At 40.6% G+C, this 72,089-nt stretch overlaps 4 pseudogenes; 2 read left to right on the top strand and 2 right to left on the bottom strand.

Annotated features, from left to right (window-relative positions):
* The first annotated feature begins 41,969 nt into the window (after positions 1-41,969).
* On the top strand, positions 41,970-42,497 carry LOC147455855 (uncharacterized; annotated as a pseudogene).
* A 5,214-nt stretch (positions 42,498-47,711) lies between these two features.
* Positions 47,712-50,803, bottom strand: LOC147455854 (uncharacterized; annotated as a pseudogene).
* A 387-nt stretch (positions 50,804-51,190) lies between these two features.
* On the bottom strand, positions 51,191-52,081 carry LOC147455853 (uncharacterized; annotated as a pseudogene).
* Positions 52,082-52,427: 346 nt separating this feature from the next.
* On the top strand, positions 52,428-53,210 carry LOC147455852 (uncharacterized; annotated as a pseudogene).
* The last annotated feature ends 18,879 nt before the right edge of the window (positions 53,211-72,089 follow it).

Genomic DNA, 72,089 nt, shown 5'->3' with positions numbered 1-72,089 from the left:
CACTTTGATTTCATTGAGAAATTTACCATCATGCATTTTTTGAAGCTTGTTGAGATTTGCAAAGGTAAAGGGCAGCATATGGAGATGATACGAAGAGACGGCTCATCCATTGGGCTTATGGTTGCGGAGTTATAGCCTATTGAAGTTTGGATCAATTGCTGAGCAAGGGTATGTGGTACTTTTTTTAAATTTTTGGGCACCTAGTTTGAGGTCATCAGGAAGTTGAAGTGCAATGGGGTTGGTACACATCAAAGAAGATACCGGGTCTACAGGTGGGATTTTGCGGCTTGAGGGCTGGATCACCAGGCACCAAATGGTAGCAGTTTGAAGTGGTGGGAGGAGAAGAATTTTTATGCAATGTAAACTTGGAAAGTTTGTAAAGTTTTGAGGTTCTTGGAGGGGGAACTAGAGTGGTTGAACCACGTGGCCAATTGATTATCCCACATGGGGTATCAAGGACTTGATGCTCACTATATATATATATATATATATATATATATATATATATATATAGGGTGGTGAGTGTGATTCTAAGCAGCGTGGTGGAGAAAGATGGCTCTCTTGAGCTCGTGGATATGGTGGATCTTACGTAGGCACTGCCATAGGTGGCAACAACACGGAACCAGGAATTGCAGATTGTCAAAGGTGGCAATTTTGGGTGGTTGGTGCCGTTCGACGGCACCGTGAGACACTAATGATGTGGGTCCCTGCTAGGGGTTGTTCACACACCCAAAGGAACATATGTTTTTTGATGAGCACAAGCTGAGGAGCACCGACGGCTTCATCGTTGCCCTTAAGAGTTGCTCATATGGGTCTTGAGGAGACATGGCTTCTTATGATTTAAGCCATGGACCACTACAAGGACCTGCCACATTGAAGCCAAAAAAGAAGCCATTGCCTCCTCAAGACCCGTATGAGCAACAAGTCTACATCATGGAGCACTTGGACAATGGTGATCATCAACTACAATATTCCACCATGGGAGACCACCAAGAAGGGCAATATACTTCTTCTTTTTCTTGTGCTAGGGTAGTACAAAGTTGTGAATATTGATGTATACCTCAAGTCCCTCATCAAGAAGTTGTAGGAGTTATGGAATGGAATCCATGTTGTTGATGTTTCACTTCCAAAGGAGAGGAGAGAAGCCATTGTCAACAGGGGTACCCTTCTGTGGACCATGCACGACTATCCTAGCCTTGAAGATATTTTTGGTATGCTATGTTCATTCTTCTCTCTCTTTACCATTTGATGTTTGAAGTGTTTCTCTAACAATATGTATGAATGCAAGGTTGTTTACATTGGGTCACAATGCATGTCCTACATGTGGGCCATCATTGGTGATAGAGCGGCTAGATGCCTTACATAAGGTAATGTGTCCAAACAACCATTTCTTTTGCCTCAAAGTCATAGCAAATACAAAGCTCAAACAAATAGAATGGCACCTCTAAAGCTTACAATGGCAGATTGGGCAACCATTTGGGAAGATCACTACAATAGTGATCCACCTCCATCTACTCCACCAAAAGGTATATCAAGGTACTCCATATTTTTAAGGGTTCCATATTGGAAGGACTTTAAAATACAACACCTCTTTGATCCCATGCACATATTCAAGGATGTTGCTCACACCCTATGGGACCACATTATGGGCAAAAGGAACTATTTGGGGGCTAGGGAGGATTTGAGGTCCTTGAAACGTCTCCCCACCTCTGCCACTCCATGGGCCACCCCCAATGGAAATAGTGTGCTTCCTAAAGCCCCATGGATTCTAACCAAAGATGAGCTAGATCAAGTGAAAGGTTCCATTGCATCCATCTATACACCAATGGGGTACATGAGGTCCCTAAATGGAGCTTTCACAAAGGAAAATAAAGGTGGAAGCATTCAATTGTATGGGCACAACATGCTATATGTAATTATTTCATTCATTTTCTATCCTCTCCCTCGTTTTGTTTAGATATTGAATTTTGTGCGTGATTAAATACATATGGTATTTTAATCTTTTGACATTGTAATTCATTTTGCCAGCGAGTATGTGCATATGCTGGGACAAGAAAGTGAGGAAATATATTTTCAAACTCGGGGTGTTAGTAAGATACTCCATATCTCTACTATATACACTATATCAGCTTGTGTATTATCTTAAAGTAATTTTCTATATACACTATATCTTCTTATGTGTTATCTAAGTGTACTCTTGTGTATTATCTTGTAGATTTGTGAGCTCCAAAGAAATTGAAATAGATGCCATCCTTGCTACTGGATTGCTTGACATGGAAACTGCGTGTGCCATTGAGGATGCATTTCCTCAATCTATTCTTCTTAATCAAGTCCATCTCTTATAGGTGGAGTAGTGCATGCATGATGAATGTTTTTCCAAGGGTGATTTTTAAAGACTCTCAAAGATTTTGTGTGACTACAGGTCCAAGTAGAGGCATGCATGTCTGAAGGGTGGATCATGCACGAGGCATATGTTTACATTTCAGAGTATTTGGCACAAGTTGATCCCTCAATGCCTCTCATGCGATCAGATGAGGAATGTAAGGATGAATTCACACTTGCCAAGTGGAAATGAAAAATTATTTAACATGGATATGAATTTGCACCAAATTGTCTAACAACTTTTTCATCCTCAATGCACTCGGGGGGTTCACTATGTGTAAAACTACCATATCACGTGCGTTCAAGACATGTTTGTAAAACTCCTTATCTGTGAATTTCTTTAGGAATAAGATATACCCTTTTCTTTTAAAATTTGTAAGTTTTTTTTCAAATTTGAAAAAATAATGCCCTTTTGCATATATATTTCTGTAAGTTTCAAGAACTTTAAATACCCTTCTGTTGAACTCACCTAATAGGTTACATTTTTATCAGGTGACCTCCCCGGGTCATTGCAAAGGTTATGACCAATTTGGTGGACTTGTGGACAGTGGCAAAGGAATTTGCAAAAGCATCAAGCATGGAAGCCAGATCATGGAGGCTGGAGGGCACCCTTGGTTCCTGAACACCTTGCATGTTTCCTAGATCTCATTAGTGCCAAGTGGATCCATGAGAGAATGACCAAAGCAAAGGCACACAGAAAAGACATCACCAACAAAGAATGGGTGTATGCAAAAGGTTGTGTGCCAAAGGTATAGTACTATATTGCATAGTTTTCTCTCTATTTTATCTTTGTAATTGATTGTATAATTTTATTTTATTTTTTAGTGCCTTTCCTTTAACTCTACGTGGCCAAAGGATCGACACTTTTGACACCACATTGAGATGAGCATCAAACCACCATGGATTGTGGAATCATGGGCAACTTAGACAAAAATTATGATGAAGCCAGGTACTATGCGACTATTGAAAGGGTACTAAAGGTCCTTTTTAGAACCTTTCATACCTTTATCTTCAAGTGCAAGTGGTCTGTAAATGTGTCTAGATGGCATGAGAATGGGCTCTACATGGTGGACTCTAGTGTGTATCTCACGGGGATGTATGACAACTTAGTTTTGACACGCAATTGTGAGCAAGTGAGTGTAAAAATTCTTTATCCTTATTTTCTTGTAACGTAATACCAATGTCACTCACTTTGAACTTTTCTTTTGTAGGTCATCTATATCCCATCAATACATCAACAAAAACTTTGGTTCGTAGTTTTCGCTTGGGGGGTCGCTATGTATAAATTTTGTATATCATGTGCAGTCAAGGACTATTTATAATATTCCTTATCTGTGAATTTGTTACAAATAAATGACACACTTTTCTTATTCAATCTATTTTTTAAAAAAAATTCCATTTTATGATACCCTTCTATAGGTGAAAATGTAAGAAAAAATAAAGTTTAATAACCCCTTCTTCTACACTCACGTGATAGTCACATGATTTTTAAGTCACGCCCCCCCCCCCCCCCCCCCGCCCCCAAGTTTCTATAACACCTCGATGAAGAACTATTTCTTCCACTAATTAAGTGGAGACCATCTTTGAACCTCTCCCACCTACTACTTTGAGAGAGAGAGAGAGAGAGAGAGAGAGAGAGAGAGAGAGAGAGAGAGAGAGAGAGAGAGAGAGAGATGATTCAAGTCCTAGCACTACCAATATCATCAAGGATGGTTTCCATGATGGTGATGATGAGATGGAAAATGACAAGTTTGAAGATGATGAAGCTAGCAATTCCACAAACAACAATTCAATTTCTCTCTTTATTGATTTAGGAGCCACGGGTTTAGATCTTGATCAATCTACTCGTATATTTTTTTTGAAAAATGATCTATGAACATTTTGTATATTATATTCTATGAAAATTATACTATATTATATTCTATGACAATTTTTGGTCATGTCACCCATTCATTACTCTCTCTCTCTCTCTCTCTCTCTCTCTCTCATTTTGTCAAGCATGATAATTTATGTTAATTAGGTGGGTGTGATTAATTTTATGATAAAATATCTATCAATTTTTGGTACATTTTTCATGAAAAATAACAAATGTATGCTTTGTAGTTTTTTAAGAAAATAGAGCAAAAAAACACTCAAATTTGTATCTTTTGTCTCTAAATCATTGCACGATAATGCTAGAGGCAATAACAACAGTTACAACCTCTCCCCCTTTCTAACAGCCACCTTCACACATTTTCTTATGCTGTTGTTCTGAAGAGTTATGGGTGCAAGTAGTATTTTGTGTTGTGCACAATGTGAGAGTGCTTTCGCTATTGAGAAATGCTTGGAAGAAGTGCTTCTTTATTGTGCTCCTTGATTAACACCTCTACATAGCAAGAGAGCTCATTGCCACCATTATGTAAAGCTTTTCAAGATATGCGACAAAATGCATGGATGTAATTGCGTGGGTCAAATGCATGCGTAGTATTCTGGGGAAGAGTGCAAGCCTCTTCTATTTTGTACACGATGCATGCTTTACTTGTAGCCCAACATATGTGATAGAGAAGCCACATGCCTTTTGCAACCTAATTTATCCAAATAGACATTGTTTCATGTTTTAGTATCATTTCTTGTCCATTTTTTGACATTTAAAATCATGTTTTTGAATTTTCTTTTCATAAGAAAAACAAAAAAAAAAACCCAAATTTGAATGTTCTAGTGCCAAAGGGGGGGGGGGGAGGGTCGGTAATAAGATCAATAATAGGGGTAGGAATAGCCACAATAATAACTATGGTAATCCTTGTTGTAATATCTAAAGAGCAAAACAATGTCCTCTCATCCCTCTCCTTCTTCTTTGGCAGCCCATTTTGGACTCTTTCTCTACAAACCACAGTAAAAGGTTCCAGTAAATGTTTTCAAAATTTCATAGTAAATTTTTAGACTTTTTGAAGGTGCTAGAACATGTAAGAATACCTCTTCTTAAATTTTTGTGAAGGTGACTTGCCAACATGTCTCATCAACATAGTTCTTGTATTTATCTTATCCACAACAACATTAACCATATCCATATGATCATTGACAAAGTCCTTGACTTGCTGACATATCTCATCATTAATCAACCCCACCATAACTGGTGAGAGAGATTGAAAACCATTCATGTAAGCATGAAAGGACTAAACTTAGTTGTAGCATGCTTTGCATCATGATAAGCAAACTCCAAAATAGAGAGGTAATCTTCCCAATTGGATTTCTTCTCACTAAGGTACGCTCTTAGCATATCCTCTAGCACTTGATTAACACTTGTAAGCTTCCCATCCGTCTCTAAATGATTGGAAATATTGATAATGAGTTGTGTTCCCAGTCATTTATAGATAGTCCTCTTAAAATGACTGGTAAACATGGGTTCAACATTACTCATAAAATTGCTAGATAATCTATATAATCGATACAGATTGTTAACAAACAACCAACTTGGCTAAAGAGTGGATTTTATTAGAATAAACTTACACAGTTTAGGAAATCTATACAAGCACCCATACCTAGCCATGACCATGCATGTTGGTCGGTAGACCCATAATATATCCATAAAGACTATGTACCTGTGGTGCTAAAAAGCTTTATAAGCTATCACATTCGTGAAGTTGCATGATAATGAAAATATGCCTTTGCTAAACACGAGGACCCATAGTGTGCATTCATTCAACAAAAACATATCCTAGCCTACAATTCCATGATTAATGATTTTGTAGCTGCCAATGCTCGTGGCGGATTTTATGCTCATAGCATACATGAAAGACGAGGAAATAAGTGTGTAGATAGCTCTTTGGAATGAATAACATACTTCCCCCTGCATTTTTGAGATGGCCCTACTAAAACATTTGAACCATAATAGAATGGAAACATAAATCACATCCAGCCTACAAATAATGAAATAGCCCTACATTTTTGAGATAGCCCTGCTAAAAATTTGCATCATCATAGAATGTAAACGTAAGTCACATATAGCCTACACATAATGAAACATTTCATTAACAAGACATAGGATTGCTATACGCGTAATAGGAATGAAAATTTCCAGCCTAAAGAGCCGAGACAACCATCCATTTTTGTTTCTTGAAAAAATGGTTGAGCAAGGTTTGCAAATCAGGCTCAATTTTGATGGTTTGTATTAGAAGAATACAAGAAGAATGGAGGGCTCATTGCACACAGTAAAATTTTGGGCAAAATTCTCATCCTTGATGTACATGTACCAAAGATGAAAGTTTCCACTTTTTGATACAGGGTTATGATTTATTGTAAATATACACATTTTGCATAAGTGAAATGGACATGCAAGTATGCCAAGGCTAAAAACTATGAAAATCCATGAGCTTATTATAGGTTTTCCCTAAAATGCTAAAATGCTAAAATGCATAAGGTTTGTGAGGCTTATTAGTTTGGAAATAAGGCAAATTCATCATTTTATGTAAGGAAAAATGTGTTGAATATAGTACATTTTGATGTGTGGGATCCTGGAAAGATGGAATATATGGGTGGGTTTAGGTTGTATGTTACATTCAACATGCATCATACAAGGAAGGTACAAGTGTACTAAGTCATGAAATGACCATGTAATAAACCGTCATTTTTGTGTGAGATAGCCATGTTTTATGGTTGTGAAGCTTGGGATTATATTTGAGTAGTTTTCTTAGATTGAGCAAGCTCTTGGCATCTTGGTCACATCACTAGGCCACACATTTTTGTGCACTATCTTGGTTATTGCACCACTACACACAAAGGCATGGATCACCTTAGAGAGGCATTTTGGAGATATTTCCAAGCATTTGTCAAGGTTGCATTAAATATGAGAAAATCCCTATAGAAAATGTTCTCTGATTTTAAAAGTTGTTCCTAGTGCAAACTATCAACAAATTAGATAGTGCCCAAAGAGAGAGATCCCGTGCCTAAAATCAAAGATGTAATTGATAATTCTCTTCACAAACACAAAAAGAAGCTTCCAATTAAAGACACTGGAGCTATCAAGACAAGGGTAGGACTAGGGGCACACAACCCTAGGAAATGCCTATTAATGCAAGATTCAAGGGTTTCCTTAAGGTAGGCTAAGAGCCTATAAGAGGAATATGGCTAGGTGGAGAATGGAATGCATAGTTTCCTAGCCTTACAATGGTATCAGAGTGGTTATTCTCTTACAAAAGAAGAGGAGGTCATGGAGTTTTGGCCTTGCATGGTGCATGGAAGTAAATCTCTCTCTCTCTCTCTCTCTCTCTCTCTCTCTCTCTCTCTCTCTCTCTCTCTCTCTCTCTCACACACACACACACACACACACACACACACAGCTAGGATGGGATTGTGAGCTCCGTGGGATGTGTTGGAAAGGAACCTTGCATGGATGAAAGAGAAGGGGTGTGGCATCACGTCGGAAGAGATACTTACTCACAAGGCATGCTATAAACAGAGAGCATAGCATCCCTACCAAACACATAAACCTGCATACTATAAGCAATAAATCAACAGATTTTTATACCTATCTAACCGCATATACAAAAATCAAGAACAATACATGATTTGAGACTGATAGGGAAGGAAAGAGAGGAGGGTAGAACTTGCAGATGCACTTCCTAGAGTGGAATGCTACACCGGAACGTCAAGAAAGGAAAGATGAGAAGAGAGAAGAAAGACATAGACATTGGGTACAATCCCCCCATGCAAGAGTGAGCATTTTCCTCTTGCACATTTTTATATATAGATTTCTTAAATGCTCAAAATGATTACAAATTCTCCATGTAGACAAAAAAGGAACCGTAGCTTATGAAGAGATTTTAATATTAAAGTATTAATGAACTTGCTATCCTTGTGCAGATCATCAACCAAGCGTGCCTTTTCTCTTGATCACTTATGTTATTTGTGACTTGTGTCAACTGTAAAAAAAAACCTTATTTTACTCTTTCCATTACATACCTCTCTATTAGAAAAGAATTTGTCCTTAGTTGCTAAGTTAAGGATCTACAGATCATACTTGTCAAAAACAATGGTTGAAATTATGTGTTAAAGATAAAAGCTCATAACTTTAAACAAGCAAAATTGCTTATGCTTTTCGTCATCCACAACTACGTTATTTAGTGTCCCATACCACAAGACTAAGCATTACCAGGATAACATTAGTCACATGCAACATTTAATAATCAATTCTTAAAAATTTCAAGTCCAATTCCATTCATAGTGTTAACAACCACTCATCATATACCAAATCCAAATTCAAATCTCTTTCACTATATACCCACCTGGTAATAAAATCATACTAGGAGCAATGGTGGTCAACCATTGTAGCATGATTTTGTGATCAGTGTTTCCTGAATGGACGAATCAACACCAATGGGACGTGCTGTTTAAATCAGAAAATTTGCACTTGTGTTGCCTAAACCGGAGAATCTGCATGGAGATTGTTTAAACTAGTGAATTTGTTGTTTGTTGGTGTGCTACCTAAATCGTTGAATCTACACTCATGCTAGCTAAATCAATGAATCTACATGATTAATTGGTGTTTCCTAAATCATTGAAACAACACCATGATGAGCATATACACACTGCCCAAATTGGTGAATGGACTAGACAAGGCATTAAAAAGAAACATCTACTACTTGGATGATACCAATTTGGTGTAGAATGGAATAGCGAAGTACATACAAAGTGGCGATCATCACTAATCACCTGAGCTCATGTGAGCAGCTTTATAGCTTAGTGATTGATAATGTCAAGTGTAATTCTTGTGAGTGAAAGTACAAGTCACAATATGAGAGATGGTTGATTTCACAACTCATAAAATAATACAGATAAGTAAAAGAGCCTTGCCTCAAAAATTGTCCAGCAGTATTCTCCCTTATTGCAAAATTGTAGCCCCTTTGGTATATCTACAAAGAGAGTCACATCAAATAGATTAAATAAACTGAGCATTTATCAATCTTGGGGAATTGTCGTATAAGAAGATTTTGTATATTAAGATAAAGAAGGAAGTAGATTAACACTAGAATGGTAACCTAACAACACATAAAAGTGTCCTTTCATGGTTTTGGGAAAAAATTCCAAAACCATGGTAGATCCACTCATTTTGAAAAATCTTTTCATGAGCTTATAGTTCAATAACTACTACATATGGAAAAAATGAGAAACTTGTAATTTTTCTCATCCCTTGGTCACTACAAGCCTCCAAAGTTGATGGACCAGTGCATTTTTCCCAAAACAACAATTTCTTACGGTTGATTGCATATAAATAAGAGTGGAGATTTTTGCAGGACATGAGATAAAATGCCCCGTTAACTTCAATGGGTTGGTGACCAAAACATATGGTTGCTTTTGCCTCACTAATTTTTTTTTGGGCAAAAAAATAGGTACAAAAAAGTTGCATTTTTGCCATTCTGCGGACCTATCATCAAAGTTTCTATAGTCACGTTCAATACAGATACTATATACATGTTTTCTTAGTTCCCTTTGGGCCTATGGATTCAAAAGGAGCCATGGAGCATGTCAAAAGGATAATGGATCTCTTACAATTGGAACCTTGGGGGCAATGATAAAGTGCTAAATACAGCAAACATGAAAAAACTGGGTTTAGAATTATGACCTCTAGAAACCCATAGAAACTACTCAATATCTAGCCAAGTTTGTATTCTATGATTAGATATGGTTACTACCTACAAAATACACACAATTGGCCTAAGAAACTAGCAATATTGAGAAAGTTATACTTGCTACTCTAAAATGTATTGTATTCTTCACCAATCAAAAAACTCAACCATCATCATATACTATGCTATATAGCATATTAGGTCCCCCAAAACTCAAGGAAGATTAGCTTTATGTTATACATTACACTTACACAATCAAAATTGAATTTGGATATCAAGAAAGCCACCAAAAAAATCATAAAAGTGCTAATTTTGGCCAAAAAACAAGATTATGCAATTCTTGTAAATTGGTCATAACTTTCAATTTTAACACTTAGCTCTCCCTACAAGCATCAAAACATGTTGAGAACAATGAATTCCTAACCTCTAGCCATCTAAACCTCACAAACATGAAGTTTAGAGTGGTATGGTTGCCAAAAATTGAAAAAAAGCCAAAAACAGGACCCGTTTTTTCACACAGTTTAGGTTCAAAAATGTTGTGCAAGAGTAAGGTTAATGGTGAGATCGATACTAAAAAAAAAAAACTAAGTTTTTTTCAGCTCATAAGGCAACTTTGTGGATATATAGCACCTAAAAATTCATTTTCATACTCTTCAAATAATTCAAGCAAAATGGTCACTTAACAGAACACAAAAGTGTCCAAGGACATAAAAGTGTCCTATTACCATTCTAGTGTTAAGATGTAGGATGGTGCATTATACATGTCATATGGGTCTATAGAGAGAAATGACTCTTTAAAGAAAACTTAAATACTATCATTAGATCTATATTAATAGAATATATGTATCTAGAAGTTATCTGAAGAAAGAGGAAGTAATCAAGTTGATAATCAAGTTGTCAAAGTTGAATCTATCTACTTGTGTTTTTTTTAGTGCGATGACATAAGACATAGGCAGTTTGATAGGTTTGAGAGTGATAGATTTTCTAGCGGCGCAAGAGATGGCTTCATTTCATAGGTTTACTTCTTGAGGTTGACACCCTCAAAGAGTCTTCGTGCCCCATCCGAGTTTCTTCCACGTTATGTTAGTTCTAGATAGCTATGCTATATACATCTGTCGTGATGACCCGCTAACATCTGTAACATCGCTGAGGATAGTGATCCTTAGGTGGTGAGTGACCTAGTCGTAGCTTTTTACTTTAGAGAACTTTGATTTTTATTTCCATTCCATTTACACTTTAGTAGTTAGGCAACTAGACATAGGATTTAGTGTTTGGTAGAGGCTAGAAGTCAGGGACTTGCTAGGTCTATTCTTGAGAGGTATTGGGAGTTGTAAGTGAGATACGAAAGCATTTCATTCTACATATTTTTTGATGCTTTGAAAGTATTGTTGCATCATTCCTTTTTCTTTCAGTTTTGCACCATCTGTTGGTTTTAGTTTATAGGATTCATTTCAGTACCTAAGAGTAGGTTAGTAATATCTACAACCATCAAATTGGGCAAAAAAGGATAAGGAAAAATTTATCAAGACCATATTTTGGTAGCTGAATAAACTCTAAATTTTTTGAAAATTTGATGGTTAGAACTCAAAAGCTAATACAAATTCAAAAATAAGTGCAAAAAGGGGTAAACCAAGCAAAGGATAGCTGATTTGGAAAGTTTCAAGCCAATTGATGCAAGAACATGGATCGTGATCCATGGCTCCCTGAGGCATATTGAGCAAAAAATCATACCAAAGGATTTAGCGAGGTCCCAAATCACTAGATATATACTTTTGGTGGAAAATTGATACATAAGCATCATTCAAATCAAGAAATAGGGCAAAAGGCACAAAAACCTCAAAAATTGACCGAAATTTGGGGCTTTTTGACTTTTTGGAATTCAAATTAGAAAATAAGAGAATTCTAACCTCTACGGGGTGTAGGCTTACATCTCACTAAATTTCATGTTTAGATGTGATCAAACATGGTTCGCGATCCATGACCCTCTTGATCATCTTGAGCTGAGATTTGAGTAGTGAGTAGTTGAGAATATTTGGGACAACTTTTGTAAAGGGCACCATAGCAAAATACAACAAAAAGTTGATCAAATCACCAAAATACTAGTTGCAAGTAAAAAACCGGAAGGCAGACATGAAACTTTGCTTTGGATCAACAAAAAGTTTTCCAAATCCAAAAATAAGTGGTGGGGTAGACTCCATAGACTATTGATAATTACCAAGACAAGTTTTGGGGTTTAGATCTAATGGAACATGGATCGTAATCCATGTCCCCTTGCTAATTTTTTGGACAAAGACTATTCAAGCTTGTAGCAGAGACCAATACAAACAACTTATCCAAAAGCAATGGTACCACAAAACTTCAAGAAGTGAGTCAAAGTAGGGCAAAAGGCATTCAAGCCAAAAAACCACCAAACCGACCTAGGAATTGACTTTTGGGTGATCTAAAGAGATCTAAACCACATAAAGACCAAATAGTAGGGATCAAGAGGCTGTGAGGGACCTCTGTGCCAATATTCAGTTCAATCAAAAATTGGGATACATGGATCAGGATCCATGACCCCCTATCATTGATTTAGCCTAGATTGATACCAGTGCTAGCACTAGTCCCTAGAAGCATAGTGGTCTTTTCAAAATTCAATTTGGATTTGTTTTGTGCATATTACAAGAAAACTAGGAATTCATAATAAAAGTGCGATAAAATTTTGATTCGATAAAATTTTGACTAATTGAGTGGCTGTAAACTTATAGCCATCAAGTGATTTTTGTACAGGTTGTGGAAATCTGAGTTGCAGCTAAATTTTCTATTGATTGGAAAGTCAGATGCACCATAAAAGTAACAGGTCAAGGTTTTGCAAGCGTAATTTTCTTAATGTATTTGCGATCATGCAAGCTATATCAGAATTGAGAACCTGTTATTAGAGATCAGTCCAATCATATTTCAATAGAAGGGAGTGTTGATCAAGGAACTATTGACCTTAGAGACAATTTTGGAGGAAAGTCATTTTTATACTTCTTCAGATAGATCTTATACATATACGGTTAAGGGATCCAAAAGTCTGAGTTTCAAGGAGAAAACTAAATGGGGAGTGGGACCATCACAATCTGCACCAAATATGGAACTTTTTCACCTAGATTATAGTGGCAATCAATACTTTGATGAGGAAGGAAACATGTATTTAGTTGTGCATAATCCCTTTATTGTCGATTAACAAGCACGAAGGAAAAGGTTGATGTCAAGCCTGAGGAGAAGCTGCCAAAGGTGGACATCCCTAATGCCAAGCTTAGGTGAGTGAATGTGGCTATTTGTGTGAACACAGAAAATACACAAGTGGGTTCATATAAATGCAATAACGGAGAGCAATTTCTCTATTACAGGTGTGATGAACCCATTGTGAGGGAGTTAACGGAGCATAAATGTTTGTATGTGTTCACGTAGGAAGTGAAAAGAGATATGCAGACAATCATGTTAGACAAGTATGGTTAGAGATATTCAGCAGCCGCAAAGAGCTTGAGGGACATGCGTACTTTGGAGGGCCACTCCACCAGTACTATGTCACCCCTAGCATTCATAGACGTACACAGTGAAAAGAGATACGCATACAATCATGTTAGACAAGTATGGTTGGAGATATTCAGTAGGTGAGCCACAAAGAGCATGAGAAAAATACGTACTTTGGAGGGCCATTCCACGAGTACTGTCACCCCTACCATTCATAGACCTACTGTCTCTGAAACAACAAGACCAAAAAATATGAGAGTGGGTCCACCTAGGACCTAAGTGAAAGATTCTTTTACTCGGCCACATTTTTCCGAGCCAAGACTGATGGGATCTTTGAGTTCAAGTGTTTATATGTCCACACATCAAGGTAGTGATAATTCAAATACAATTTTTAGCACAAGGGTGCCTAATACTAGAACCGAGAGTAGAGATGCAATATCGGAGGAGAGGGTAATTGAACAAACCCCCTCGGGGGCACTTATCAGTGGATTTGAGATGAGAGATGTAGTGGTAGGAGAGCCTAAAATGACGAGAATGGTAGCGGAAACTAGAAGAATGTGACCTTCTTAAGTGGTGAAGTGCATGCCAAAGAAGTATAGCGGATTGGGAGATCCGTATGCACATGTTTCCATATTTAAGCACGTCTTAAGGGCACAACAAGTTGCAAATTTCTAGATGTAGTATGAAGGATTTGGGTTGACATTGGAAGGAATGATGTTGACTTGGTTCCAACCATTGAACAACCACAAATTTCTTGAATATTGATCAGCTCTTGCGAGAGTTTTCTAAGAAATTCTCAAAGAGGAAAATCAAGCACAACACCATTTCCCAAATCTATGCTTTTAAGCAGAAGGAGAATGAATAAGTGAAGGAAGCTTCCTTTACTTCAAGCAGTACATTGAATGATGTCTAGTGTGAGAGTTATCACAATACGGTCACTTATATGTTCTCTTTATAGAGGATTTGAGAAACAAAACTCTAAAAAAGGACTTACACTTGAAAGCATGCACCACATTTGAGCAGGTCAATAAAGAAGCATTGTACCTAGTCACACCAATTGTAAGATTTACAAATAAGTAACTGAGGACGTAGACACAAACACCAATAACGCCTCTTCTACAACTAACAAGTCAGCTATAAAACTTAGTTATCCTACTTCAATCACACAAAATGTGGATGAAGTGGTCAAAGAAGTGACATGTAGAATAAAAAAATATACCAACAAAATCCTAATCTAAGACCGCAACAGCCATAAGCAGTCAATGCTTCAAGAGTGTTGAAGTGGTGTGCATTGAATAGAAATCACGAATCACGATATACATGAGTGCTTTTATACCCAGAATTATGTGAGAGAAAGTCCTTATGGACCTCTAATATTGCAACAATTTCCACCCCCTCCTAGGTACCACATTGGACCCAATAATGCGGTACAAGGAGGATACAAATTGCAACTTGTGTTGGCCAACAACCGCCTTTTCCTCATGACAATCAAGCCTAGTGTTCAATACACACAATCGAAAGCCACTCATAAGTCAACAAATGATGCCACCAATTTTTTATTATTACAGAAACCCATGTGAGAGAGCCCGAAGTTGTAGCATATGCTACTGAGGATAGTTCATTTTGGGCCAGTGCCAAGAAAGCTATGGAACCTTGATATGTGGCTCAAATAACTAGAAATCAATTTACAATGGATGAAATTCTGCTCATGTTCATAGAAAACCAGAACCGCAAGCATAGAGGTTAGCCGCCTAGGATAGGCCAACCAATGGGAGCCCCACTAGCTGCCAAGTTGAAAGGTACATGCTTTGAATGTGGAGGTGATCGTTGGGCATGAGGTTGTCCAAACAGGGTCAATGAATCAAAATCTTTGGATTTTGTGTCATCTGTGGAAAAGATCATCTACTCCAAGATTGTGCGAAGAATCCAGACAACATTGGAAAAGCAACTATGAATGTTTTGGCTATTTATCTTGTTCGAGCAGATTTGAGACAAAGCCAATAGTTCATATCAAAGAAGTGACTAGCACTTAAGCTCATGATGTAGCCAAAAAACATCTAGTGGTGGATGAGTTGAAACTTTTTGAACAAACCAAATCCAAAAGTGGGTCAGTGAGGACTCATCAAAAATCATGGAGGGTAAAACGGGATAACATGAAAGCAAAGAGGATAAATTAAAAAAAAGGCCTTGGAGAATGAACTAAACCAAACAAAGGAACAACTAAGACGTGTGACAAGAGAACAAAGAAAATTCCAAAGGAGTGGAAGAGTCAAATATTGTATCAAGTGGATCGATCATGGTTGAGAAGGTGAACGAGAATTAAATGCTATGTTGCAAGACTACAAGGTGAGATTGAAGAGCAATCAAACTTTGGAACAAAGACTATTGACCTATCTGCGTCCTGAAATACTAGATAGGTGAAAATGTGTAAAAGGCTCATAGAGATTTCTCAAGCTCTAATGAAGCTAGAAACATTCAAAACCCTTGATCAAGTAGTGCAATCACTATGGGAGACAATCAAAAATCAAAAGGATGGTAGAGCCACATTGCTGTCATCAAAAATCCATGAGGTCAACATGGACCATGAGATCTATCCTGGGGATACACAGTCATTGTACGGGGGAGTCTTACCATACACTGAGCGATATTTTCCGAGCGAACCAAAATCCGAGCAAATATTTACATGCCATGGACCCATGTTGTACTATATGTAGCAATTGGAAACTTCTCTACTCAACATTACTAAGGCCCCATCCTCAACATCAAGGATGAAATAGAAGGGGGCATTCCACCTAGGGACCATGTCTATAGTTTTCTTTTGTATTCTCTCTCTCTCTCTCTCTCTCTCTCTCTCTCTCTCTCTCTCTCTCTCTCTCTCTCTCTCTCTCTCTCTCTCTCTCTCTCTCTCTCTCTCTCGCCATAGCATATGAAAAACTACCTTCAAAGCTTAATAGAGTAGTGATCTATGTGTGCCAATTCTTGTATTCATGTCCTTATTCGAGAGACTTGACTCATGATTCTTTGACTCTAAGAGTTATAGGGTACAGACATGCCACATGCTCTCTATCTCTCCTCTCAAATTCCCTTGCTCTTTCTCTCCTACTGCAAATGCACTCTCTGTCTCTCTTTGACTGTAAGGAACAAGATTGTGTCTCCTCTCACATGCTCTCTCTCTCTCTCTCTCTCTCTCTCTCTCTCTCTCTCTCTCTCTCTCTCTCTCTCTCTTTCCACATGTGCACATGAATGTAGGCTAAGGTGGAAGCTACTAGGGGAGTAGGGTAAGACCCAAGGTACAATGTCACATAGGCTAGGCAAGTTGCAAAGCAAGCACAAAAAAACTGACCATAACTCAAAAATAAATTATTCAATTAAAATTTTGTTTCTAAAATGCCAAGATTTTTGTGGGTCTAAGCATGTATTGGTGGTACCACTATTTCACTTTTTGGGGTACCACCAAGAGACTATTTTGGAAAGGAATTTGTGATGAATTAAAAAAAGAAAAGGAAAATTTGAAATGTTAACGGCCTTAGTAGTTGGGAGGGGCCATTGATTGTAGGGAGGGGTGTCTCAATCATCATTTCAAGATATGGATGATGTGACTTGCCATTGGATGATGTCAGGTGATCTCCCTGAGCTTTGAAACTCAAATACTCGTCTCATTCACTCTTACCTTTGCTATGCCGGACTGAGAAGGTAAACCCTACTTCTGTTTTGAACTGTTGAGGTTTCCATGTCTGCATGTGCCTTTTTTCCTACTTCTTTTGAAGTGACGCTTTACATGCATCATGAATATTGTAGCACTTGGAGTTGTATGCATGCATTAGTATTTCTCGTCGTGCTCATAAGACATGCATCCTTTCCGCAAACAGAGGTTGCCATCCGTGCTCATAAACACTTTTGAACGGCTGAGCTTACATGTCCGTGTGTCCCATTTTGCATGTCTGCTTTATCAAAGTCAAGCTTTGGATGCATCATACTATAGCACTTGGAGCTGTAGGCATTAGTCTTTCTCTACGTGCTCATAAGCTCATCCTCTTTATTGTATAGTCAATCTATAGCCTGCAAGATGAAGTCACTTGTACACGGTTTACCAAGGCACGGGACCGGGAAGGGCACAATGTTTGAACTTGAACTTCAAAATCAAACCCCTCCAACCAATGAGAAAGTGACACGAAGTAGTCCATCAAAAGTGGAGGTAAAGGTTGTGATTGGCACTCTGGAATGTGCTGCATCCAACTCGAAGCTATCAACAAAGTCATCAAAAGGTATGCATGTGTATGTTTTGCATTGTTTTTTTCCATTTCTTCAGTGTTTGCAAAGCTGGGCTTTCAACAAGCTCTATTTTCTTGTGCTTCCAGAATTGGAGTACCCGCTATCAAGATTTTGCTTCTTGGCGAGGAACTGTATGAGGAGTACGGGCTCAGCCTAGAGGGGAAGCTGCCTAAAGAGATCACAGATAAAGATATCCCCAATGAGGAGTGGATGAGTGTCTTCAAGTGCCTATACAAGAAAAGCACAAAGCTATTTCTCAACCATGTGAGGGATGAGTTTGTTGACGAGTGCCGCTTTTGTACTAGAAGGTATATCAAGAAACCCCATCCAATGGTGAGCTGCTAGCAAACTTTGCACGGGGTTTCATGTATGAGAGGTGTCCAGCAGTAGCGAGTGATTCGACTAGATATCGGATTGCATGGGCAAGGTTTGGTGGTTGTGTCTTTGAAAGTTGCAAGATACAAAAAGAGGGTTTGGAGCGGAAGATCAACAAGTTCCACACCAATTATGGCTTGGCAGGTGTCATTCAAATAGAAGAATCTATCTGTGATGGTGCCTTGTCATCAATACCGACAATGTTGACAAGCAAGTTGCAGCCATTTCAAGCAGTAGAGACGCCAATGTATATTCAGTTGGTGCTTAGCATGGTGGAGAGACTTAGTGGCCAGGAGAATGAGCAAAAAAGACTATTGGGCGAGGTGAAAGTGCAGCTGCAAAAAAAGAAGGACCTGTGGCTTAGAAATGAAGGGCATTTTTCTGCTTATAGTGACTTTTACAGGGAATTGGACCAACTAAACAAGGAGCTAGAGGTGCTCAAGACCTCACCTGATTCAAATCCACGGGAGGCAGATCACAAAGAGGTAGAGGTCACAACTATCACCAAGATGCTGTCCAAGGCAGGTGGCACTAATGATTCGGGGTGGCTTAAAGAAGATTTGGACTCCTTGCAGGTAGCTTGTTGCTAAAAGTGCCTAGAAATGCTTTGTGAATTCAAATTGCTCAATGAATAAGTAGAATGTGTTGACCAAGTGGTTAGACTTCAGACTAGAAGTGCTTCATGTTATGAAGTGCTTTGAGATAGGTCTAAACTACTTACTTGAATTAGGAAGTGCTGACCAAGTGGTTAGAAAAAGCTTCATAGTGCTCATTGGTGCCTAGAAAGTGCTTACAAATGCCTTAAAAGCACCTATAAGTGCTTTGACGTGCTCAATGGTGCCTACAATATGCTTGAAAATGCTTGATAGGTGGTAAGAAAGTATTTCAAAGTGCTTCAAAGTGCTGAAAGATTCCTTCAAAGTACTTTGAAGTGCTTTGATATAGCTCTATACTAATTACTAGGTGGTTATGAAGTTTTGACCCAGTGGTAAGGATTGAGTGAAGAGATCGCTTTGAAGTGCTCCACAATGCTGAATGGTGCTAAGAAAGTACTTTAAAATTCTTTCAAGGAAGCTATCGGCACTTTGAAGCACTTAAACTCCTCACAAGGAGCATATAGTGGAGTGACTAGGTGGTAAGAAAGTGCTTCGAAGTACTCAATGTTGCTTAATAGGTGGTGAGAGAGTAATTTGAAATCCCGGGGGATTCACCATGGAAAACTTACCGCACCATGTAAGTGCAAGGGAAGGGGGTTTTTTTAGAAGTTACATAAGCGTATAAGTTAGGGGCAGGCCCCCATTAAATTATCTCTCAAGCTTAAAACTAAGGGAGGGGGTAGCATATTTATTGGTTGGGGGAGGGAGAAGTCAGAAAAGGAAAAAATAGAGGGAGTTTTTGTGTTTCAAAATCAAGGCTTCTCAAAAGGTCTACCCGTGAACTTTTGAGTCAATAGCTACAAAGAACCATGCAATACCTAACACTGCTTTGTATCAATTGCTTGTTTTGTGATTATAGTTCATGTGTTGAGGGATGAAAGCTATAAAGAGTTTTTATAGATGCAAATTTACACAAAGAACCTAGCACAACTTTATGACCATGTTTTTTGAGTAATTTATATGGGGCAGAATTGGACGAGTAGCCAGAGTGCAAGCTAAGCGGGTACATAGTTTGAAAGTCAAACTAAGACACATTGAGGGTACATCTAGTTATCAACATAAGTGGTTCCTTAGTATGTTGCCAGTCACTATGCTAAATGCTCTTTGACTAGTTTTACATAGTTAGATCATGTGAGACCTAAATTTTATATGTAAGATAGGGATATGATAATTTTTTGTATTGATTGTCGTATAAGCGTAGAAAGGGGGGTCATATTCCCTAGTATGAGTTGTATATATGGGGTTTTATCAAAGTTGTCCGCTCGTAGGTGGCATCCCGTTTTATATATAGAGTGAATCCCCCGGGTTTGAAATGCTTTATGATGCAAAGAAAGTGGTAACCAGGTGGTTAGAAATTGCTCTGAAATACTCAATGGTGCCTACAATATGCTTGAAAGTTCTTAACATGTGGTCAAAAAGTGGTGAGAAAGTGCTTGAAAGTGTAGAAAGGGTCCTTGAATGTACTTTGAAGTGCTTTGACATAGCTCTATACTATTTACTAGGTGGTTATAAAGTTTTGACCAAGTGGAAAGGATTGAGTGAAGAGACTACTTTGAAGTGCTCCACAATACTAAATGGTGCTTAGAAAGTACTTCAAAGTGCTTTCAAGGAACCAATCTGCAATTTGAAGCACTTTAACTGCTCACAAGGAATAAAATTCATGACTAGGTGGTAAGAAAGTGCTTTGAAGTGCTCATTGTTGCTCAACAGGTGGTCAAAAAGTGATTTGAAATGCTTTATGGTACCAAAAAAGTGGTAACCGGGTGCTTAGAAAGTGCTCTGAAGTGCTCAATGGTGCCTAAAGTATGCTTGAAAGGGCTTAATAGGTGGTCAAAAAGTGGTGAGAAAGTGCTGAAAGGGTCCTTGAAAGTACTTTGAAGTACTTTGACATAACTCTTAATAGGTGGTTATGAAGTTTAGACCAAGTGGTAAGGATTGAGTGAAGAGACTGCTTTGAAGTGCTCCACAATGCTGAATGGTGCTTTGAAAGTACTTCAAAGTGCTTTCAAGGAAACAATCTGCACTCTGAAGCACTTTCTTTGCTCACAAGGAGTACAAAGTGGTGACTTGGTGGTAAGAAAGTGCTTTGAAGTGCTCAATGTTGCTAAATAGGTTGTTAGAAAGTGATTTGAAATGCTTTATGTTGCCAAGAATGCAGTAACTAGGTGCTTAGAAAGTGGTGACCAGGTGGTTAGAAAGTGCTCAATGGTGCTCAATAGGTGGTTAAAACGTGCTAAACAAGTGGTTAGAAAGCGCTTAGAAATGCTTGGAAAGTGTTTTGATGAGATTTGTCAAGCATTTTTAAATTTTCTTTGAATTCTTTAGAAGAAGTTGAATAGAAGCAGTCAAGCTTGTGCACTTAAGTCCATCCAAGCATGAAATGATCTTACTCTCCGCTGTTGTTTATGCTATGGTTGGCAGCAAAGGATTATGGATTTGGAATTTGAATTAGAAGCCTTGACGTATCAAAGAGCATTTAAGGATACAACCATCCAATATATCCAAGAAAAGGGTAGAGGCATCATTGTCCCTTCACCGCTGACTAAAGCCTCTGTTTTGAAACCGTTTGTGTGTATTTGGGGGTAACTATGTTGCATGTGGGAAACCCCTCTCAGCTAACCACGGGGGTCTTCTCGCTGGAATGTCAACACAAATATCACTCATTTTTCTTTGCACCTCTATGCGTCATTATGGCAGAGTGTAATCACCCATTGTGCACAGTAAAGATTCTAGAAATTTCTAAGTGTTGGACAGTCGAAATTGAGTACACAAAGCCAGAGGGTGGGTTCACTATACTCAGCTTAGATCCACTTGTCATGAGATAAGTCCCTTAACATGAATTTTTTCTTCAAAAAAACCAATGTTGATAAAAGTTCTCATCTGCTTGAACTTGACAAGAACAATAAAGAACTGTTTGAACTTGACAAGAACAACATAGAGCTATCTGAGGGTTTTTAGCATGGCAAGGCTGTTGTAAAAAGTGGGGATAGAGTGGAGGACCTCGAGGCTAAACCCTTCGTGGTTGAGAACCATGGCAAGGAAACCATTGGACATGCCTTTAGCAAGCTCTCAACCGACAACCAAGAAAGTAATGAAGTGCATATATGGAGTGTTTCATTTTTGCTTGAGCAGATTTTGGTTTTTTTTTTCCTAAACCTTATTGTGATCCCAAAATTGGAAACCGCGGATAAAGTGGAGGACACAAAGGATGTGGAGACATTATGAGTAGTTTCACATACCCTGAGGAAGAAACGCAAGTGACATCAGGAGGAAGGAGTGCATCATCCAGATCCAAAGAAAAGTACTAATCAAGACCCCCCCCAAAACCCACGCACATCGAAAACTTTAAGTTCCATGTGTTTTTTATGCTATTTACTTATTTTGAATATAAGATATATTTTTGTCTCATGGTGTCAATCTTCACTACAATTTACTAGGTGCGGTTTTTTGGCCGCTGTAGTAAAAATCCAAGTGCTTGGTAATGTTGGGCACTAGTATTGTGCTCAAGAAGACCTAGGGCACCCCTAGTAACTCAGTTTCGTGTCCCTCACCTTTTGGAGGATAATAGGCCTGCCTTGATCATTAATATTAATGATCTACTTATTGTCACTCACGATAAGAGAGAGAGACCAAGCCCGCCTAACGTGGACATGCTGCACTTTTGGAAGATGAAGCAGGACAATAATCTGAACCATTATGTGCACCACTTTGCAGAGTGGTTTGTTCTTGGGGCTAGCCAAATTGTTGAAGTGTACATCTGGAGCACAAGCCCCTACCGAGATCTGGAAAAGAGGTTAGAATTGTGCTTGCCTGAGACCCGCAGGTTCTTGAATGGTTGGATTGCAAAGGAGGCATGGAGTAGAAGCTCATGGCTTGACGAGCAAGGGTAACAAATGCTCTTTCTAGTCTTGGGCACTTTTTGGAAAGAATTTCCACAATTCAACAAAGATAACACCCTCCTGCTAGATGACAAATATCCAATGTGCTGCATGAACGACGAAGACTCCTATGTTATCTTGACTTATCTAGAGGACCAGATAGAAAACCAATGGGAGAAGTTTATGCATCATGAAGTTTTGCCATTTGTCTATGAGTGGAAGAAAACAAAAAATCAATCGGAGTTGATCACTGGATGCTAGAAGAAGAAGGTGGCAGCAACTTCAAAACGCTGAATCTGTGAGGGAAAAATTATCAAGCGGAAAAGGCAAAGTGCTTCCTCCACCACCTCCACTACCACGTTTCAAAAGGCCGCATTCTGATCTCCGGTCTCAACAAAAATCTTAAGAGTTGTGTACTTGTGATTATGTATGTAGAAACCCATGATGAGTTTGCTAGTGTAACTCATAATGAGGACTTCTTTTGTTTTGTAAAATGGAGAAAAAACAAACATTGTATTGCAAAATTCTATACCGATTTCTAATGTAGAAACATGATTTTCTATTCAATCGACCATTTTGTTGTGTGCCTTGCAAGATGTCTTATTATAAGTTGATTTGAAATTGTTTTAGCACTTTTTCTTAGGACTTTTATAAAAGATAAAAATCAGCGATTAGTGGGCAAAAGTGCAAGCTATACAACTTGTGAACTGTGGACCACATGAAAGTGGTTGAAAACCATTTGCATTATGTAAATTAGTAGCCACTAGCAAGTGGTTAAGAACCACTTGAAAGAGGTTCTCAACCACTTGCAAAGGCTTTCTAAACCACTTGCTAGGTCTTTTATTCCACTTGCAAGCACTTTGAAAGTGGTTATGAACCACTTGCTAGTGGTTAAGATAGCACTTGCCAATGGTTCTGAATCACTTGCAATGGTTTTGAACCTTTTGCCAGTGGTTAAATAGCACTTGCCAATGGGTTTGAACCACTTTCTAGTGGTTAAGAACCTCTTGCCAGTGGTTCAGAACCACTTGCAGTGGTTAAGATAGCATTTTTCCAATGCTTAAGATAGCACTTGCTAGTGGTTTAGATAGTACTTGCAGGCGGGTCTGAACCACTTGCAGTGGTTATGATAGCACTTTCTAGTAGTTCAAAACCAGTTGCTAGTGGTTAAGATAGCACTTGATAGTGGTTCAAAACCACTTGCTAGTGGTTTAGATAGCACTTGCAGGTGGTCTATGAGATCGAAACTACGTATACAAGTAGGTGGTTCTAAAACACTTGCAAAGGCCTTCTAAATCACTTGCTAGGTCTTCTCCTCCACTTGAAAGTGCTTTGAAAGTGGTTTGGAAAATGTTCTGAACCACTTGCTACGAGTGGTTTAGATAGCGCTTGTAGGTGGTCACTGATATTGAAACTACATATATAAGGGTGTCTTGACAACTTTTGGGTATCTTAAAGGACCAGATATTTTTGTAAAATCTGGTTGAAGGTAGTTTAAAGCACTTGCAAGTGGATGGCAAGTTGTAAGCTACATATACTCGAAAGAATAAAAAAGTGTCAGAAACGCTTCAGCTTTTGGATGAGGAACATAAGTATTTATGAGGAACAAATAGAAGAAAGAGGTGCCCAATTATACTTTATGAGGTCAATGTGTTTTAAATAGGTTTTGTATCAGAGGGCATGCTATTATACATGCACTCATACACAGTATCACTCAAAGTGTACACATTAGGATCATTTCTCTCAGGATGCAAGGGGAATTAGGTGCGAGTACATGGAAATAGGAGGCCTATCCTCTAATAACACATATCAATCGGAGCGTCCCTCGACTTTATCGTAAAAGTGTCCCTAAACATAGTAGAAATTCTTATAATTTATTTGATTGTGCCACGCATCCTTCTGAGTTGCGGTGGATAGCCTCTTCTCTGTGCAACACCTCAGTATATAAAAACCAAAGTCTTCCTCCTCAACGTTGGCTGCAAAGTTACCTCCAACTCGTAAGGCATCGCTCAAATCATCATGATGGCCAACATACATAGGTGCATCAATCTCCTTGTCACTTGAAACATCTTCATCTATGTCAGCGTCTGTTGGTATGATCCTCAAGTACTACCATGCTTCTACGTGAGATTTGTTTGCACATCTTCTCCATTGACCATGCACATAAGCATGACAAAAGCAGGACAAATTTCTACACCTCAGTGCAGTTGTATCTGTTGAAGAGAAGCCATTCAAAAAATGCAGCGAACGTGATCCACTAATTTTCTTGCAATCCCATTCTATATCTCTCAGCACATCACCCACCTTGATTTCCCAAAATACCCTATCAACCTTGTTTGCGGATGACCAACGGTCTTTTCTATTGTTCATTAGGGTGAGGTAATTGACCATTGTTGCTGCACTATACAGGGGGTGTCCATCCACCTTAAATTTCTCATGGGTTAATGCCCTCTTTATGACCACGCCAACATTTGAGAGCCTCACAACACTGTGGGAGTCCTTTTTGTTGCTGCATTATACAGGGGGTGAGGTCAAGTCATCTTTGCAAGCATTTCCATGACTTGACGCATTTGGTTGAAAGCATCTTTTAGGTAGATAGCTTGCACATGATATTCGCAGTAACAGGTATTGCGGTCCCGCAATTTTTGAACAAAAAAGGGCTTCAAATTCTCAAAACATCTTAGCAAAATGCACACCGTCGGATGCATTTCTTGAAACTGCCTGTACAATTCCATCTGCACAAAAAAGCAGGCAATAAAGAGATGATGTGAGAGCAAATAACCAACATGGTTGGTACCATCACCCACAAATTATAACACCCACTCTCGTGTTTGTGAAAGCACATAAGAGGAACATTTACCACTTAGAAGTTTTTTTGCATGTTTGAAAGGGGCTTTAAACTTCTTGAAACCACCTGAAGCACTTTAAACCACCTATAGGTGATTGAAAAAGGTCATCACTTTCAAGTGGTTTGTTTACCACTTTCAATCACCTTCAGGTGGTTTGAAATCTTCCAATGCTTACATAGATTCTCACCTAAGCACTTTAAACCACCTATAGGTAATTGAAGCTGGTCATTTAACCACTTTCAAGTGGTTTGTTTACCACTTTCAATCACCTTTAGGTGTATAACACCCAAATCTCGGGTCTGTAAAAGCACTCAAGAGGAACATTTACCACTTAGAAGTGGTTTTACATGTTTGAAAGTGGCTTTGAACTACTTGAAACCACTTGAAGCACTTTAAACCACCTTAGGGTGATTGAAAAAGTTCATCAAACCACTTTCAAGTGGTTTGTTCACCACTTTCAATCACCTTCAAGTGGTTTGAAATATTCTAAGTGCTTACATAGGTTCTCACCTAAGCACCTAAGCACTTGGCAGATTTCAAACCACCAGAAGCACTTACAACCACCTAAAAGTGATTGAAAAGGGTCACTAAACCACTTTCAATCATCTTCAGGTGGTTTGAAATCTTCAAGGTTCTCACCCAAGCACTTGGCAGATTTCAAAACACTGGAAGCACTTAAAACCACCTAAAGAAGATTGAAAGTGGTCATTAAGTGGTTTGTTTTTTACTTTCTATCACCTTCAAGTGGTTTGAAAAATTCCAAGTGCATACATAGTGCTCACCTAAGCACTTAGCAGATTGAAAGTGGTAATTAAAATACTTTAAACTAGTGACAAATTATTTTAGCACTTTGCAAAGGACAAGCTTCCACTTGAAGGGGGTTGAAAGCAGTATTTTAGGTACTTTAAATCACTATCAATACTTTTACTGCTTTGCAAAGTACTTGAAGGGTGATTAAACCACTTTTTGATTGTTTTCTCAGTTCTCAGAGGTTTGACAGTTTGACAGTGGTTTTGACAGCTTGAAAGTGGTGAGCAGTGGTCAATATAATACTTGATACTGATTTTTTACAGTTTGATTGTGGTTGTGACAGCTTGACAGTGGTGAACAATGGTCAATATACTACTTGGAAGTGGTTTCTTATAGTTTGATAGTGGTGAACATGGGTCAATATACTACTTCAAAGTGGTTTTTTATAGTTTGACAAAGTATTAGTGTATAGTTCATAATACCTGAGGTTGATCGAGAAAATTCAATGGATGCCTAAGAACAGCCTTTCTGCCAATACGCCTTTGACATATGTCCCTCTTGTTCGGAGAGACTTGGGTCTCTACTACCCAGAAACCAAACACAAGCTCCTTAATGTCCTCTGTGATGTTTTTAGAATGATGAGCTTGCCATTGACATGCTAAGACTGGAAAAGGATTGTTCTCACCCTCTAAATGAAGTCGTGCATTTGCAAAACCGATGTTTCTTCTGTGTATGCCCAATGACTTTGCAAGTGCTCTATTTCTAAAGGGACATGCATCTACTTCGTCCCTTGAATTAATGCATGCCATCACTGTTGCCCTCTTGAAAAGCATTTTTTTGGCTGAGTGCGGGATCTTGACTTCTGGCAAGGTGTTGCAAATGTTGGAAAGCATTGCTCTCATTATAGATTGTAGCGAGTTCTGCAGGTTGCAAAATACTGGTTGCTGGAGTAACTGTTCAAAAATCTCTCCTTGGAGTTTGGTTGTCAATCTTTGCATCTGCTCTTGCCAGCACCATGACGTGGCATGAAAAATCTTCCTTTTTTGCTTCTCATTGAGCTAGACATCCTTTTGTTTTTCAGCATAGAGAGTCTGCTGCCTTTGCCTCTCTCTTTGTTCCCTTTTCTTTGCCACCCAGTAATCGCGTAAGGAGCCTATGAACTTCTCGGGAAACTCTGCTCGAGTATGTACTTGTGGGCAGGGATCCAGATTAAGAAAACCTAAAGAAAAAGAGCTCAATGCATGAACATACATCATACCAAACATGTCACAAACACTCACACACACCTAACTGGCGAGAAGGCTCCATCTTATTTGTAGAGAGAGAGAGAGAGAGAGAGAGATGGAGAACTAAGCACACACAACAGAGAATTGTGCACAGAAAAAATAAAGGAAATGCACTGCAGAAACACCACACAAAGAAGGAGAGAAAGGTGCTCTACTCTATGCACAAACCGTGTGTAGAGAATACCCTAAACCTGTAGCTTTGTGCATAACCCGCACGCAAAGAAGGAGACAAAGGGGGTGCCTGTACATGCAACACATCCAAGAAGTACTAGGGGTGGTAAAAAATGCATACCCCTATTTTAAAAAAAATTCTTCCCATCTTCATTACTCATCATTGAGTTTCCTTAAGGTGGCGGACGATGTTGATTAGCGGCGAGGAGGGTAATGTTCCGTGCGAGGGCGAGAGAGGGAGACGAAGACAAGGCTTAATCAATTTCTCTGTGCGAGAGCAAGGTGATAGGGGGGCGAGGGCTGGATAAAGTAAAGACAGAGGCACGGGGTTGGCAGGGGAGCGAGGGTGACGTCTGGAGAGGGGGCGAGGGCGAGGGCTCGATAGGGGGTTTGGGGCGAGGGCGAGGGTTGGAGAGGGGGCGAGGGCTGGGGAGAGGGGGGCGAGGGGTTGATAGGGGAAAAGGACGGTAGACTCAAAAGTTCCCAAAAACTACTTTAAAAACGAGTGTCCAAGGCAGCCCTTTTTGGACCACCTATACATGCTTTCACCCTTGTATGTGTGTCTGGGTAAAGTGTGTGTGTGTGTGTGTGTGTGTGTGTGTGCGTGAGAGAGAGAGAGAGAGAGAGAGAGAGAGAGAGAGAGAGAGAGAGCAATCAGAGACAAAACTGATCATGATAAGGTGAGGATGGTAATGGGAGGATGCATATGCAGGTGGAGCGAGGCAACAAACCAAGGGGAGAGTGACTCCATCATCATTGGAATCCAGAACTTGGCGAGGACATATTTGCTATAGCAAGGCACAAAATTGACGAGGGTGTCTGCGCGGATGAGAATGGGTTCTTCTACTTTTCCCAAAAGAACGAGAGAGAATCTTTGCCTTGGAGAAGGAAAGGTGATGGGCTTCTACGTTTAGAGAATGATGGGCAAACCCAAAAAAGATTAATTTCTTCAGAATCCAAAGACTTCGCTTGATTAAACGCATAGGCTTCCCTTTGGAATGCAGAGCAGCTATCGCTTGTTGTGATGTGGAGAGCTTGTATCTATCTATCTCTCTCTCTCTCTCTCTCTCTCTCTCTCTCTCTCTCACACACACACACACACACACACACACACACACACACATACATGAACGGAGATGTGCTCTCTTTTAGATGCACATGTGGCAGGTCCTTTCTCTCTGTCTCTGCCTCGTTGGTGGAAGCAGGCAACCGAAAAGATCTTTTGCATTTTTTTCATGGTGGTAGTGTAATTTGAAAAATTGTATCGATGCTCCAAGGAGGGACGCTAACTTGCAGGGAAGAGAAAACTCTTGAATAGGCTTTTTATTTTTATTTATTATTCAACAGCGTGTTTTAAAAATAAACCTCCCAAAGAGTTTGAATTTGGTACACTTAGATAGGCTTTTGTTTTGACTCAACAACGTGTTTAAAGAAAAACCCTCCCAAAGAGTTTGCATTTGCTACAAAAGGAGAGAGAGAGAGAGAGAGAGAGAGAGAGAGAGAGAGTTTTTTAAAAAAACTCCCTCAAAGGATTTGCATCGACGCAGATTCTTTGAGGGAGTTTTTTTTTAAAAAAAACTTTTTCTCTAGGGTTTCTAGAGCTGCTTCACTCATGGATCTGCTATCTGTGAGTCTTTGTCCCTAAGGGTGAAAAATAAGGGTTTTGCATTAGGGTGAAGCCTAGATGGGGCTAGCTGGAGGTCAACAGAATTGAATGATTGGATGTTGGTGGGCTCTAGGGTGAGCCTTGGTCAGCTCCCACTTCTATTTCTTTGGCCCTTCTTTACCAAGGCCTTTTTTCAAAAATGGTGGAGGCCACCTTTCCAAGCCTTGCGAAGGGTGCGACGATTTGAATCCATTGTGAACCCTGTGTTGCTTGGGGACATGGGCCAAAGGAGGAAGTGCGCAATTGTGACAACATTCATGCTTCCTGTGTAACCTTTGTGCCATGTACCTCGGCTAGCTTGGGTGCTTGGAGAGCCTGTTCCTTGGTGTGCTAAGATGGTGGTGTGGTGGACTTGGGCCTCTGTGAGCTGGTGATGGGACCTTGGGTCCCGCCCTTTTTGTGTTCTTCTTTAAGGGAGGAGCTTGCATGAGGCAGGAAAGAGCTTGTTTGTGACAATTGAAGTTTTTCTTTTGTTCTTTCGACAAGCATGTTCCTTTGCATGGTATTCCTTGAGGGGCTTCTTGTATGGGGGTGGCAGTCTATATCTGTCTATATCTGTGATAGCCTCAAGGTCTATTATGGTCTTGCTGTACTAATCTAGTTATGCTTATCTTCTTGGATATGTTTAAACAAGGAGGTAATATGGTCAATTTTTATGGAATTCGGTTTGTCTTCGGGTTTGGGGGCTCCCTATAAGAGCCCTGGGACGATGCTCTGATGGTTTTGTGCTGATGTATTATTTTTGGACTCCATGGCTCATTTTGAGTGTGGAAGATGTATGTTTTCTTAGTTGATTTAGCTCAACTCACTTAGTTAAGTGAAAACTGCAAAAACAATTCTCTCCCTCCCCCTCTCTCTCTCTCTCTCTCTCTCTCTCTCTCTCTCTCTCTCTCTCTCTCTCTCTCTCTCTCTCTCTCTCTCTTATTGCACATGTGCTCATGAATGTAGGCTAAGGTGGAAGCTACTAGGGGAGTAGGGCAAGACCCAAGGTACAATGTCACATATGCCAAGCAAGGTGAAAGGCACAAAAATACCATAACTTTGAAATAAATTAATTGATTTAAATGTTGCCTCCACATGATTTTTTTCTGAAATACCAAGACTTTTGTACGTGTGTCTCGGTGACATGTGTGTGTGTGTGTGTGTGTGAGAGAGAGAGAGAGAGAGAGAGAGAGAGAGAGAGAGAGAGAGCATGTTTAGGTGGTACCACTTTTTCCACCTTTTGGTGGTACCACCAATAGCACCTAGGTTTTTAAATTTGGGAAAAGAGGGAGAGGGAAATTCTAAATTTGCATGCAATATAATTTATGTACCTATAATCTAGATGAATGCAAGGCATTGTGGGGTGGAGTGGGTCCCCTTTTTTTGAACTTACAGTTATCATGGCCTAGACAGTCCTTGTCCTCTTTCTCTTTTCCTCTCACACAACTAGCTTGTCACTCGGAATCCCACCTGTACCTGTGTGCTCTCTTTGCTCCCATAGCTCGTCCTCCCCCCATTACTCGTGCTCCCCCCCTTGCATGTTGTATCCATCGTGCTCTATCCCCCATTGCACCCATCGCGCTCTGCCATAGCCCTGGTGGAGCTTTGCCCCCATTGCACCCGACATTGAAGCATAAAGGCTACAGCAACACCCTCTGCAAAGATGAATCCCAAGAAGAACACTCCCTCCAGTAAGCGCAAAAACCCGACTCAGAGCACGGAGGTGGTATAGTAGGTTTCCCTTGCAACAAACACCACAGCACAGCGGACCCCTGCAATACCCACCACACAATAGACCCTCGCAACACATGCGACACAGCAGACGCATTCAACAACCACGACACAGCAATCCCCTACAGCCAACACGATGCTGCAGACCTGAGCAACAAAGAGGACCATCGAAACTTCCCTCTCCAAATGCATGTTGTCGGTTGAAAAATATTCTCAGAAGGTGAGTTCTACATCGCGTTGTGGTCGTGTCTATGGGCCTCATGGAAATGCATGGCCAAAAATCCTATTTTTTAGTATTGGTTGCAAATCAATTTTCTCCATGGCTTTGCTTGCAGCATCAATGGAATATCTGATACTTTCTAGCTTTGGCTATTCTGCATTGCAGTTGCATGAGGAATATGGAATGAGCATAATGGACAGCCTCTCAGCCGCTCTACACAGCATGGGTGGATAATCTTGCCGATGACCTTAAGCAGCAGGCAGTGAAGGCAAAAGAGAAGGTGAAGTCTACGAAGACAGTCCTAGCAGCAAAGATTTTGACCCTTCAACTTTGTTTGCTATGTAAACCATTTTATGCTTTCATGGTCAAACACAATCTCAAACGGATCTCCATACAAATAATTTCATCATGTCTTCAAAGCAGACATTATTGCATAGAGTTCTCTTTTGTAAGTTGAATAACTCTGTTGTGTAGAATCAAACTTCTTGTTTTCAAATGCAATTGGCCTTCCCTCTTACAGAAGGATTGATCCAATAGCACGATTACTAGCATTCGTTTCTAAAAAAATGATTTCAAAGGATCCACAATAGCCAAAATAAGAGTTTTAGCTAGCACGTCCTTAAGAGGATCAAAATTTTGTTGTCATAAAATCTAATATCTAACTTTATCAAACGATTTTCTCATGTTAAACTGATCATTTAATATGGGGAGATAAAAGCGAAACAAGAGTTAGAATATAGATATGTGCTTGTAGACATATCTAAACCATGGGCCTAAATGAGAGATAATGTTACCGCTAACTAGACGCCAAAAGGGAGATATTCTACCAAAGAGCTAGGTATTATAAGTGCTTTAAGTTCACCTCATCTTGGGACCAAGAGGAGATATGACTTCATGTCATTAAGGGCCCATAATGGAGGTAGCTTAATAAAGAGTAAGGTGCACTTTATGAAGCTCTAAAAGAACTTAGGGTTGGCTTCATTAAAGCCTTCGAAGGTAAGTGTTAAAAGCCGTAAGACATAGTCTTTAATTTCTAACTTTAGTCAATTAATGTCCAAGCAGGCAAGGGGGCAGCTTGCTTAAGCAGGGGCTGTGCTTAAGTAGGGGGCCTGCCTGCTTACCAAGTTCAAAGAACTAGCTACAAAGGAGGGGGCGAGCCCTACAAAGGAGGGAGGTAGGTAGTGTGTGTGCACCTCACCAAGGGCCCATACTCTCATGAGAGGAAAGGGGCCACATGTCAGGTGTAGAGGCACATTGCTCAAGCAAGCAGGGGCTGTGCTTAAGCAAGGGGGGTGATTGCTTAGCCTCACAAGAGGGAACTTGTCAAGAGGCTACACACCTTGCCCCAAAGGGAGCCAAGCTCTCATTGGCTAGAGGATCGCATGGCCCAATGAGCTTCAAGGGAATCCTAGGAAAGAGGGTCGACCAAGCTCTCTCTCTCTCTCTCTCTCTCATTTGAACCTCCCACGAGCCATCTTCCTCTCTCATTCTTCTCTTCACACACTCTTGTGAAGCAAGAACTCCATCTCCTTCTCCAATCTTGAGAAGTTGAGTGCCTACTACAACAAGCTCTTGGGCTATGGATGCAAATCCACACAAGAGAATGCTTATGATTGCTTATCAATCTCCATTATCACTATGCTAAGCTATGCTACAAGATCTATGAGTGATTATGTGTAAGGGGGTATTGCTTTCTCGTAGAGCTACTTCTACTTCTCTCTTCTTCCTCACTCCCTGCCAGCTCTCCTCACCTTTCATGGTGTTTGAGGTCTTGGGATTAAGGCTGGGCATTTTTTCAAGTTCATGCTAATCATGTTTATTGTTGTTGTTATGATAATGCTTGGTGAGTGAATCTTGCCATATTCACCTCATCAAGAAGGTCTCAAGGAACACAATAATTTGTATTGTAAACAAATCTTCCATCATGGAAGAATCTATAATACAAATGCCTATTGGAGGGGGGACCGGCCGGCTCCAACTAATCCGGTCCTCTATTGGTGTCAATTTCTCTAAACTCTCACTCTCTTTTACAAGTATTGTTCAGGCCATGTTAATGAAGTAATGTGTTAGTGTTTCTCTCTCTCCATCCAAGCACTCTCTTTCTCATTCTACATCTACACACAAAGGAATGCTCAAGGAAATGCTCAATATGTTATTCAATTTCCGCTCCAATTCAAGTTAGAAGGTTAATTTCATTACAAGGTTAAAAGGTAAAAGGTTTTCCCCTTGTCTTTCAATTGGTCCGTCATCGAGACAACAATATGAGCATAGCTTTTGACAAACCTTCAATAAAAACTTGCAAATCCCAAGAAAATCTATAACTATTTCATGTTTAGGAGACAAGATCATTTTGAAATGGCATCCACTATGGATACATGTGTAGACCATCAGCGGAAATAACATGTCCTAAATAATGAATTTCCTCCTTGAGAAAATCACACTTTGAATCCTTGGCATATAACTTATTTTCTCTTAATAGTTCAAACACCTGCTTTATATGTTATAATTTCTGTTCCTAAGAGGCACTATATACTAGAATTCCATTAAGAAAAACGATAAAAAAATTACCCAAATACAGTTTCAAGACACTATCCATGAGCATCATGAATGTTGCGGGCGCATTGGTAATCCAAAGGACATAACCAAAAACTCATAGCATCCAAACCATGTTCCAAATGCATTCTTGGGTATATCCACAAGTCTAATGCATACTTGATGAAAAACAATAACATACTTACCCAAATACAATTTCAAGATATTATCCATAAGCATCATGAAAGTTGCGGGTGTATTGGTTAACCCAAAGGGCATAACCAAAAACTCATAGTGTCCAAACCATGTTTCGAATGTAGTCTTGAGTATATCCACAAGCCTAATGCGTACTTGATGATACCATGACCACAAGTCTATGTTTGTAAAGTTACAAGCATGGGTGAGCTATTCTTAACCGTAATCGCATTGAACCCCCAATACTTGTTCATAATTCCGTCTTTTTTCTTCACCAATAAGATGAGAGAGGCCCATGGTGAATAACTGGGTTGGATAAACCCTCTACTGAAATAGTCAGCAAGCTAACATTTCACCTCAGTAGCCTCAAAATGACTCGTTCTATAGGGTGGTTTACTTACGGGCTTACTGTCTACAACCACATCTATGCCGGCAGTAACCCTGGTTAAAAATCATATGGGAATATATCTTTGTATGCCATTAATAAATCTTTTAACTTATTAGTAACATTGTCTTGTTCTATATGCAACATTAAGGAATTGTCATTCAACACATTATCAACACTTGAAAAAAAAACACATGGAGTAACACAAAGAGAGCTCTTCTATTTCATATTGAGAAGAGAGATTCTTAAGTTCAGCTATACATAGGAGTGGTAAGGAAGGAACATCCTTCTCTCCCAACAATACCACGTGAACGCCATTGGATTTGAACAATTAACTATTGTGCTCATAGCTATGTTTAATTGATGATCCTAGACTATGTAACCACTGTCGCCTAAGGACCGCATAAGGCATCTTCATATTCATGAATTGGAAATTCAAGGACATGTGACACCCTTGAATCTCCACCGGTACATCTTTCACTTGAGTATCCTACACCTCGGTGTCATTGCCGTTCACCATCGCTACCTTGCAATGGTGGATTCTTAGAGTCTAGGGATACTTGAGCCATTTCACTAATTTATGGTTAATGAAACTGTGCAAAGCACCATCATTTCCCACCAATATCCGTGTCTTGTGCCCTTGGATAGACCCATGCATATGCACCAACTCATGTGGACCAATGGTCGTCGACTGCCACATTGAGGCCGTTATACTGCACTCCTGCATCACTTTGGTGTGTATTATCTCCACATTAGAGGAACAAGAGGAGGACTCAAGAGGCAAAAATTGCACCATGTGTAGTGCTTTCTCCTAGAGTGTCAAGCACGTGGGTGTTATGCAGTGGTGCTTTCTCATCGGATTGTCGTGTATATGTGCTTGCACTATAGCATCCTCAAGAGTCTTGGGGTCCAGGGTTTTAACATGCTTCTTAAGCTTTAGTTTCAATCGCCGAATAAAACCACACACTTACTGACAGGTATCTAAATACTTCAGCTTGAGAATCACAACACAATATAGCGAGATATACTCCAAAAGTGTTTTATGATGATGCATAAAGCACTTATCCCAAGCACACCAATCTTTGTCCACTTCATTTTTGGGAGGAAATTCGTTTTTGAACACAGTATCAAAGGCTACCCAAGCCTGTGGTATGATGCCCTTCTCCTTGAGAGACATTCACCCTTTGTAGGCCTTGCTTTCTAGTCTCAAACTAGTTTGCATTTCCTTGACTGTATCTAAGATTGTGAATCCCATCCCATTCACTCAAGAATATATTCACATTATCCTTGTTGCATTCCCTTTCCTCTCCCCTAGAAATTGGTGGCTTGATATTCTTCAACAAGTCATCCACCCCTTTTTGAAAGAGAAGGTGCAACCCCTCCAGATTGCAGCCTTGCTCTTGAGGACTAGATGTGCTCTTGCCAAGATTGAATGATGCAAAAGCCTAAGTCTCCTCATTGACTTTGGCCTTGGTTGGGTGTTGCATGAATTGCACAAACATATTAGACATTTTGGTGAAATTATCATTTAAATTTGCAAAATTAGACTCTAAAACATTCATGCGTGTTTGCAGTGCTCTAAACACTCTATGAGAGTAGCCGACCACGAGGGTATTGATAGGTGGAGCTTGTACAACATTTTTAAAATCAAACACATGCTACATGTCAATGTCCAAATCCATGGCAGTTTTGTGTTGTGCTAGCATGATAAAAGATGTACCTTATATAAAGTGTTACCTACTAGAAATAGATCAAAACCAACTATAAACCACCACAATCAAAATTAATTAACCTTGCTAATTTCAATACCACAAATTCGTAGAGAAATTGGTCGATGTCAATGTTGAACGATCGGAAGCATCGTCCAACCACTACTTTGACTGCTTTTTAACGAAAAATAACTTGTCTGATATCCGACTGTGAAAACCCATAAAATTCTATGATGTTTTATCGTCTTTGTGCTTCAAATCGTATTTGCCGCCAATAGGTCAAATACCACAGCTTGAATCCCTCCATTCACTCATAGTTTGTTGGTAATTTGCCAAGATTTATAAACTTGAACTCTTGAAAATTTGTACTTTACTCTCGCGAGTGCGGTGTTTCTTAAAAGGCTCCTATTTTTTAGCATCAGCCATGGTCGATAAAGAAGCTTTAGGGACCCACTTGTATGTTTTCTCCACTATATTAGGATGCGTCTTGTGTATCTCAAGCTTTGTTTCAACTATAGAAGTTGAAGCTCTAGAGAGTTGGGCTATAGGGACATATGGTTCAACCTCCTGGACATGCATTGTTTTTTGTTTTATTTCCTTAAGAGGTAATATCTCAGGGACTATGGCTTGAGTGACAGGGCTAAGAGGTTTTTTATGCGTTGTGAAAGTCCCTGTCCCCCAATCAATAGTGCATTTGGTCGCTATCATCCACGTTCGTTCTAGGTTTATATGACCTTCCATAGTTCCAACAGGCATGACCAAAAAGTCTTGAGCTACAACCCCGTTGTCACAACTGACAGAAGTGTGCCAGATACCAAAAATTGCAGTTTTTTTCTTATTGACATCCTTGACTTGGATAGTACTCTCAGATAGGGATGGCTTTCCCAACTGACACCTCACACCATATGACAAAAGATTATATTAAGCACCCGTGTCTAACAAGGTGTTATATAGCACTTTCCCATAGGTGCTATTTAATTCAATAGGGTGTCATAGAGGTGTTTCAGAGTCCAACCAATCATTCTCTCACTACTAGCCAAGGGGTGTGTAGCGACAGCCTTAAATCTACGGGCGTCGCTTAAGCGATGACGAAGGCGATGCATAAGCAAAGCTCTGCCCGATTCATAAGCGACGGCCGATGCATAAGCATCGCAAATTTTTTTTAAAAAAAGTTGGCGTCTTTTATGGGACGACCAAGCCTTGCTTATGCGACTCCATAATTAAGCTTTGCTTATGCGATGGTAAATAACGACGGCCTTTGCGACGTTTGCAGACTGGATTACATCCCTTAAGGGACGCTCGGGAATTCTCAGTACCCGCGGGCTCCCAAAATTCGCCGGGCTTTTCAAACAAAGCTCCTTCTATGTTGCTTGGCGAACACCAGTCACGCAGTTCGGGTATGCTCTCCTCCCTCCCACACCCTCTCTTGGCAATGTTCATGTGTGTGTGTGTGTGTGTGTGTGTGTGTGTGTGTGTGTGTGTGTGTGTGTGTGTGTGTGTGTGTGAGAGAGAGAGAGAGAGAGAGAGAGAGAGAAATTTTTATTAACATCTTCTAGAGGCCAAAGTCGGCGTGTGTGTGTGTGTGTGTGTGTGTGTTTGTGTGTGTGTGTGTGTGTGTGTGTGTGTGTGAGAGAGAGAGAGAGAGAGAGAGAGAGAGAGAGAGAGAGAGAGAGAGAGAGAGAGAGAGAGAGAGAGAAAGAAAGCTTTATTAACGTCTTCTTCTAGAGGCTGAAGTCGGCCTATGAGACAGAACCATGTATATATGTGTACCCTATGGTAACCAAAAAGGATAAAAGTGTTGAAAAAACTAAAGTAAAGTGGTACATACTGCTAGGAAAAAGGTGATACAAGGTTACAATAATCTCCTCAAGGATAGGGTGAGTACATGTGCATGTAAAATGAGGGGATGGAGCTCTATCTCTAATGGATGTGTAGCTACATACTCAGGAGATACAACCATAATATGCAAACTAGCTCCATCTGGTACCAAACTGGGGGTGTAGGATATCATGCATAGGTGGGTAGGGTGTGAAGAGTCCCTGTAGTATGGTGGCAGGGTCAAAGTAGACTCGCTGTATCGCTCTCTGTTTGGCCTCCTCATGGTGTGCCCGGATCTGGATCTATCTTTGGTGTTCTCGTCGGGTCCGATATCCCACAATTCTAGGTCGTCTCCTAGCTCTAACCACCTTTGCCTGCTGTAGAGTGACCCTCTCTATGTGGTAGTGATAGGGGGAGCTGGAGTCGCTCGATGAAAAAAATCTGTGAGCTGGGACTGTCTATCTCCACTAGGTGACTGTAGCATCAGATCTCTATGTCTCTGAATCTCGCGAAGAAAGAGATCTCTATGTCTCTGAATCTCACGAAGAAAGAGTCCAAGATGTCTCTGGTCTCTGGACTTCATGAGCTCTTTGAGTGTAGGCTGTCCTAAAAACAAGGCAGTGTAGTGGCTCCGTATATCATGGTAGGCTCGCGAGCTTCAAACATAATTCTCCTCGCTCTCCACGTCTGCTCTACATATCCTGCATATCCTGTGCTCTCTAGAGATATGAGCTGCTCGCCCTACCTCAATCTCCAGTCTTTGTGAAGAGACTCGAAGCTGTCCAATGGCTACTCTAGCGTTGTGGGGAATATAAACATCCATGTATCTAGGCCTTTTGATGAAGCCATCCTCTAGAATAGTCATGAACTAATCCTTGTAGTACAACATCTTTGGTGGAAGATGCTGTCTAGGTGTGATCCATGTCTCCCTGATATATAGCTGCCAAACATCATGTTTGAGCACCTGATTCCTCTCCTCATGGGAAAGGAAAATGAGTGGTGAGGCGGGGTTGTACTGAAAGGGTGGTAGCTGCTGAATATCCAAACCATGGGTGTTGAACAACTATGTCACCTGTGCATACCATGATCCACTCTCTCCAGAATTAGCTAGCTGGTGGGATGCCTCAAGTGCTCCATGTGATGTCTATCTGGGGGAAGCTGTCGCACTCGCTGGATAGAACATACTATCTAAAAAAGAGCCTCTACTAGCATAGGTGGTGTGGCTAGCTCTGCTCTGATGATGTCATGTGGCACTGAGGGTTTCCCATGTATCAAACAGGATAGCATAATAATATGTGGGTGCTCAACCTTGTGTCCAGAGAGAGAGAGAGAGAGAGAGAGAGAGAGAGAGAGAGAGAGAAAGAGAGAGAGAGAGAGTGATTGATGGAGACAGAGAGAGAGGGGCATTGCATGCTTGGAAGAAGAATGTGGGGCGTTGTGAGCGCTCTAGGAAAGCATTCGTAGAAGGAAAAGATTTCATAGTGAGTTCATTTAGTTGTTTGTGTAAAAGAACTCGTGAAACCACAGTGGTTCGTTGATACTGTTGTTTTAGAAGACTGCACATCTCATGTGTTGTTGGAGATTGCCGAACTAGTTGTAGTTGTTTGCCCCCAAGGTGAAGGACGATTTCGGTGTGTGCTTCAAGGTCATTTTTATTACAAGCATCAATGCCTTCTTAGGTGGCACGTGGCTTTCCTGCAACTGTTATAGCAGGGTTTGCCTCTGTTTCATCAACAACTTTCAAATTGCCTGCTTTTTCGAGAACCATTTGGAGTCGTAGACTCCATGGAAGATAGTACATCGTATCCCATAAGATAAGTGGGTGTCTGGGTATCTCGGCCTTGTCACAAGACCATTCTCAATAAGTTGGAGAAGATGCTCTCTATAGCATTAGTTACCTGCAAAGGAAATGGGAAATGGAAACGAGAGGCCCCAAATGCAACCGCAACCGGAGGAGCCTTACTCACAGAAACGCTCCCAAAACGGGGGAGTAAAAAAGGCTGATTATGGCTATTTTTTAGAGAGGGAGGGAGAGTCAAGAGAGAGCTAGTTGTATTATATATGTTTGTGTTAGTCTGACATATAGCTGTTTTAAAATGTACAGATACAATGAGTGACCCTGGTCGTAGTGTTAAGCTTACCATCATCAAGACTTTGCTACGGAGCACTTGACTTTCACGAGAGGCGTTGACGGAGGCTATGTCCGATTATGTGGAGATGGATGCCGTAGGTTTAGATGACGCCATCGAGATTCTTGGGAGGTTTAGTATGCCCGTACGTTCGGGAGAGGGTACGTACTCCCAGCCACATATAGTAGCAGAGGTCACACTAGAGCATTTCGGTAAGCTTCTGGAGTGATAAAATTGTAATGTCAGTCTTCTTTTGTGTAAAGTACTCTTAAAACTTGTTTCTTTTGCTATCTTTGCTTGCTTAGGACCCCTACCCCAGGTACATCACATCACGAGAGTCAGCGGCTTACTCCTGATGTACCTCCTCGTACTCAGGTGACACTTGAGTCACAGGCTAGTGGCCATCAGTCTCGGAGGTATTTCTTTTATGTCGATTATGGAATTAATATCAAGTAGTGTTTAAGAACTATCATCCTAACTGCCGTATGTTTGTATTCATGTAGCTCGCATCGTCGACAGAGTAGCACGTCACCAGAGATATCGACTCGCGAGAGACCGCCTCAGCCTCCAGTGCCCCCCTCAGTGCCCCCGCCATTGCCGATGCGCACTTGCACCGGCAATTTGGGCGTCACGTGCGACATCCTGCCTGATGGGTCTATTCTCCCTCTTGGAGCCGGCTTACTCTTCAGACGTCGGATTGGAGATCTCTGCATGTCATATCTCAAGCAAGTTCATATTCCATGGGAGTAAGTATTAATTAACATCAAAAAGTATGATTTACATTTTGTTATTGAAATTACTAATTGACTTTTTGATGCACTGTAGTGATCAACTTGAGGATGACAAGAAATATGTCATCAACTCACTCGAGGCAGAGTATGGGATAGGATGGAGCCACAAATGTTTGCTTAAGCGAATGTGCAAGCTCATGGCTACGAAACAATACACGGTATGAGAGAGAGAGAGAGAGAGAGAGAGAGAGAGAGAGAGAGAGAGAGAGAGAGAGAGAGAGAGAGAGAGAGAGAGAAAGCTTTATTAACCTCTTCTTCTAGAGGCCGAAGTCGGCCTATGAGACAAAACCATGTACATATGTGTATCCTCTGATAACCAAAAAGGATTAAAGTGCTGAAAAACTAAAGTAAAGTGGTACATACTGCTAAAAAAAAGGTGATACAAGGCTAGAGTAATCTCCTCAAGGGTAGGGTGAGTACATGTGCATGTAAAATGAGGGGATGGAGCTCTATCTCTAATGGATGCATAGCTATATGCTTAGGAGATACAACCATGATATGCAAACTAGCTCCATCCAGTACCAAACTAGGGGTGTAGGATATCATGCATAGGTGGGTAGGGTGTGAAGAGTCCTTGTAGTATGGTGGCAAGGTCGGAGTAGACTCGTTGTATCGCTCTCTGTCTGTCATGCTCATGGTGTTCCCGGATCTGGTGGATCTCCCTCTGGTGTGCTCGTCGGGTCCGGTATCCCACAACTCTAGGTCGTCTCCTAGCTCTAACCACCTCTTCCTGCTGTAGAGTGACCCCTCTATAGAGTGACCCCTCTATGTGTGGTAATAATAGGGGGTGCTGGAGTCGCTCGATGAAAATAATCTGTAAGCTGGGACTGTCTATCTCCACTAGGTGACTGTAGCAGCAGATCTCTATGTCTTTGCATCTCTAGAAGAAAACATCCAAGCTCTCTCTGGTCTCTAGACTCCATGAGATCTCTGAGTGTAGGTTAAGGCAGTGTAGTGGCTCTATTCTGAGAGAGACACAGAGAGAGAGAGAGAGAGAGATCTAGTTTAAATATTTCAAACTGAGAGGTCCCAAACTCAGCCTACCTTGCAAAGATTGGCTTCTCCCCATCAGGACTACGCGTCTTGGACGTTTATGGGTGCGCGTAAGTCGCTGAAAATCATTGTTTTTTGTGTTTTTCAGCGCTCTACACTTGCTGTTTTTTGGCGTACAGCAGCGGATTTACTGGGTTTTTTGGATGACATTGACATTTCAGAGGCTTATACACTTCTCGAAAGTGTTTTGGAGGCATCTCGGGCTGTTTTCTCGAGCTGTTTTGAGGAGGAGTCCACTTGCGGTTGCATTTTTGTGCCTATTTGATCTTGGAGTCTTCCATCTCTCATACATGGCATACCTTGCCCTCTGAGGAGGACACTAATCGGAGTTGCAAATTATACCTTACGGCTTCTCCATGTTCCCGGAGAGTGCCAAGTTTGACAGTGCTAATTGGTCCATATGGAAGACAAAGGTGCATACTATATGTATGTACAACAAAGTTTTGGATTGGCTCGAGGATGCGGCACAGGCGATTATGCCTCACCCAGCGGAGGAGGACTATACACATGGAACGGCAGATGAGTGACAAAAGATAGACCGCAAGGTGTTTACTTTTCTTTTTCTTAACCTTTCTAATTCTATCCTTCAAGAAGTCAGAACGGAGTCACATGCCCATGGTCTTTGGAAGAGACTCTCAGATCTCTTTTTAGACAAGTCTATTGGCCGTATTATGCGATTGGAGAAGGAGCTCTACCAGTTGCAGTATAGCCAATTCAAATCTCTCTCAGGGTTGACCCGCACGATGCGAGAGCTATGGGATGATTTGGTTGCGGTCTGAGGTGAGATGACCTCTACTCGGATGGCGCAACAACTCCTATTCAAACTTCCAGACAGGTTCGACTCTTTCTACCAGAGTCTCTTTCAGTCAAGGTGTACCACGCAACCCACTTGGGAGGAGGCTCTTTCCCAGCTCATGCAGATTGAGAGCCGAGCCGAGTTTTGTGTCGGAGGTGAAGGTGAGTGTTGGAGTCTCTTTGATTGCCTCACACGACCTTGCCTTGACCTCTTCACAGTCCGGTGCTTGGATTGTGGATAGTGGTGGGACCACTCACATGACTCCCATGCGGGAGTGGTTCGGTTCTCTTACCTCTTCATCAGATCAATATATTACCTTGGGTGATTCTCACTCGATTCCAGTGGCTGGGACTAGGAGGATTCCTATCTTCCGCTCTTCAGTAGACCCCAAGTATAGTGCGGTTGATGCGCTTTTCGTCCCCGACTTAGCCTTCAACCTTCTCTCGATTTCCTCCTTGGACACCTTGGGAGCTTTTGTCACTTTTGGGGATGGTAAGGTGATTATTACAGATGGTGCTAAAGGTCCAATTCTTGCTAGAGGGGAGCATGATGGCTGGTTATTCAATCTCAAGGCTCTACTCTCACAGGGCACGGTTTCATCTACACTTTGGCATGCTAGGTTTGGCCACCTTAGCTATGCGATGTTATAGCACGCAGCTAGGCATTCCTTGGTGGAGGGGCTTCCATCAATTCGCTCTACATCGACGATCTGCAGGGCTTGCCAGAGACAACAGCAAGCATTCAAGCTTCTGAAAGAGAAGCTTACTACAGAGCCAGTCCTTATTTTGCCGGACTCAAGAAAGTCTTTTCAGGGGCAGTGTGATGCATGTGGCAACAGTATTGGTGCAGTGCTTATGCAAGATGGACATGTTATTGCCTATGAGAGCAGGGCATTGAGAGGGCCAGAGCAGCTTGTGTAGATTTACGCGAAGGAGTTGCTTGCCGTTATTCATTCTCTAGAGTCATGGAAGCACTATCTTCTTGGAGAGGATTTTACTATGCAGACTGATCATCAGTCATTGCGATATTTTCTCACTCAGGCCAAGATTTGTGAGAATCATTTGTCATGGGCCAACTTCTTGTCTATGTTTCATTTTCAGCTTGTGCATGTTGCGGGCAAGGAGAACGTGGTAGAAAATACCTTGTCTAGGCGCCCACATGTAGCGACCGAGTTGAATGAGATGCAAGATCATTACAATACAGATGCGGATTTTGCTGAGCCCTATGACGCTCTTGTTCGTGGCGAGCATCTTGATTCCTTTTCTGATGTTTCGTGGAAAGCTTTGTGTTTATTGACTTCTTCAACAGAAGGTTATGACAGAGAGTCATGCACCACCCTATTGACCTGTATTGACCAAATTTTGGTAGCATAACAACTCCAAACTGGTCCCAAACAAGTTCCCAATCAAGAACTCACTTGCTTCGACAAAAACCCTCTAATTCCAACTCAAGAAGAGCAATTACAACTCTCTGGAATTGGCTTTTCACTTGTTTCCAGCCCCAACGTTTCCCAAAAGTGTACTCTGACAATTGGGCACTGTTTCCAATGTTCCAGGCATCCATACGACTGCAAAACAGTCCAAAAACGGTAATTTCAGGCCGTTGTATTTTCTGGTTATGGCCTATTTTGACCTGTTTTCACCTCTCTAGTGTCCCTGTACTGTTCTCTGTACCTTGGGCCATGTGCCCCTAGATTCTGGCATGATTCCAAGCACAAAACAACCCCCAAATAGCTCAAAAGTAGCAGCCAAACAGTGCTGATTTTTGTACCTGTTTGGCGAGGTAATTAACTTCACCTCTTCCTGTATAGGGAGGCTCTTGCCTCAGCAACAGAGCATCAAAAATCACAAGATTGTACATGATCAATCTGATGAGCCAGTCAAAAAGCTCAAGAGAAGCATAGATGCCGATTGCACTTCAGAGAAGGTGATTGGGTTTTGCTTCGATTTAAGAAGGTGAGCGTGCCTCGTGGCATATTCATAACGCTTTACATGTGAGTCTTCTTCGACAATTCATGGGAGAATTGCGGGAATCAACCCGAGGAAAGTCCACAACCCGAGGTTGATGAGCTCGACAAAGTATTACACCCTGAGCAGATTCTAGCCCACAAGGAAAGGCGCCAAGGAGGTAGACTAGTCCGTTGTCGTACGTCTAGGTGGAGATATTAAGTTAAAAGATTGATCAAAGCCGTTATCTGTCTCTTTGGCATATATGCCAAATGTGGTGCACTAAAGAAAGCACGTAAAATGCTTGAGGAGTGTGCTTTTGAACGTTCTCTCTTGGAAGCCATTAAAGCATAGACTCGAAGTGAATGGAGGAGGCTGACTTGGTAGATACGCATATGATTTTAGAACTCTACCTAGTTTTGTGGGAGGAATACCATCACATGATGGCACTTTGGGAGCAGGCCAAGAGCATGGTGGATACATTGGAGGGACGAGGACTTTTGCTGCTCCAATCCCCTACGACCTTACTTCTGTGGGACCAGCAAAAGATTACAAGGAAGGTGGCCAGTCATTCAAGTTTAATACTTTCCATGGTGGGATGGATGAGGTAAAGGCCTTAGCCTTTATCCACTAGTTCGACAACGCCTTTAATGGTGAGAATTTTGTAGAGGCTTCCAAACTTCGCAAGGTCGCTACTTTTCTAAAGGACGATATGCAGTCATGGTGGAATGGCCTTATGAACAACCGCATTCAACCGAGGACTTGGGTGGATTTCAAGAGAACATTTGCAGCTATCTTTATTACTGTGGCTTTTGAAGCGGATGTGATAGCAACTTGGAATACACTTTCATATCTCGGTTGCTCGACTATGGAATAGTACATATCAAAGTTTTGGAAGGCACAATTGCCGATGACTTTGTTTCGGAATGTTACTCTTAAGGATCAAGTTGAGTGATTTGTTATAGGATTGCCAAAGATACTCGGGAATCATTGTATCAAGTTCCGGGTTCGCACTATACATCGGCTAACATTGGTCGACAGGCTTTCTCTATGTATACCAAGACAGCCCAGACTATGGCTGATCTTGATGAACAAGAACCAGAACCAGAGATCATCTTCGAGTAGATCCCGTCTATCTACAGGTTTAGTACCTGATATTCTGGGATCAAGGGATGCGAATGCGAGTTCAGAGATGCAGAGCATGGGGTCAGGTCCGGGATCATCAATTGCTTGTTTTCTTTGATCCGGGGGTAAGGGACAGTTTTATTACACCAAAGCTAGCTGAGAAGATGGGAGTAAAGACGAATGAGATGGGGCTTGCATATACATCTACTAGGACTATTCGTTCTTTCGCAGAGATAGCAACACCTTTGCATGATGAAAGATGGACATGTTATTGCCTATAAGAGCAGGGTATTGAGAGGCCCAGAGCAGCATATGTAGATTTACAAGAAGGAGTTGCTTGGCGTTATTCATGCTCTAGAGTCATGGAAGCACTATCTTCTTGGAGCAGATTTCACTATGCAGACTGATCATCAGTCATTGCGATATTTTCTCACTCAGGCCAAGCTTTGTGAGAAGAATTTTTCATGGGCCAACTTCTTGTCTATGTTTCATTTTCAACTTGTGCATGTTGCGGGCAAGAAGAATGTGGTAGCAGATACCTTGTCTAGGCGTACACATGTAGCGGCCGAGTTGGATGAGATGCAAAATCATTACAATACAGATGCGGATTTTGTTGAGCCCTATGACTCTCTTGTTCGTGGCAAACATCCTGATTCATTTTCTGATGTTTCGTGGAAAGCTTTGCGTTTGTCGACTTCCTCGACAGAAGGTTATGACAGAGAGTCATGCACCACCCTATTGACCTATATTGACCAAATTTTGGTAGCATAACAACTCCAAACTGGTCCTAAACAAGTTTCCAACCAAGAACTCACTTTCTTTGATAAAAACCCTCTAATTCCAACTCAAAAAAAGCAATTACAGCTCTCCAGATTTCTGGTATTTCACTTGTTTCCAGCCCCAACCATTCCCAAAAGTGTACTCTGACAATTGGGCATTGTTCCCAATGTTCCAGGCATCCATACGACTGCAAAACAGTCCAAAAACAGCAGTCATTGAGAAAATTCTGAATGTATTGTGCATCACTATGTTTGCATTCCTGTCAGCTTAGGAGTCAATCTTCTAGTATGTTGTTTGGTGGTTCATTGTGAAGGTACCCTTGCCACCCTGTATACAACTAAAGAAAGAAAAACGAGTCTGAGGGGAATCGAACCCCAACACTAGCCATATGAGGCTATCGCCAAGAGACTCCCCACCACCCACCCTTATTAGTATGATTTTCAAAAGAATAGAAATCTTGACATACAATAAATTGCTTTGAGATAAAATCTTACCCAACATAAGTTGAGTCGTGAGTTGATGTCTAATAAGACTAATAGTCCTCATCGCCATCTCTGAGATTAATCGTCAATAGAATCTCGTCTTCATTATCCTTGTCGACTTCCTCAAACTCCTCCGCCGTTAAATATGTGTTTACATTCATTTCCATTGTCCGCTCGACATCCATCATGTCTTCCTCTTCAGTGTCTATAGTGTCAGAGCACGAATCATTGTTGTTGTCATCATGCACAATGTCATCATGATCTGCAAGGAAAATTCTACAATTCTCTGAAGTCGATGTGTCTAGATTCGGGGAAGGAACAATTTCTTCTTGATTTTCTTCCTCAAGATCAACGCTATCAAACAAGTGTCGACCCCTGGGTTGGACATGCACAACTTGCCACCATGGATGAGCATCTGTATTCTTGAAAAATAATGCTTGTTCAACATGAGGTGGCAGAATGTAAGGCTCTTTTGTTGCACGCATTAACTTTGAGGAGTCGACGGACCAAAATCTGGATGGTTCTCGTCTCATTGTGGCATTATTGCCTTTATACTCGGCACGAAACCAATCCACCTTCAAAATCACCTGTCAAAATGCACGAATCAAAACTTTAGACTTATGCATAGCTTCAATAAACTACATGTTATTGATTCATGAAGAGAGATTTCATTTTACCTGCTTGAAGATACGATACGATACTTCATAAATACCAACAATGGTTCCCACATAACCAAGTTCACTGTCTACAAGATTTGTGTCTCTTGAACTGGCACGTGATAATTTCTTGAAAGAGGCAACAACGTAAGAATCGTGAGTTAGACGTAAGTCGTCAATGTCTTTTATCCGAAGATGTTGCCCATAAGCCCACATGTTGGTATACATTCGAGCCTAGAACAATAAATAAATTATATAAGGAAAAAGAGAATATTGAAGCTTATTTGGTTCAATTTTTGAAACCCAAGCAGTTACCTTTCTTTCACACCCGATCATATACTCTCGTTGTTCCCTTGAGATTTACTCATGATCACTAACCGCACGTTGCATATGGGTGTATAACCAATCCGTGAAAGAAGATACATTCTGCTTGCTATTTACATTGGTTTGACATCTAGATCTTCTCTTTTTACGTCTACCAACTCATTGGTTTGCAAGCTCCTCTTCATACTCATTAATAAATTGTTGCATGCATTCGCTATTATAGACAATGAAAGTAGAAATATCCAAATTATCTTGGATGCTAAGTCGAAAAGAGACTCCCTTACCAGACAGTACCTCGTCTGACATGATAGAAGAAGACTCATTTTTCCATGCACGTAGAGCTTCAGAGTCCGTTTGTTCAAGATATTCTGAAACGTAATACATGCATTCTTCAAGCATCCATCCCTCTGCCATTGAACCCTCAGGTCTTGCTTTTTGACGTACATAACCTTTGAGTACGCCCATAAATCTTTCGGCCCAAAACATCCATCAAGTAGAAACAACACCGGCAAGCTCTATCTCGTCCACTAGATGGACTAGAAGATGGACTTGAATATCAAAAAAGGATGTTGGAAGTTCCTTCTCCATCAAACAAAGAAGCTCTATACATTCACGCTTCTTCTGTGGAATTATTTGTTTGTCGATCTCTTTAGATGTAATCCATTTATCAGTAAGTTATGAAGAAGACATTAGAGAATGATTCAAATAAGTTATCAACTAAAAATTCTCATCAAAAATTAAAGAGCCATAAATATATACCTTGCAAGTGATCCAAGACGATAAATTACATCTCGAACTCCTTGGGTAGTGCACCCATCAATAATAAGGGGTAGAACATGCTGCATACATGATTCATCCAATCAAGAAAATATACAAGAAACTAACTATTTACAAAGATCGTTATAGATTTACCTTCACAAAGTTGTGCCAATCATGTGTTTTTAAACCAGACAAGCTCTTGTCATCTAAAGTGAATCTTCATGTTAACTGCCTGCAACTCTTCTGCCGTAAGTACCCATGGAACAAGCTCATAAGTTGTCTCATTTTGAGTTTCATCATAAAGTGGCCATAGATTGGGCTTTGAGTTTTGATCTTTTAAGTCATGTCTTGCTGCCGCTGTGTCTTTTAAGCCAACGAGGTGTTGCCATAATGAATGACCAACATTCTTGAATATGTGCATCGGATCAAGAAGATGGCATATCTTCAAATCCTTCCAATATTCCAAAGAGCACCATATCGAAGGACTTTGAGCTAAGGAACGTTTTCCTCTGCCTCGCGCCTTCACACCATTATCATCGTCGTCGCTTATGATCTCAGACTCCGGATCAATAGCAGGTCCAACATTCCACTTTAGATACCAATCCTTTGGTGTCATTGGTATTGGACATCTTCCTTCTTCTACCAAACCATTAAAATGTATGGCTTTCTTTCTGTTTCATAGATGATGATCTTCAGGTAAAAATCGTCTATGTCGAAGATATATATATTTGTTGAGATTTTTGCTATAAATCGATTTTAACCAATCACCACAAACAGGACAAGCTTTATAGCCCTTCGTACATATCCCTGCATGAAAAAAATAATGAAGGTGATTAGCGCATTAAAAATCCTACTATATGAGATAATTTATATATAAAAGCGCATTTACCTGAGAAAAATCCATATCCTGGAAAATCTTGGATAGTCCATGCTAAACTTCCACGAAAAGTAAATTTTCTCTGATCAATGATTCTAGACATATCAACGACATCAATCCCTCTCCACAATTTTTGAAGATCATCGATAAGAGGAGCTAAATAAACATTCAAGTCTTTAACTTGTCATTTTTCGGGAATCAAGAGTGAGAGCATTAAATGTTCTTTCTTGATGCTGAGATATGGGGGTAGGTTATAATTGATAACTACCACCGGCCATGTAGACCATTTACTTGATTTCATAGAAAATGGATTCACACCATCCAATGCTACACCCATCTTTAAATTGCGTGGTTCTTTTGCAAAATCTGGCCATAGCGTTTCAATATGCTCAAATGCAGGACTATCCATTGGAATTTGCCTTACTCCATCTTTGCTCTTGTGCTCTGCTCCCCATATCATAAGCTTAGCTAGTTCGGAACTTTGAAACATATGTTTTATACGTGGAGCGAGGGGAAAATGTCTCAACACCTTTCTAGGGAGATTACCTTTATTCTATTTATAACGAGACGTTTGACATTTTGGACACGACATATTGTCCTTGTACTCACCTCTATATAAAAGGCAATCGTTGGGACATGCATGTATAGAAGAATAGTCAAGTCCAAGACTACTTATCATCCTTTTCACCTCATCATGTGATGTAGGAAGAATATTTCTTGTCGGCAAGAACTTCTGAGAGAGTAGTCTGCAAGTTGAACAAAAACTATGATCAATAAAAATCACAAAAGTTTAGAATTCCAGCAAAAAAATATGTTGCATTCGTACATACTTCAATAGTGCTAAAGTAGATACATTACTCCATCCAAAACGATTCTTAAGATTAAGTATAAGTAATCTTGCACTTAGTCGTGTTAGCTGGCTTCCTGTGTAGATATGCTTTAGAGCTTCTTCTCGAAGATATTTCTCATTTTGAGGAATATTTGTACTATCATTTTGATACCAATCCTCAATAAAATCATCCATGCCATCGTCATTATCAAAGATATCAGCACATCCATTAAAATCCTTTGAATATTGTTCTTTAAGTCTTGCATACGTGTGAGGATCACTTCTGCGTAGTATCCTCATGCACTCTATAGACATGTGAGATGCGTCATGTGGATGTTGGTTTGCGACATTATCAATGTCATAATCCGGAATCTGCATAGGCAAAGAAGATTGTATCATTAGCATGTTTAGACAGGCACACACATATAAGTAGCACTTTTCCTTATAATTGAAATTGCACTTTGTTACACATGTACAAACATTAAAATAAAAGACAAGACACATATAAGTAGCACTTTTCCTTATAATTGAAATTGAACTTTGTTACACATGTACAAACATTAAAATAAAAGACAAGACGATCGTCACAATAAATCCGAGATAAAAGAAACAAGATGTAAATTAAAGTGTAAAGTTAGGATACAAGAGTCCAAAATAACAATAATAAATTTTTATACAATGAAGTTTTTAATCATAATTCGTTAAGGGTACTCGCGGAGGTCTACGCCATCCATAGTTTACTAACAATTCATCACCAGCCCGTAATGGTCTGATAGCATTGACAACAATATATCGTGGTACAACCCTACTCATATGTACTGGTTCATGACTATTCTCACACTCCACAAATGTGCAATTGGTTCTTGCACTCATCCCTCAACTACTATTGATTAAACCTGCTATGTTTCCTTGAGAGTAAGGTCTTCCATCAACATAGAGTCTTTGTCCTTCTGCATGTATAATCCCTCTATCAGAAAGAGAGGCTGCATTGAGACATAAACCATATGTGCTCATGCTCTGGATGTAATGAGCAATCCGATGCCATGGACCCCATCCATATATAGGTCCACAAAAAGACATAAGGGTGACGTCTGAATGAGGGGGAACGTGCAAATCCTGTGATAAAGAGGCCTCATCCTGCTCCACTGATGGTGGATGGAGCAATCATGTAGCGATTGCCCCAAAAGATAAAAACAACTCCATCTAAAGGAAGTGATCCTCCCTGCCATCCTCCATATCGCCTTCGATTGTACGTCTGTACTAGAGCTTGCAAATGAGTAGGCAAGAGGTGATCTCCACTCGTCTCAGCGTCCAAAGCAAGAGGTAGAGGCTACCGAGAAACCTCGAGCTGCAACTGATAAATGACTTGTCCGTGTCGTGTGCGAGGGACATGTGCACCACTAATAGTGAAGTCATCCTCCTCATCAAGTGAAGGAACCTACATATATAATAGGTTCTATTACATATCATTTTTTTGTTAATAAAATTTCAATATGAAAATAAGAGAGATCAGTCACATACCATAGGTCGATGTCGCTCCTCAGGAGGTGGTGCTCGCTCAAAAGTACCATAAGTCATCTGATGTGAAAAACACTCCCGTCTAGGTCTCCAATATGTGCCACAACAACAAGTGCACCAACATATAATAGACTCTTCGTAGTACAAATCATCTTAAACGGGTTCATTTGCATCCCGATCACGAGTAGTTGGGGGTGGCAGTGTACCCTCTGACCGATCCGAATCTAATTTACATTTAACATAAAAACAAGAGACATTTATCAAATGAACAAAATAAGAACTCAATAAAAGTAACATAACGTTGAAATCTAACAAGTCTTACATATACTCTAACGCTTATTATAATGAAAAAATAAGCAGACGCTACTGTTTGGTGGAGACAAACAAGAGGAAGGCGTCTATTTTCATGGAGACATGGCAGAACTACCGCAAGGAGATGCTCTTAATCATCACTTTTCCTCAGCAGAAGGTGTGTGTTTTTGCCAACATATACTAGAATTATTAGAAACTTATCTATTATACGATTCTCTAATGTATGTTATTTTATATAATCAAATCTACATAGGAGGCAGCACGAAAGAGAGTGGCTAGTGGTCACACATCTAGGACGAGACGGATTCGTGGCCACATTTGTGAGTATAGACCCTTCAAATTTGAACTTTCAAAGCTAATATTAGCGAATGAAGTTTACAACAAGTCTTTGGTTATGTCTTACTGCAGACCAAAGACTATAGTCATCCACCTACGATGCAGGAAACAGAGTACGCTACGTACTACGGCTATCGGGCTTTGTGCACGACGCTTTTTGACAGGCCAGATCCACTTGTGAGTATGATTGTTTATTTTTTACTTTGTTTTAATGCAGATTGTAATATGTTGCTATTTGATTTCACTACTAATACAGGAGCAACATGGCGAGGCCGATCCAGCAGAGGTGGCCCGACAGGAGGCAGAGGGGCGATGCCGAGAGGCTGAGAGGAGCGGTGATCCGGTCAGTGATGACAGACCTAGGGACGTGGTTGGAGATTTCCACAGTCGCAGTGCCATCGGTGATGCTGATGGAGATGACACTGCTGGTCACCACACGGATGCTAGTGATTGTTCTGGTAGTGAGCTCGGCTCATATAGTGATAGAGACTAGGGATTTGTTTGTTGTATATTTGAGGATGGAGATGAGACTCGTTTTGTATATGCGGCTGATGAGAGTAGATATTTGTTTTGTATATGCGCTGATGAGACACGTTTTGTATATGCGCTGATGAGACTCGTTTTGTATATGCGTTTTGTATATGAGCTGATGGAGATGAGACACTTGTTCTATATGTAAAAACCACGAGAGTGGATATTTTTTTGGATCCCTAACTCAATTAAATCTTGTTGCTTGAACCCAATCTTGATTTTTTTGTCGTGCAAAATCTCTTGAAAATTTTAAGTCCTATACAAGCACATTGAAACCAAGGTTCTAGGTGCTCCAACTGTGTCCATACCATGTCTTTTAACAATTCTAGTTGATCTACGTGCAAAGTTTGAGGATTTTAATGTGTTTGTCTCAAAATGTCAATATCAAACTTTTGTCATAATTTTCTACAAGGTCTATTCATTTTTATTTTAGCTTGTAAAGTCAATGTTTTGAAAACATCAACTGTAGTCTTACAAGGGTCCACTTGATGAGTGTAATTCTTGACCATGATAGCTTCCAACATGCAAGATTATATTTTTAAAAGATCCCCTAGTTGACATGTTTGATCACATTAAGAGGGTTTTCTTAAATGCATTGTCTAATGCAAGCAGCATTTAATATAGATTTTTCAAAAAGGGACACCTAAGTGTCCTATTTTGGTACTACACTAGTGTTGAAACGTAGTTTATTTGTTTTTACATTAAGAAAAACAAAACGTGGCTGGTCGATGAGTCATTTTTCAAGTTTACAAATATTTTTCTATGTCACACTCTAATATTAACAAGCTTTTGATTTCCATACTTTCTGCTCAGATATGAGAATATATGATACTTATCAGATTCTACGTATCATGTACAAAGTCGGGTACCAAGTACAAAGTACCAAAGTATCGGGTCTGAACTATGAGGTATCAAATTCTACGTACCAAATCAGAATATATGCTACGTACCAAGTACCAGATATCAGAACATACGCGGCGCATCAAATTCTACGTACCATGTACCAAACCACAAAGTACCAAGTACCAAATCTAACACTAAAATGTTTTCTTTGTTTTTTTGTTAATTTATTGATCCATGTACTTCAAAAGTGCACCAAAAATTAGCACCGTAGTTTATTCATTTTTACATTAAGATAAACAAAACGTGGTTGGTCGATGGGTCGTTTTTTAAGTTTACGAATATTTTTCTATGTCACACTCTAATATTAACAAGCTTTTGATTTCCATAGTTTTTGCACAGATTTGAGAATATACGACACCTATCAAATTCTACGTATCACATACAAAGTCGAGTACCAAGTACAAAGTACCAAAGTATCGAGTTTGAACTATCAGGTATCAAATTCTACGTACCAAATCAGAATACATATTACGTACTAAGTACCAGAGTCTGAACATACGCGGCGCATCAAATTCTATGTATCATGTACCAAACCACCAAGTACTAAATCTAACACTAAAAAGTTTTCTTTGTTTTTTTGTTAATTTATTGATCAATGCACCATGTGGCCAAGGGATACAACTCGCTGAGAGCTCACAACCTTCGTTGATTGGAGAGCTCCATAGTATGCAAACGTGCCCATCCGTGAGGGGGGTGCTTCTACAAGCCCTAATAGATGTCCATGTTTTTAAAGTCCAAAAGCGTTGTTTTTATGTTATGATCTATTTTTAACATGCTTATGATTCTCTAGTTTCTTCATAAGTTTTGGATTCTATGCTACGCATTCTAATATCCCAATCTAGTCGAGCATCAAATAACAAAGCAACAAGAGTGGGATATGTGTGTTTACCAAAATTCATCCTTGTCGTTGAAGTAGTTATCTGAAATTCCTTGCGCACTCATCCAATCAACTTTCGCAAATAATAAAAACTCCATAAGCAATCACGAACGCAAGAAAGCGAGCGTGTGTATGTATGTGTATGTCAAAGAGAGAGAGAGAGAGAGAGAGAGAGAGAGAGAGAGAGAGAGAGAGAGAGCACTACTAGCTAAACAAAAAGAGATAGAGAGAGAACTACTAGCTAAACAAACAAAAAAAGAGAGAGAGAAAGCTGGAGATAGATAGAGAGCAAGCAAAGATAGCAACGCGAGCTGTTACAAGCTCGCGGCTATAAAAAATGGTCGTTTTTTTCTTAACGTTCCTGAACCGTCACTTGCGATGCACATTTTTAAACAAAAAATGAAACGTCCCATAAGAGACGATGCGTCGATGCTACAAGCGTGGCATAAGCCTACATACTCGCGCTTGTACGGTGTGGGGTCCGTCCTGTCATCAACCACTGTTCAAAACATACAATCCTTCATCATGGAGGTCCTCAGAAGCTATATGCATTGCTTCTATCATATGTAAGGGTACGAGTTGTGGCATGTCATCCCCCTTAGGTGTTACCCAGGTCATCCCCCTATTTCCCTAAGTGTCTATGGTTTCCGCTAGGTGGACCCAATCCACATTGTCAGACTCAGTCATCCCAAGTAGAACATCCATATAAGGAGAATCTTCCCCAATATCAGTGTCCATTTTACATGTGTAGCAACACTACAATGGGGCCGAGTGAACTATGGTGTCAGAGCTATGATCAATTATAAATCTGTTTCCTAGAGGATGTGCTCGACCGGTTACAAGATCCACTCAAATGACAGAATCTTGGAACTGCAAGTAGACATGGTTTTTAGACCAGTCATGCACCATTTTTGCTTCTCTCATGAAAGCACATCCTAAGATTATCTCAGATGACATGGTGTGCTTGGAGAAATCCATAACAATGAAGGTATTTCTTATTTTTTGTCCAAAGACCTTGATCGTGAGATCTTCTAGCATCCCAATAGGTTTAACAATAGATCCATTGGCCATCTTTACTACTATGGTTGTGGTCCCAAGGTGAGGTCTTCCCATAATTTTCCATCAATTTAGTCACAATGCTAACCCCAGTGCCACCATCAAGGATTCCCTTCACAGTTAATCCCTTGGTAGTGATTGGTATGGTCGCATTGGATTCATCACCCTCAAAGTATTGTCCCAACTTGTTAATAGGTATTTCTACAACATAGTTCTCATCTAGGTTGGGTTGTGAATCTAAGTGTTCCTCCTCTATTGGCATCTCCCTAGCTCCATCCATTTGTGCAAATTGTGGTAGCCCAACTTTCAGTTCTCATTGAGGAAAGCTCGAAGAGCTAAGAATAGCTCGGGGTCTCCATATAGTTTGGACATGATGGTGGTTCTAACTTCTAAAGCCATGAAATCCATCAATTTGGCAATGTTTAATGGTATCTTTTGGGCTTCAGCCCCTTGATGTGGGGAAGATGGGATCTCCATTTCTCCGATAGGGTCAGGTAGTCCCTTTGCAAACATTCTTTCCAACAAGAAGTGAGTACACCCACTTTTCCATGACTTCAATTCACTTTCTTCTTGGATGACACTAGGTATGGCTAGGGGTCTATGGACTTTGTGAGGTTGTTGTTGCGTAGGGAACACTATGTCTATAATCTGGATCTGCCTAGGTGCTGGCTCCTGATCCCTTTGGGTCTCCTGTACCAAACTCATTAATTGCTTGACTTGCTCGATCTCCTCTATAGGGTTTGGGTAAGTTCCTATCTTCTTCTTGGGTCCTGGCCATTGTGGCTCATGAAGATCTTCCTTGTTGGTTTCTTTCCTAGTGGTCTTTTTTGGTCTCCATGGTTTCACCTAAATCAGAATCCTCTTCAGCGTTGTTCATATATACGGGATCATCACTAGTCCCTATGTTGGTCTTTGAACTGGGGTCTGAATTCGCTGCTTTTTGTGATCTCTTTCTTCGTGTTTTCTTCTTCTTCTGAGATTGGGCAATTGATGCCGTGTCTCTTTCCTCAAGAATATAAGTTTGTTTTTGGAGCATCGATCGTGTGAGTACATTTACTGGTACCATAGGTGTACTTTGTGATGGATCCTCGATAGCCTCAAGCAAGTTTAATGGTGTGATCTTTGGCGCATTGGGATTATTTGAACATTGGGCAATAAAATGATCTATGCCACATCAATTACACATGAGTATCGGTATTGTAGACGTGCTCATTTGATTGGTTTGCATTAGTGTAGCATTCTTTTGTAGCCTAATAGGATAGTCAGCTATACAATGTGGACCTCCACACTCATAGCATTGAAGAGGTGGTTTCCTGGCAGTGTAATTCATATTCTGGCCTCTTGCAGCAAGAGCAACTACTTGATAGACATGTTTGACTTGTCCCCAATAGTCCTCCATGTAGTATTGTGGACTTTCTTCAAGCGCATCAATCCCATAGGCAATATTAGGGTCTATATTTTCCTCAAGCCTTCCAAACAAGCAATAGATGACTCACAATCCACTTGATTCACAGAAGTCATTCTGGGATGTGGTGGTTGTGGTCCTAGCACTGGAGGTGGTAAGGGTGTTGTTTGAAAAACATTTTAGGCCCAAGGGACCATGTGTTGTGATGTTTGTTCAAGAGGTGGGACCGGCATCAATGCAAGAACTCGAGGTGTGTTCGTCCATGCTAAGGTTGGTCTATTGGCCATCACGTGTTTAAATACTATGCAATCCTTAGCTTGATGACCATACCTCCCACAGGCATTGCAATTTCCATTGAACTTTACTCTAAACGTAGGGCATTCACTGGTACTATGAGGACTATAGAAAATTGAGCACCATTGTTGCTCCCTTCTTGGATACATATGGTTGTTTTGCAGAGCATGATTGTCTCTAAGACTCTTTTGAATGGCCTTGGTGAGATTTACTAAAGTCATCTCAAATATCTTTGGCTCCTTAACAATAGGCTTTAGGGTCATGGTTTGATGCCCTGATGCTTACGAGCTAGACGATTTACACTCAACAGACACTCTTTCTCCTTAAATCATTAAATTATCCTCCAATTGGATCGCATTGGTGGTGACTGCTTCCCAAGTGGTGATACCTCTAATGAATAGGCCATTGTAGATATCATCATATCGTAATCCCCCAATGAATATCAAGCAATTGGTTATTATTGAAGCGCTCATTTGGATTACAACGAGAATTCAAATGCTTCAAGTGACTAATAAAGTCTCTCACCGACTCTCCTTCCTCTCGTTGGGCTTTTTGGAGCTGAGATGCTACACCACAAAGCACTCCCTCTTGTATGTATTCTTTCAAGAATAGTCTCCTAAGAGTAGGGTAAATCATTTTTTCTTCCACCCTTAGGATTCTACACCTATCCCCAGCCTTCCCACTTAAGTTTAGGCTTAAAGCATTACTCTTATGCAGGCCATTGTGTTCTCCTAGAGAATCGCATATTTGTTCAAACACTTTGATATGCTTTCTCACATCCCCGTCTCCACTAAATTTTTGTGTGAGCTTGGCTATTTGTACTGCCTTACTTCTAGGCTTCCTATCAGGTGTGTTACGCATATTATCAACAATAGATCGACCAATAGCTTGAGCAAATGTTGCCAAGTCACCTAAGTAAGCAAGCACCGTGTGTGAAGGCACTCCAGAGACTACGTGTGGAGTAGGTAATGGCATTGCGCTTGGTGCATAGGAAGCCCTTGGGTTCCAAGTTTGGTAGGGTGTTGTGCCATGTGGCAGCCCAAAGTTCATATGTGTGGCCCTAGGCATAGCAGAGATCGGATGTGACATGCTAATGCTAGCTACTATAGTCCCATTGAAATAAGAGCTTGGATGTTGTGGCTTTGGAGCATAGGTTGTTGAAACAATGGGAGGGGTAGGAGCTACATGAGTACAAGGACCCATAGGTGTATATGATTGGTACACACTTGTAGGTACTGTTGCAGGCATTGAGCTACCATGTAGTGATTCTTTACTAACAAAAGAGGTCCATGGCTTGTTTCTTGGCATGCCCATCACTGGGGTAGGCATGGTAGCCATGGTGTCATCAAGGGAAAGATGAGATAGACTTGGAAAGGTAAAGCTATCACTTGTGGGCTCAGATTGCATTGAGACCCTTGGCAAAACAACATATGGAGGATCCATCGGATGAGCATCGGACTTACCGAGGGAGTCTCCATTTGCAATAAGGTTGGTTTTTTAGCCTTCCTTGTATCCAAGAATCTCATGAGACCTGTTGAAGGCATGTGGATCCCCTTGTTCTGTCTCTCTAGCTCAATAACCCTATGGATGACCTCACAATCTCTTTGTTGTTGATCCTCTACACTAGTAGCACCCGTTTGGATTGTAGGACATCTAACTAGCCCACGTGATAGGTGTGATATGTGTATAGGTAAATTAGAGTTTTCTATTGTATTTCGTACTCCCAATTCTCATTTAGAAACGCTCCATCTAGGATTGAGGTGCTAGGGGTGTCCTTTGAACTAGATGCAATGTGGCTCTCTATGGGTTGACCCTTAGCGGTTGCTAATTTAGGAGCACTCGATGCGGCTCGCCTGGCATGGATGTTGACATAGGGGCTTTTTATTTTAACTCTCTTATTTGATCTACCCTACGTAAGCTCTAGATTTCCTTTTCCCTAGCTGCAATGATATACCTCTCAACCTCTTACACTTCGGCAAGGCTTCTACCATCCGGTAATATAACCTTAGAGGGGAATAGCTTTAAAGAGTTAGGAGGTGCAATGAATGGATTATTCACGTGCACACTCTCTAGGAGCATGGGATCTACGTTGGTCATGAATGGAGAATTTACTTCCCTAGCTGCAATGATATACCGCTCAACCTCTTACACTTCGGCAAGGCTTCTACCATCAGGTAATATAACCTCAGAGGGGAATAGCTTTAAAGAGTTAGGAGGTGAAATGAATGGATTCACGTGCACACTCTCCAGGAGCATGGGATCTACGTTAGTCATGAATGGAGAATTTACTTCCCCACCCCCCTCATTTACATCATTAGCTCCATGTTTGGAGAGACTGGCTCTATTAAAGGTTTCCTTGAAGAGGCTAAGCATGCTCGACCTAGACCGTGGGCCCATGGCATGCATGTCTTGGCTTCAGCTATCAGGATTAGGCATCGGGTAACCCTCCATGATGTCGTAGTTAGAGGAAGAGTCACTAGACGCAATATGTGGGTCCTTAGTGGTACTACCTTGGATTCTCGTTGAGGGCTTAGAGCCCAAGGTAGAGGAATAATGAGTGCCCTCATAAACGGAGACACTCTTGATGTGCTCGGTCTCTAGCACATGACCATAGGTAGGTGCATGTGACCTCGACACTCTAGAGGTGTTGGTGAGTGCCCGTGAAGGCCGCTCACCTAGTTTTTTAGGTGTTTACAATCCAAAATTTTTTGTAATTTTGGTCCCTTTTTTTAACCGAGCCACGGAATATAGTGTGTGATAGCTCAAAACGAGCATCTTGGCTAGGGGGACTTGCCGTGCTTTACAGCCTTTGATTTGGTTCCGTACAGTCCTCGAAATCCTAAAACTAGCCTTTTCCTAGGTGGGGAGAGGGCTAGAATTAAAGTCCAAAGGGTGAGTGTGAAGGGGATGGTGGACTTGAGGAACTTGTCCCACATGCCCTCCATTCACTTGAGATCCTAGTCTTTATATATAAAGTGGTGTGTATAGTATATCATAAGACTGAAGACTGAGGCCTTTGCCTAGGCTTGGGCTTGGGCTCTGGGCTTGGGCTTGGGCTCGGGCTCGGGCTCGGGTTTCGGCTTGGGGAATGATCCCGATCCTTCCTTTTAAGAAAAGTTTTTTTTTTAAATTTAATTTCCAAATTTCTTTTTGGTCTCAATATTCCTGAGCATTTTTTTTTCAATATTCTTTTTTTGACGATAATGTGGCTGCTCGGACACCGAGCTCCCACGCGCACCACAGCAGCTCTTAGAAGCTCTATCTAACCTCCTTGCAACTAATTAACTGTCTAACACAGAATTGCACACTCACATACAGTCAACTCTACTGCTCAGTGTCTACTCCACTTCTCACTGTCTACACTCCCTAACAGATCTACTAACATCTGCACATTACGGATGTTGCAAAATTAACAAAAACCAGTACAATGCAACACTAATAGAGCTTACAACCACTAACACAATTTGACAAAAACCTCCTAAAACTACGCATTTAGTTACTCAACAGAATCTAACAGAAAGGTGCTAATCTGCCCATTGTATCCACTTAATAGTTCTCACAGAACTCAGCAAAAACAAAAAAGAGAGATGGAAGAAAGGCTTCCAGAGGTAGCACTGAGTGCCCCTCAAGCTTAACTTTTCCTGGCAACGGCACCAAAAATTTACACTTTGCCGTACGTGTCGAAGCTGGGAACTTGCCTGTGCACTGTGTGCAAGCCTCACAAGGTTGCAAACACACAATTAGAAGAGCCTAGCAAGCTCAAAGGGGCAGGGTTGTGTCAGTCATCACTCAATGCTTCCGTCATCAAGGATCCTATGCTGCAAGAAGAAGGAGCTTTCATCGATGCCACGCTCAACCGCCTCCCACCGCAATGCTTGATCACTCAACATCATTTCCCTTCTTTCCTTGCCACAGTACAAACGGCATTGCGGGGCGATCCTTTATTATGTATTATAATAAACACTACAAAGGCAGCGATAAAGGTTAGAGGACGTGAAGGCGGAGTGGGAACGCAAGGATGTGCGCGAATAATTGCTACCTCCCCTCCCACGCAAGGAAACAAATAAAGGTTAATAACCTGTCCAAAAGCTGTAAAAATGGTAACGATCATTAATAAAGGAATAACCACTCTGAAACACTGAATGAATTCTCTGGGACTGGTATAGCTCCCATGAAACTCCTCCAAAATTGGTAGTGTTAGACATAGAGAAACCCCTGAGTACAACATTCGGCACCAATCTTGATTAGGGACCCTATGCTTTTATGGCAACGGAGATAGTGACGACAATATATAGTGTTTGCACAAAGAATTAAACCCCAAAAAGGAGACAAGTATGCCCCGTCCCCCTGTTCTTCATCACATTGATGAAATAAATTAAAAAGTAGTAAAGTCTGGATACTATTAGGATCCCGATAACGGGCTCGAGCAAGATAACACCAAAGCATCACTCTTATCTAAGCTGCTGCCTTCCACTACTCATACATTGGCAACCTCTCCTTTCCTAGGAAGCCATGCAATAGCCTAACAGAGGCACCAAGAGTTATGATGCTTGATCTTTTCAATGCAATGGTTTCCATCTATCTCTACCGCTTTTTCCCTAATCCCTAGCAAGGTTCTTGTAATAAATAGATAGCGCAGTTATGTAAGTTCTAATGCCTATCTACTCTGAAATGACGCCGCTAAGTTTTATAAGATTATAGCTAATATTCAATGTGATGAGGTTAAGTTAAACTGTTTAACCGAAGGAAATAAATAACTAGAAGCAACACAATTCTTTGAATAAAGACCACGAAAGGAAGGCGGGATAGTTGTAACACAGATTACGGGCAAGCACGAGTAAGACACAAAAATTCACCTATTTCCTCTCTATCTTCATCGCAAAACAGTCTTTTAATAGTATTAGTCTAGTTTAGATGTGTTGCCGCATTCACGCACTGACTATCAATGTGGTAGTAATAAATTTAAAAAAAAAAAATCAACAGGCAAGCCACTCGACATCAACCTCGCAACATACAAGATCACGCCACTCTGCAACCTATAGAGAGCTTCAGGAGGCCGCCAAGGGATGACTTTTGCATCGAGGCCATCATAGGCTCTGGAGCCTTTAGCAAAGTGCCACCTTGACTAATAAAACTTCGCGGTCAAGAAGTTCTGCCATCATATCAATGATAGGGGTGAGCTTAGAGATTTCAAGGAAAATCTAGAAACATTAGGGAAGATCAAGCATCCCAACCTTGTCTCATTGTTGGGTTACTGCAAGACAACAAATGATAGGTTGCTCATCTATGAATATATGGAAAATGGCAGCTTAAATAGGTGGCTTTATGGCAACAATAGGAAGCAAGATCATCCCAATAAGCAGGCCGTTGCGGCAATGGGGCTTAGTCGAGAGAGTCAGAATAGGATCGCTCTGGTCACAACCAAAGGTTTATTATTCAACCGTAATGATTGTTGTCCAAACATCCTACATCAAGACCTCAAGACTGCGAATGTGCTTCTTAACGAGGTGCTACAGGCTCACGTCACTGACTTCGAGATGGCGCGGTTAGTGAGTGCATGTGACACATATCTTATTGTGTTGTGCTATGAGCGCAGGGGACAACTAGATATGTGTCAGTACTACCAGACTCCCAAATGCACAGACAAAGGCAATGTACATAGCTTCAGGGTGGTTGGTGTTTTTAGAGCTAATGACAAAAAGGCAGCCAACCAGGTCATCTTGGGAGAGATCAACAAACTATTGAATGATAGCTCTTGTAACCCCTCATATACTATATGACCTCCGGCTCGCCTAATCGCAATAAGCTCAACTCAGATAAGCCTGACTCGGATAAGCACGATAAGCTTAACTCAGATAAGCCAGACGTCCAGACAGTGTCTTGTCCCTGACCAACACCACCTAGCAAGAAAAGAAGGCACGGCAAGGTTTAAGGTTGCATTTTCCCACAAGACTTGTGGTTGCCGTGAAAGGGATAGTGGGTGATGGGATTCAAATGGGTGGAAAGTAAATAAAACAAATCCTTCATCTACTCAATCTACTTCAAATTTAATTAAAGCACCCACATGTTCATCTACTAAAGGTACTTTATCTGAAGCACCTGCATCTTCACCCATGACTTCATCCACTAAAGGTACTTCGCTCGAGGTAACATCACCTTTCATCCACTATAGCTATTTCACTCGAAGTACCTGCTCTAGACTCAAAGAATGTATCGTCGAAATCGTGTGCAGGCTTCTTTTCTTTGGTTATATTGATAGAAACTGCAGAGAAAAGAAACTTACTTGAAGAATTAGCCGCATCTCGTGGGAGAGAGAACCTAACAATGGAGGAATTTCGCAGGATTTCCTACGCGTGCTAAAAGTTGAGTTCTCTAAAGGCCAATTCATCCCCTCCCGCAAACCACCTAACCTATAGGTTAGATGATGAGCATTTTACTTTCACAACAACTGGTATGGTAGCTTTGTAGAGTGGGTTTGATGATTCATCATCAAATTGTTGACAAAAATTGACGATCAACGTTAAAAAGTACCCCACCCGGGTTCGGTTCATCCAGCCGCTATTTTCTTTTAATGGCGGAGGCTAAATAGGTGCAATACGACAGGGAGTAGATTTGTAATCTTGGGGAAGGGAAGGGTTTGATTGCATGCTTGCAAAGGCTTTCGCACAACAACTTATCTGGCGCTCTCTCCTCCATTGCAACGCCCTTTCTTTCATGGCTTAACGTTTCAAACAACAGCCTTTCAAGAAGCCTCCCGATGGCTATTCAATGCAAGACACTTAAACATCTTAACATTTTCTTTAATCATGGAACTAGCAAAATACCTCTTAAAGCCTTCTTCTTATCTACCTTGCACCTCACAAATTTTGGGGATTTGTTACACCAGCTTAAGGAGCTAGATCTTTCGGCAACAATAATGTAACATTTAATAGCCTAGAAACTTGTGTGTAGTGGAAAATAGCATGAACATAGTGAGCATTTCATTAGAATAGATTCCTAATGAGAATAACAAGAGTACTTGGGTGGAGAGAGAAACAAAAAGCATAACACCTAGTTAGATAGCATGAACAATACTTCAAAAGAGAGAGAAATTAAGCAATATGGAGCCGGTCCTCCCTCCAAAAGGCTTTGTATTATGGTTTCTCCCATCAAGAGAGACATTTTACAATACAATTCTTTGTGTTCCTTCAATACTAGCTAGTGCAATGAAGATGGAAACTTCAAGCACTAAGCAAAACACTTATCAAACACAGCATCAATTCCCTCACAGTCTCAGACACAAGACCTCACACACCTTCAAAGATGGTGAGAGCTAGCGGGATATGAGAGTAGATTGAGAGGAAGGAGTAGTCGTACAAGAAAGTTGTACATATCCTCACATAATTACTCATAATAGAATGGCTTAGCTTAGTAATTAGCATGGTACAGGAGATGAGCATGCATTGAAGCTTGGCTCTTGGTTGGATTTTCATCACAAAGCCAAGAGTTGTTGGTGTAGGCCTCCCTTCTCACAAGCTTGGAGTAGGTGATAAGCTTTCCATTAAAGCTTGAGAAGAGAGAGAGAGAGAGTCTTCTTAATCTACACATGAGCTTGTGTGAGTGTGTGTGGATAATTGTCTTTGAAAAATCAGCCCCCTCTCTCTCTTGGTCAACCCCTCTTGCTATTTGCTCTTGCTAGCACCTCATTGGACCTCCCCGGGCTTAGCCAATAGGATTTCAAGAGCATAAGTGATAGCCTTCTGACATGTGTCCCCCTTTCCGCTTTTGTGAGAGCTTTAGGTAATTAATAAATACAATTAAACTCTCATTGGACCCCTTTGTCTCCTGGCCAATAGGAATCAAGCAAGCCATTGGGCTACTGAATGTTCATTGGACCCCTTGGGAGATTGTCCAATAGTCTTCTAGAGAGCTTAATTCCTACTGGTTCTTTTATTAAGTGTTTTTAAATTATCTAAACTACATTTACTCTAGCATAATTCTCATTGGTCCACCTCCATGGCCATCCAATAGGATTTGAGTACACCTTGTGGGCATCTGGCCTAGGGAGCTGAGATGTGTCCCTCTTTCCCCTTGTGTACAAAGGAAGCTTGTGAGTGTGTGTGTGTGTGTGTGTTTGTTTCTCTCTCATCCCCTACTTCTTGGGCTCTCCCCCCTCCTATGTAGGATTTTGTGAAGACTTTTTGGGACACACACAAAGCATCCAATTTTCTAAGCCTTTGACCATTGGACACAACCTTTGAATTTTGGAACCTTAGCATTTTGGAAGTCTTAATGGGCTGAACCCTAAGGTCTTTGGATCCCATTGTTTCACATAGCTCTTTGGCAAATGGCCCCCCCTTTGGATCCCTATTGTGGCCGGTCTACCAGCTTAACCATATTCTAGCTTTTTCTCCCCAGGCACTTCCCCATATTAAATGATCAGTTTAACATGAGAAAATCATTTAGGAGAATTAGATATTAGTTATTATGACATTACCTCTCTTTCAAAATCATAGTTGTCCTCGACTATGGGGTAGAGAAGATAAAGCATATTCATTAGTCCTTTTTCTAGCGGGTAGAGGATCCCTATGTTACCCTACGACATCATTCCAGAATGGATGACTAGTCCATTTTGCGCTTGAGATCCTAAGCTTCCACAAGCATGTTTGCACATTAGTCCTTTCAATCTTCCATAGTAGCGTGACAAGCTCTACTTGGTGTTTGGGGGACGTTGTCTCCGCAAACTTGATCTAAGTATGCGTACTACTTCACATTTGTGCACAATAAAGAAAAAGAGAGTCTTATAAGACAAAAACTTTGTTCATTTTTAAACATTTGTACATTTTCTTACTCTAGGGAAGCATTGACAAGGTTTACGTTATCCTTTAATTGTATGCCTTGCATCCATCTAGAATCTTCAAAAGGATAATTCTTAAAGATATCGTCGGATAGTCTTACCTCCTCTTAGTACCTTGTCTTCATGTCGGAGGATGGACTCGGGCTGCAACACCTCTTCTTGTCCTCAATCTCCGGTGGGTCTTCAATAGTTGGTTCTTGAGGTGGCTCTCCTTTGTAAGGCTTTAATAGGCTCACATGAAAATCATTGTGTATGAGCCAATGGCTGGGCAACTTGAGTTGATAGGCCATATCATTGATTGGCCTAAGAATATGGAAGGGACCATAGTACCTTTTTGCTAACTTGGCATAGTACTTTCGGTGTCCCGTAGGATTCTTACCCGGCGTGTGCCTTAATCAAGCCTTGGGAAATTTGAGTAAGACCCAATAATTTTCTTTAAAGGTTTGGGCTCTTCTATGCTTGTCAGCAGCAATCGTTTGCCTTTGCTGTGAGATAGAGATAGCATCCTTAATCTTTTGGAAAGATCTTGTAGGTCTTGGCTATACTCATCTGCAGCGAAGATCTTCCCGTGTACCTTAAGTAGCAGGGAACTTTTTGATCTTCCCTCAATTACCTCAAAAGGTTCTTTTTCCGTGGAAGTATATACAGTGTTATTGTAGACATACTCCACTAAGGGAAAGTACTTCTCCCATTGGGATCTTTGATCTACTTCCGTTACATAGGATTTTAGTAGATCAAGAATTGTTAGGTTAGCTATCTCACTTTGGCCATCCGTTTGAGAGTGATAGGCCGAAGAGAAGTTTAGCCTTGTTCGTAAATTCTCAAAGAGACCCTTCTAGAAATTACTGGTCGTTCTAGGATCTCTATTCAACACTATGAACATTGGCAAGACATGGTACTTGAAGATTTGTAAAATGAAGAGGGTTGCCAGTTGATGGGCTTTGATAGTCTTTTTGACAGGTATAAAATGAGCTTGTTTACTAAACCTATCCACTATCATCCATATTCCCATGGATAGACTTAGGCAACCAAAAGATAAAATCCATGGATATGCTCTCCCATGGTGAATTAGGGATTGGCAAAGTTTGAAGCAATCCAGGTTGCTTCACTCTATCAAGCTTCATCTTTTGGCATACTACACACTTAAAAACATACTCTTGTATGTTTGCTTTCATGGTAGGCCAATAGAAATATGTTTCAATCCCTTTTAGGGTAGAGTGAATCCCTCTATGCCCTGCATAAGGAGGAGCATGAGATTCATACATTAATTTCTCACGTAGTGAGCTAGTAACGTATAGTCTATTGCCATAGAGAAGATAACCATCTTGTAAAGTAAATGGTTCCTCTTTCTTCCCTAATGCAAGGGCTAAAATCACATCTCTAAAATCGGGATCAATAGCATACTCATCTATCATAAAAGATAGATCATTGTGAGTTGCTATGGAAACCACATTCACTCTCGGCCGTCTTGAGAGTGCATCGGCTACTTGATTATTCTTGCCAGCAACGTGAGCAATATGAAAATGAAATTGCGAAAGAAAATTTGCCCACCTCATTTGTTTGTCGGAGCGCTTGGTCTGCGTCATGAAGTACTTAAGACTTTGGTGTTACATTCGCAAAATGAAAGGAGTCCCCAATAAATAGTGCTTCCATGAGTCTAAGGCGTGTAGAATTGCAAGGAGTTCCTTTTCATATATGCTAGAGCTTACTCAAAAGGGGTCGAGCCTTCAACTTTCATAGCCTATGGTGTGCCCTTCTTGGAGCAAAACAGCTCCATGGCAATCACCACAAGAATCACATTGGACCTCAAATGGCTTTGAAAGATCCGGGAGTGTAAGCACAGGTTGAGAGATAAGCTTTTCAAAAGCATTGTTCTCCTTGGAAAACCATGTGTACCTAACGTTTTTCTTTGTTAGGTCATGTAATGGTCCTGCTATTAGTGAGGACTTTTCTATGAAGCGTCTATAGTATGCACACATACCTATAAAGCTTCTTAGTTCATGAAGATTCCTTGGTTTAGGCCATCCTTTTATTACCTCTAACTTTGATGTGACCTAAATACTGAATCTCTTGTAAGAAAAATTCATTTTTCTTTCGATTAACATAAAGTTTATTCTCTCTTAAGACTTGAAATATTACCTAGAGGTGTTGCTTGTGTTTGTCTAATGAATTAGAGTAGATGATGATATCATCAAAGAACACTACACTAAAGGTTCGTTGAGGCCCCAATAGATTCTCCATCAAGCGGTTGAATGTGGCTGGTGCATTGGTCAAGCCAAAAGGCATGACAATGTATTTGTAAAGACCAAACGTAGTGCAAAATACGGTCTTTACAATGTCTTGATCAACTATCCTTATTTGATGATAGCCACTTTTTAGGTCAATCCTACTGAAGTAGGTGGACCATTGTAGCTTATCAAATAGGTCTTCTACCCATGGAACGGGAAACCTATTCTTGATAGTGATCCTATTTAGTGCTCTATAGTTAGCACACATAGGATATGTGCCGTCTTTCTTTTGCACTAATAGCACAGGAGAACAAAATGGAGATGAGCTAGACCTAACCATGCCCTTCTCAACTAGCTCATACACTTGCCGCATAATCTCCTCTTTTTGAGCTTGAGAAACTCTATAAGGAGGTTTGTTAGGCGGTGAAATTCTTGGAAGAATTTCAATTGCATGGTCATCATTGCCTCGTTTAGGAGGTAGCTCACAAGGGATGTCATCAATAATGACCTAAGTCATCAAAAGCTAATCACTAATCGGCAAACAAAACATGACTGTTACAGCATCAAACGACATCCAAATGTTATGAAACTTCTAGGACATGTATATAAGACCTAAGAACACATGCTTATGGTCTCAAATCCCACTTTCAATGAGTTGAAAAAAAACGCGATTATTAACAGCAGTGAGTTTTTGACCTAGTTGTTTTTGACCCCGAATGCATCTAAATGCTTAGCAATGATGCCCCAATATCCCACCTATGCTTATTTTGTGATTTCCTAGCTTAAATTACTACTTATGATGGAATGAGGCAGCGGGTCGGCAACGTCAAAAGCTACGGTTTACCATGATATGTTTACATCAATGCGTAGAGTTCTTATCTGCGGTTGCAACGCAACAGACGGCACTGCAATGTGACGATCGAGAAGGGAGTAGGAAGCATGAGAAGGAGAGAAGTGGGCATAATTATCTCACACTGTGATTCTATTATCCAAAACTTAATCAAAACTTTACGAAGTTGGATTTTATACCTTAGCCAAGGTCTAAAATGTGTAATGTCCGGGCGCCCAAGGTCTTTGAGGCTCCACAACTTATTGTATCTGCAACTTAGGTACACTATTTGACCTATTCTTTACATCTTGGAACTCTTATTGAGCCCGTAACACGTTACAATTATCAAAATGGCTAAATAAATCAAAAAATTACAATACATGGACCTTTTGAAAAAATGTGAAAAGTGTGTAGCTCCAAACTTTATTGCTTCTTCATGTTGATCTGCGATGTGCATCCGTAAGGCTCGGTCTTTTAGCACCTTCTATTAACTGACGTCGGCTCTAACATTTCCCCCTTTAAATTTTATTGCCCGTCCTCGAGCACTGTTGAAAAGTGTCCGTGAGGTTGTGGAAAGTTTTTGATTGGTTGTTGATGGGCTGATCTTCTTCATTTGTCGTTGAATTTGTTGATGAGGTTCAATTTGCTGCAACATTTTGATTGGGCCGAGTATGTCTGATATAAGAGATGATGTTGCATTTGTCCGTTGTAATAGCATAATGATGAGGCTACTGATTATTTAAGAAAAGTATGTACAAGAGAAGTAAAATGATGAGGATCTAAATTAGAATCTAATAACTGGACGAGGCTACTGATTATTTAGGAAAAGTATGTACAAGAGAAGTAAAATGATGAGGATCTAAATTAGAATCTAATAACTAGATGACCAAAGGAAAAAAACCCAGTGGAAAAAAAGTGCCTTTGGGATACGCGCATTATTGAAGTACTCTATCAATAAAGTACTCAAGGGATTATTTACTGATAGATATGGAATCAAAAAGGCAGAAAATATGAGAGTGTAGCATGATGGAGCATTGGTTTGCCTTATGTAGTCTACTCAAGGTGCATAGGTGGAAGCAAAAAAATATGTCTAATGCATATTGTCCAACGGTGGGACTTTCTATTTATGCATACACAGAAACGCATGGGAAACAATATGATGTGTAAGAAAGATTTTGAGGGGTTCTTCAGAAAGATGGTGTAGCTATAAAAGCACATGACATGGATTTGCAAGCTGACACCCCTTTATGAATGGTTTTCGTTGTCGAGGATATGTGCTCTCATCTTACTATGCACTATGGATGAGTGTTGGACTCAACGACACTCCACCAATTGTAAGTTAATAGACTTCGACTCTTATGCTCATCTCATCCAGCATGAGCGACATGACTTAGTTATGCTAAACTCTTCCAGCTTGAGCATAAGCCTAATAACTACGACTCTTAGCACAGAGTTTATTACAACTTGAAGCTTTGGGAGTAGTGCTTTGCTCATTTTATGGCTCAACATCCCGACTCTGACTATGCCAAAGAGTGTTTTTTGCACCCTGGCGACTTGACTTTTTACATTCTTGTGCTTTCTACATACATTTTTTCATATAAAAGTAAGCTTGAATCCTCAAAAAGAGGATTAGTGAGAAGGACCAAGTTGGCATTGAAGGTTTCTTTTGCCATACCTGTTTTATCTTCTTCGAATCTCCATTCACTTGTGCTAGGTTGTCCTTCTTTTTGGACTATGAAGACTCCATTATCTGTGTGATATATAAGTCTTTGATGTTGTTATAGGCCTCTGTTCACTGTTGGCATTTGGATTTTGACTAGGAGCATTGGAAGACTTAGGAATCCAAATCTCTTGATGACCTTTGTATCTCCTTTGTTGACTTTGCTTTGCTCTAGATCTTGTTGAGTTCTTGAGATCTTCATGCAGGTCTAGTGTAGTTGCAGTTGGCTTGTGGTTGACTAGTAGCTAAATCTTTGTATAACCTGTGTAGAATCCTTGTCTATGAGGAAGATTTTTTGAGATCCGTCTTTGTTCTGTATCCTCTTGAGATTTGTGGTAGAATTTAGCATCTTTTAATGTTGTTCTATTGTATGATTCTTCGGTATCCTAGGATATTGTTGAGGTTGATATCTTGTGGGCCTTCTTTCTTGGGAGGGACTTGACGTTACTTCATATGCCCTTACCTGCAGTTTTGGTATCCATATCTTTCTATTACCTCTATAATACTCCTATTATTTTAAGCTGCATTGTGATGCTATCCATCCCATGTGTTTGTGTTTCTGTGTTGATTTCATGTCTTTAATCCAAACCAGATCATTGATTTTGACTAAAATGCTCGGAACAAACACTTGGTTGACTATCTTTTTCTTTCTTGAGTACTTTGGCTGAAGTATCTTTGATTTTTGGTGGGTGTCTTCCTAGAGGTTTCAACTGGGTTAGCAATTGACTTGAAGTTTTGAAA

Source organism: Adiantum capillus-veneris, chromosome 6 (assembly GCF_014529385.1).
Source record: "Adiantum capillus-veneris isolate H3 chromosome 6, ASM1452938v2, whole genome shotgun sequence".
Lineage (NCBI taxonomy): Eukaryota > Viridiplantae > Streptophyta > Polypodiopsida > Polypodiales > Pteridaceae > Adiantum > Adiantum capillus-veneris.
The sequence above is the reverse complement of the archived record's forward strand: the minus strand, read 5'-3'. Positions and strand labels throughout refer to the sequence as shown.